Here is a 72,089-nt window from a genome sequence, read left to right on the forward strand (position 1 = left end):
ACCTCAGCTATGACAAAAAGAGCAAAACACCTGCAAATATATCGAACCTGAACAACTCTCTACTCAATGACAGGTGTGTCGTGGAAGAAATAAAGAAAGAAAATAAAGATGTTCAAGAATTAATTGAAAATGAAGGCACAACATACCCAAACTCCTATGACAAAATGAAAGCCGTGCTAAGAGGAAATTTCATAGTGTTCAGTGCCTTCATAAAGAAACTTGAGACATCTCAAACAAGCAATTTAACGACACACCTGAAAGATCTAGAAAAAAAGAAAAAGATACAGACACACCCAAGAGGAGTAGATGGCTTTAAATAATCAAACTCAGTGCTGAAATCAATATACAAAAAAAACAAAGTGATTCAAAGAATCAACAAAACCATGAGCTGATTCTTAGAGAAATCAACAAAATAGACAATCTCTTAGCTAAAGTAACTAAAAGGTAGAAAGACACTATTGAAATGAACAACATAAAAAAATGAAAACATGTATGTAAGGACACACACCAAGAAAATCAAAAGAAAAGTCTTACTTCAAAAGTCTATATGTCACAAAATTTTTAAATCTATATGGAATGCACAATTTTCTTGATAGAGTCCACTTGCCAAAGTTAAATCAAGATCAGGTAAATAAATTAAATACTCCTTTCTCTCCTAAGATAATAGAAGCTGTAATAAAAAAAAATCCCCATCAAAAAAAGTCCAGGTCCAGATGGTTTCAGCACAGAATTCTACCAGACCTTCAAAGAGGAGGAAATACCAATATTATTCAAACTATTCCACAAAATAGAAACAGAAGGAACATTACCAACCTCATTGTATGAGGCCACAGTCACATTGATACCTAAACCACACAAAGACCCTACAAAGAAATGAACCTCAGACCAATATTGCTTATGATCATTGGTGCAAAACTACTCAGTAAAATACTTGCAAACTGAATCCAAGAACACAACAAAAATATAATCCACCATAACCAAGTAAGCTTCATCCTAGATCTGCTGGGGTGGTTCAGTCTACAGAAATCCATCAATGTAATCCACCACATAAACAAACTGAAGAGAAAAAAACCACATGATCATTTCATTACATGCCAAAAAAGCATCTGACAAAATCCAACACCTATTCATGTTAAAAATTTAGGAGAGATCAGAAATAGAAGGCACATACCTAAACATAGTAAAAACAATATACAGCAAGCCTATAGCCAACATCAAACTAAACAGAGAGGAACTTATATCTATCACATTGAAATCAGGCACAAGGCACGACTGCCTTCTCTCTCCATATCTCTTCAACATAGTATGTGAAGTCATGTATCACACTGCAAGGAATTTAACCTATGGTAGCACTAGATCTCAGAATATAAAGAATATTTATTTAATCTTTCAACATTTTATTGTTTTCAATAAAACATAAAAAGTTTTGTTTGTTATCCAGTTGTCTAAGGGTTGGCCTTTTTGAATATGATAAAAAAATAGTAGATTCTCATTATATTAATGTATTTTCATTTTGACTTTTTATTTTCTTATAAAAATTTTCATTTTAAAAAGAACATATCTCACTATAAATCTTCTTGTTCTTTGCCAAGAACATCTTCTCGAGCCACTTTATATCTATTCTCTCTCAAATTCATGGACTTTTATTTATTATATGTTTATTTGTGTGTGTGTTTGTTCGTATTAAAAATACAACCTGGACATTCCATATGAATTTACTTGTCTATGTTATCACACATTTGACCATAACCCTAAATAGGCAAGCATATTTTTATTTACATCAACTTGCTTTTTCTACTATTATTGATACTGAAGATGACAAATATAAGTATTGTTAAAGCAATTCAATTTCTCATGCATTCAAGAAAAAAATCACACATGTACTTTTCCTGGAGTTCTCTTCAGGCAAAAATCATTAGGTTTGTTTATTGCAGAAATAAAAATCAATTCAGAGACCAAACCCTCAGCAGAGTGCAGGAAATCATTGTGAAAGAAGGGGAGTTAGTATGATATGAAAAGGATAGGAGCTCTACAAGGACCAATTATATCCGGACACAGGGTCTTTTCTGAGACTTACACTCAACCAAGTACCATCTATGGATATAACCTAGAACTTCTGCTTGGATGTGGCCCATGGTAGCTCAGTAACCAAGTAGTTTTCCAAAGTAAGGGGAATAAGGACTATTTCTAACAGGATCTCAAGGGCAGGCTCTTGGACTTCCCCCCCTCAGGGGAGGAGCAGTCCTGTTAGGCCACAGAGGAGGACTTTGCAGCCAGCCATGATGACACCTGATAAAACAGGGTCAAATGAAAGGGGAGGAGGTCCTCCCCTATCAGTGGACTTGGAAAGGTGCAGGGAGGAGACCAGGGAGGGAGTGTGGGGTTGGGGAGGGAATGAGGGAGCGGGATACACATGGACACAGAGTTAACAAAATGTAACTAAAAAGAAAAAAAAATTAAAAAAAGAAAAGGAAATGAAAAAATAACAGAAAAAAATCAATTCTGGACAACTGGAGATCTCACATTTAATGAGGAACCTATACCATGGAGATAGCCATGTCATGCACCAAAAGGCAGGTTTTTTTTAGTAGTTTTCATATAACACAATAGCATGAGAATTGCCACTCAAATCTTCACACATTTTGTGGCATCAGCAGTGATTACTAATGTATTCAAGGATGAGGGAAAGAGACATGGAGAACAGCATTGCATTATGACACCATAGTCACTTCGTAACTTTCCCCTTCTACATTCCCAAGCAGTTGAGGACAGGTATTATTTTTCTACCTGTCTGGTTGGAAATGTGCCACTCTGGACAAAATACACAAGAAAAACAGCAAACGGGTCTTTCTTCTTGTAGAACTTTCCAGAATCCTGGACCACAGCTCTGTGTACATACAGATTGAGGAGTCTGAAGGCAACACAGAAAAACTGGTCATAATATTGAACATTAATTTTTAAAATACTTTAGGCTAAATAACTTAAATGTACATACTCTATGTAAAGTGTATATATTTTTTGTGTGTTTAATTTTTTTATAATTTTTATTTTTTATATTAATCACAAGCTCAGTATCCAAGTGGGTTACCCTAGTAAGGGGAACAGCGACAATTTCTGACATGAACTCAATGACTGGCTTTTTGATCTCCCCCTTCCCTCTGAGGGAGGAGCAGCCTTGGTAGGTGACAGACGAGGACATTGCAGCCAGTCCTGAAGATACCTGATAAGCTAAGGTCGAAGTGGAAGTGGACTTCTCCTATCAGTGGACTTTGAAAGGGGCAAGGAGGAGATGAGGGAGGGAGGGAGAGTGGGATTGAGAGGGAATGAGGGAGGGGTTACAACTGTGATACAAAGTAAATTGTATGTATTTATGGGAAACTGAGGTTATTATATGTGAGTGTAGAATGGAGATTTGAAGTTAGCTCACCACCCATTATTAAGTGTTCAACAACAATTTATAGTGATCAAAATGTGACTCACTTCTGCCTCACCTATGTGAAATGTATAAGGCATCCACATATTCTCTCCTCTGAGGCAGCAGGTCAGAACTAATTTACTGAATGAATTATGGAAGGGTTGGCTTGTCAAGACAGAAACCCTATCACTCTTGCCTCATCTGTTTCTACCTTTACACTTCCAGTCATGTATTAAAACCCACACACTCTGATTCAGCTGAAAAAGGAAGCTCAATTTTCTCATGAAAGATTGTTTGGCCACTGGTGAATTATAATTTATTTCTGTGATATTTACCCTTGACTCCCAGTGCTAGGAATTATACTGTGCCTTTCCTTTCAAAGGTTAGAGACATCATCACATAGAATATTTACCAATTGCATTCTTAGTTAATCACAATAACTACTAAACAAACACAGTTTTAGTTCATTATATTTTAGAAATTGTGTAGGACAGGAAATATTTCTATCTTTCCTTAGACATCTTATCTTGATTTGGATTCAGTTTCTGGCTCATAAATATGTCTATATTAACAGTATTATGCTTGTAGATAACTGGCTCAGCAGGTAAGAGTGCATATCGATCTTGCATAGAAATATGAGTTCAGTTCCAAACATATGTATTGGGCAGCTCATATACATTGGTTCCAGAAATGTCTTTTATCAAAATCCAGAATTTATTCTTGTCTATGCTACCTCAAAAATTTGTAAAACTATTGATATGCTTGAGTTGGAGATGTGTGAATGGAAGGATGCATTGAGCTTCAGCCTGCCTGTATAATTAACATATGTGAATATATAGATAAGTTTGTATCCATGTGTGTTATCGTGTGTGTGTTTTCATGTGGTAACACCCACAAACATGCCTATATATAACATGAACACTCATTCATTCATTCATTGCATCATCAATAAACACAAGCATTCAAGTTCAATTCATCTAATTCTAGCTAAGGAATTAGCTGACATTATGTGTGCATTTGTAGGTGTATTTATTTGTGTATGAAGACATTATATATATTATTATTATTTAATATATATATATATATTATTATTTAAGCTTTAGTAATGCTTCTTTTACAAATTTAGGTGCCCTTATATTTGAAGCAACATATTCAGAATTGAGACATATATAATATATATATTATATATGTAATATAATATATACATAATAAATATGTATAATATATATTTGAAATACTGGTATATTTCAGATTTAAAGTCATCATACAGAAATAATGGGATTACTTAGTATTTAATGCTCTTGCCACATAAGCATGAAAGCCTGAATTTAATCATGATGAAGGGATGAAAATAATGTTTGGGTGCAGAAAATATGGCTGTAATCCAAGCTTTATGTTCATGAAGACAGAGAGAATACATAGGGAATGCTGTCCACTGAGAACAGCAAAATCAGAAAGTAAGGGTTTCAGAGAGATATCCTATTTAAAAAGGAAGTGGACAGCAACCAAGGAAGATAATCACAGTTAACTGTGGCCTTAACCAGCACATGTGTTCATATGCATGAATACCCACAAACAAGCTCACAGTCACAACAGAGCTAAGAACTTGAAATTTCACAATATATATTACACAATCAAGTTTGTAATTCTTTACAAATAATTCCCTTTACATTAAATGCTGAAAATTTTCCCAACCTGATTAAAGTTGCTTGGCCATTGAATCAGAACTTCATTGATGAAAAAGCCTTGGTCTTGTGGACTCTTGAAGACAAATTCTCCCACTTTAAGTATTAATGAATTTTGCTTACTATGTGCAATAAAGTTTTGTATATCATATGTTTCCATAATATTCTTGTTCTCATCAAAGCTTATTTCATCTCCAACAGCATTTGTCACTTTAATTTTTCTCAAAAATGGATGCAGCTGAAGAGAGACAAAATTTTATATGAGTGGCCCACACAGATTACTGGTTGACCTTTAAGAGAAATTCATTTTCCCTCTCTCTGATATGGGTTTCTTTTTGAAGGTGCTTAGTTTGTTTAGGTGTCTCCCCAGTTATGTAGCAAGATTACAATTATTCCCCTTGGAAGTAATGCTAGAGATACTGAACACAAGTAGAAATATCATCTATGAGATAGAAGATAGTATAGTGTGTAGCGTGTCCTTAGTTGGAAAAAGGTCCTGTGTCTTTCTGCAGCACAAGAAAAAAAATATTTCCATTTAAAAGATGGAGATTTTAAGAGGATTCACACTGGTGGTGCTCAGTGCACATGGTTAATGAGTGCTAGGACTCTAGTGACTCCACAGCAAGTAAGAGGCTATGCTGTGGACCCCAAAACACCAATGTCTATGCTTCTCAGCTTTAAGGTACAGTAGAAGAAAATAGGAGCTGTCATCTGAAGTCTCCCAACCGAAAAATCCCAGAGCCAGATGGTTGTAGCATGGAATTCTACCAGACTTCCAAAGAGGACCTCATTCCAACACTCCTGAAACTATTCCACAAAATATAACACAAGGAATATTGCCGAATTCATTCTATGAGGCTACAGTCACTCTAATACCTTAAACCACACAAAGACCCAACAAAGAAAAAAAATTCAGAGCCATTTCCCTTATGGACTTAGATGGAAAAGTACTCAATAAAATAATGGAAAACCAATCCAGGAACACACCAAATACATCATCTATCATGATCAAGTAAGCATCATCCCAGGAATGTGGGGATGGTTCAACATATTTAAATCCATCTCTGTAATTCACTGGAAGAAAAAAAAATAAACATGTTTATCTCATTAGATGCAAAAAGAATGCCTTTGATAAAATCAAGTACCACTTCATGATAAAAGTTCTGTAAAGATCAGGGCTACAAGGCCCATACATAGACATAATAAAGGTAATATACAGCAAGCAGATAGCCAAAATCAAATTAAATGGGGAAAAATTCAAAGCAATTACACTAAAACCAGGGACAAGACAAGGCTGCACACTCTCTCTCTATATCTTCAATGTAGTACTTGAAGTTATAGCTAGAACAATAGTACAACTAAAGGAGATCAGGGTGTCCAAATTGGAAAGGAAGAAGTAAAAACATCCCTATTTACAGATGATGTACTATTATATATAAGTGACCCCAAAAATTCTACCAGAAAACTTATACAGCTGATAAACCACTTCAGAAAAGTGGTTGCTTTAAAATTAACTAAAAAATTAGTAATAACCTGAATACAAATGAGAAATTGGCTGATAAGAAAATTGGGGAAATAGCATCCTTCAGAAGAGCCAGAAATAATATCTTGGTGGAACTCTCCCCAAGCAAGAGAAAGACTTCTGTTACAGAAACTTCAAGTCTCTGAAAAAAGAAACTGAAAAGATATCAAAAGATGGAAAGAGCTCCCATGCTCATAGCTCCATAAGATTAACATAGTAAAAGTGACCATATTAGCAAAAGCAATCTATATATTTAATATAATTCCTATCCAAAGCAACACCATTCATCACAGACCTTGAAAGAACAATTCACAATATTATATTGAACACCAAAAAAATAATAACCCAGCATTTCTGTGCAATAAAAGAACTTCAGGACACAGAGGAAGACATTCTAGTCAGTCTCGATGAAACCTGATATGCTGTGGACAAAGAGAAGGGAAGAATGACCCCCCATCAGTGGGCTTGAGGAGGGACATAAGAAGAGATGAGGGAGGGAGGGTGGTATTGTGAGGGGAAAAGGGAGTGGGATACAGCTGTGATACAAAGGGATTAAACTGTAATTAATTTAAAAATAAATAAATTAATAAACCTCTCCCCCTACACACAAAGAAACAGATTGTTTGATCAATGGAATTGAATTGAAGACCCAGAAATAAACCCAGGCACCTATGGACACTTCATTTTTTACAAAGAATTCAAAACCTCTAATGGAAAAAAAGAAGAGAGCATCTTTAACAAATATCTCTGATCCAGCTGATGACTACATGTAGAAAAATATCAACAAACCCATATTTATCAACCTACACAAAACTCAATTCAAACTGGAGCAATGACCCTAACATAAAAACAAACACTAAATCTATTAGAGGAGAAAATAGGGAAGATCGTTGAATTCATTGGCACAAGAGACAACTTCCTGAACAGAACACCAACAACCCAGGCAGTAAGATTTACAATTAATACATGGGACCTCATGAAACTGAGAAGATTTTTTAAAGCAAAGGACCCTGTCAACACAACAAAAATGACAGACTACAGAAGGGAAAGAGATATTCACCACCCATACATCAGACAGAGGGCTAATTTCCAAAATATATAAAGAATTCAAGAAATTAGACTCCAACAACCCAAACAGTCCAATTTAATAAATGCAGTATGGAACTCAGTAGAATTCTCAACAGAGGAATCTCAGATGACAGAAAAGCACTTAAGGGAACACTAATGTCATTAGTCTGCAGGAAAACTCAAATAAAAATGACTCTGTGATTCCATCTTACACCTACCAGAAAGGCTAAGATCAAAAACTTATTTGACAACCCATGCTGACAAGGACATAGAGAAAAATAACCTTCCTTTATTTTTCATGGGAGTACAAATTTCGACCACTATTTTGCAAATCAATCTGGTGCTTTCTCAGAAAATTGGGAACAGTTCTACCCCAAGAACCATCTATAAACTTCCTGGACATATAACAAAGATACTTCACCATGAATGGACATTTGTTCATATACATTAAGCTTTATTTGTAATAGAAATAATCTGGGAACAACCTAGGTGTTCCTCTACCAAAGAATGGGTAAAGAAAATATGGTACATTTACACTACTCAGCTATTAAAATCAAATAAATCATGAAATTTGTAGGCAATTGGATGGAAATATGAATGATTATCCTGAGTGAGGTAACCCATGGCCAGAAAGACATATATGGTAGCTATTCCCTTATAAGTGCATATTAGCCTTATAGCACAGGATAACTACACTACTAATCATGGACCCAAAGAAACTAAGTAACAAGAAGGGCTCAAGGTAGGACCTTCTTAAATCTCACTCAGATGGGAAAATTAAATAGACAGTGGAAGAGGAAATATAGAGGGAACTGGACAGGCAAGGTTGTATGGAGAGTGATGAGGGAAAGCAGATATGAGAATTGGGAGGTGAGGTTTAAGGGCCTGGAGAAAAAGGGTGAAAGAAGGTTGGGGAAATCATTGAGACAAACTATAGAGATGGGTCAGGCTATAGTACAGGGAGGATATGGGGATGTCTCTAGCTGAGCCTGCCATTAGCGTGGGAGTTGAGAGTGTAGAGGGCCCCCTTCTAGCCAGGAAGGACCTATAGTGGTGGGAGGGAAATACCGATTTACCTAAAAACCTCCCAAACAAAATTTATCTTAACTACACGATGGACAAAGACAAAGATACAGTAGGTCTGATGGAATGAACAATCAATACCTGTCCGAACCTGACACCTACTACATGGGAGAGAGCTAATCCTTGACACCATTAATGATATGTTCTATGTTTACTGAGGAGCCTAACTTAACCTTTCTCTTAGAGCCCCCTCACCCTCAGCAGTTAATCAAAGCACATGCTGAGACTCACAGCCCGGCATCACACAGAGCTTGAAGAATCTCATGGAAGAGTGGTTGGGAATGATATAAGGAGCCCAAGTAGACTAGAATGCTACAAGAATACAGAGTAAACTGACCTAGATCCACAGGGGCTTCATACATGGAATGGAACTAGGTGCAATACATATATGTAAATGATGGGATGTTGGATCTTCATGTGGGTACCTAAGTGAGTTGAGAAGTTGTACCTTAGTAAGTTGTGAGCAACCATGTATGTGCTAACAACCACACTTGGTTCCTATGCATAGGCAGCAAGTACATGTAACACTGAGTCATCCTCCAGTATGATTCAATTACATATCTGACTTAATACAATGGGTAAATAATTCAGCTACTGAGACACGATATTGTGTTACCTAATTAACAGTGTGTGTTATAAATGTTGCTTAGGTGCTAAGTTATTTGTACACAGGACATACTAACTTAGATAATATCATATCTCTAGAAAGCTGTGTTCACAAACTGTGTCAGTATTTATACCAAATATTATTGTTTTACATGATACTCTAAATTACAGTGCACTCTATGTTCAGAATTCATTTTTATTTATTTTTGAATGGATTTAAAGTCCAATTGACTTGTTCAACAAATTTCTTCACAGCACCCTATTTGAATGTGACCATTAAGGCTCATATATATAAATGAATCCCATGTTTATATCTTGTTGTTTTAAAACCCAAACACATCCATTTATCACTAATACACAGAGATAGTGCCTAAGCTTATGAGCACTGTGTTCTAACATTTAATAATAGAAACACAGTCTGGGTTTTTCCTTCATTTTAAGTAATTAAGAATGAATAAATTATAAAAGCCATTACTTTTCAGTTACTTATGTCACTTGCACAGGCTATTAATTTTATGGTCCTCTGTCATTAAATATAGATTGAATTTTATGTGAAATAGCAGCTTTGGATATGGTCATTATGTCTAAAGCTTATTTCAATGGATATATTCCAAGAAAATATAAATTTTGATTATTGAACTTGCTATATTTTGACATTAATCACATATTTATATTTCAGAATTTCATGTTAGGTTAGGAAACATTTGTTGAAACACATTCTAATTTAATGTCTTCAAATCTGTGCTTTCAGTTCCAAAATCATATCAGATAATTATAGACATATATAGATATTCTATGACAAACCCTTTTGCATTTTAAAATATTCTTTTAATTATAAGAAGAAAATGCTTTCTTGGTTAACCACAGTAAATTGCTTACCAATAATATGTGATCCTGGTGATTCCCTTGCTTGTGAATGAGGCTTACCTGCCATGGTAGAATCTCACCCTTGTTTCTGTCATCCATAGGTCCCATTTCAGTTTTGGTCAACAGCATTTTATGCAGGGCATGGGCCACTGCATATACTGCATTCCATATGGAATAGCTGGGCTCAGAAGTAGTCATCACATCATTTATTTCATCCCCAGTCTTTAGGGAAATATTCGCTGGACAGGGTTTAAATTTTTCACATAGAAAACCAAGAGGTGAACAATCAAAATTGTCAACCCAGAATTTAGAGAAGTAAGAATCTCCTGGGTACTGGGAGGGTGTAAGTGCCTCAAGAAAGTGCTTGAAGCCAGGGATACTTCTCCTCTTTGAAAATGAGAAACTTCCTCTGAAAATATATATCCAAAAATTCCTGTCATTGAATGTAGATTCTAAATATGTCAGGTGTTGCTTTGCCATGATCCACACCTTTCTTCTTAAAAAAAATTTAATGTATGGGAGGGAGATCACCAAGTCATCCATATTACCATAGAATAAAATCACATTTACTTCTATATGTTGGTACAAGTTCAGCAATCCATAATCATAAAATATTCTAAATTTTGAGTTATCAGACAGTTTTTCTGTAAAAGCCACACAGATATCTTCTGAAACAATCTTTACTGTTAGGTCTGAGAGAAACTCCCTTCCTCTCCCATCATCTGACACAAAGAGCCCCAGCCACCTCCAGCCAAAGTGGAGCAATAAAGAGATCAACCCTTGGGTTAGAGCTCTGTCTTTAGGAGACATCTGATAAAGGGTTGGGAATGTATCTTTGTCACTTAGCATGGAATCAAAGGGACCATATGTGACCTGAAGAAGCAAAGGAAAGAAAAAAGGGTGATTCTTGAGTTTCACATATTTGGAATCATCACCCGGAGGGAGGAAGTGAGTTCATTCTTTGCATATGAGAATCAAAGGACAGAATATTGGTGAGGAGCTGTCTTCTCTGAGATTAGCTTGTCTCTCTAATCATGTGATGGAATATGTTTTTTTTTCAAGTACCATGAGCGCCAACATTACTAAAGTATTTGGAGTAAACAATATTCTGTTCACTGTCTTTGAAAGACCTGATAGATCTCTTTTATTGCAATGACGATGCAATAGAGTATCTGATGTAGTGAAAGACTGCAGAAAGCACTACAAAGTACTTTCTGGTCATATAACACCATATTTCTCAGAACCTTCAGCTTTAGAAAAGCAAATAGAGAAAGAGACTAACAAAATTTTTAGAGATTCATTTACCTAAGTTAAAATGGTACAAGTTGTAAAGATCTGAAATCACATTTCCAGGAGTTATTGCATCATTCCTATCTAATGATAGATTTCACTGAGGAAAAAAAAAGCCCCTGAAACAGATGTAAATTATTCCGTTTCATTTTTTGTTACATTAGCATAAAATACATTTATTAATTGTTTAACTGAGTAATAACAATCAGAGTTACACTGTGGTTTTATAATCTTGATTATTCCTGACCCTTGTGTTCACACAGTATTTTCTCTGTTTTTAGTAATGCTGGCTGATTGATACCTTTCTTCAGTGTAGCCTGAAAAGAATCAATTGTGGCAATCTATTTAAGTGGTTGGTCTCTGTGGTTGCTGTGATTTTCATCCATGATGACATTGAAGATTGTTCTAAATTTAGTTACATGTCCCAGACTTTCTTTTTTCATACATCAGTATTGAAACTGCAAGAATTCTGAGATTGTTATATGCTTTCTTTGGTACTTCTGTATCTTTGTTGTACAATTTGGCTTATGATAAAATGCAGCCTTACTATCCAAAGTACATCTTCCAGTGTTTGACAATAGAGTCCTGGTTTCCACTAAGTGATCTGCTTAGAAATTTTCAGAATGTTCTGAGCATGATTTTACCACATTATTTCTACTGTTAACCGTTGCCATATCAAAGTAATTCATTCACTGCTCTTTTAAATCTGCCTATACTAAACATAAAACACTTCTCTGTTTTCTTTTGTTTGTTTTGTTTTTGTCAGGTTTGACCTGTGATTGTGCACAAAAATACTTTCCTAACTTACTTGTGGGACTTTGTAGAGCTCTAAAAGTGTTCCAATTGCAGCAGAAAATTCTGACGTGGTTCCTGAAATGATTCCTAGAGCTTTGTGTTGTGTTTTGCATTTGTAGTTAGGAACATACTCAGTTCTTCCAGACATTGACATCAGAGGGCCTTCTAGGGTTTTTTTGTTAGAATTAAAGGCATTGTAGACATGGAAACCCAAGGTCACATTGGGAAGCAGTTGTGAGTCCTTATTGATCTGACCAACGGCAAAGTATAAGGTCAGCAAATATAGATAGTTTCTCCATTTCGGTCTAAACCAGAAGAACAGAATGATGAGTGTAGTCAGTCCATTTTGTCAGAAACTCTTTATCAAATTCAGAAACCTAGAAGTGTTAAGCCTTGACTTTTACTGTGACATGTACAGCTTTTGTGAATAAGCCCCTGATGAATCAGGAACATCATGGAATGGCTCCTAAACTCTCAGAAATTGAACTATAACTAATAATGGTATCCTTGCTTTATCCACAAATTTTGTGGATAAAGATTTTGTGTCACTTTATGTCCTGTGACTGCTAACTATATAGGTGTTTATGATGTTTCTCTTCATGGAAACATTGGAATACAGAGGAGTCACTAAGGTGTTCACTAGGAATGTGAATAAGAACTTCATGTCCTTTTGTTTTGCAATTATTCATTTTCATAGTAGTTTACAAAAATTGTAACAACTTTGTATGTACTCTTGGTGTTAAAGTGTTGCATTGAAGGATGGATAGACGTCCAGGCATCTAGGCACACTGACCCCTTTTTGTACAAAGAAGAGCATCAGTCTCGGTGCCCACAGGAGGTCCTGGAACCATCTGTAGTTCTAGGTCATGAGATCCCTTTTGGAATTTAAGACCACCAGGCACATATTTTGTATTCACACAAGAAGGCAAGCACTCAATTCATGAAATAAAAATAAATAAACCTGTGTAAAATAGTGTTTGGGGACTTCGGAAATGACTGAGATGTTTTGAGTACTTCCTGCATTTGTGGAGGACTCTGATTCAGTCACAATAGCCACTTTTTGGATTACAGTACCATTTAACACCAGTTCTAGGTGTCCTCCTCTCCCCTTTGCACACACCAAGCATACCTGTGGTATACAAACAAACATGTAGGCAAAACACAAAAAACCTCATAAACACAAAATAAAAATACAAAACATTTTTTTAAATGTAAAAAGTAATAACTAAAGGAAAAGTGTTTCTATAAGTTTTCAAACTAAATTGCTGAGTAGAGTTTCCTGGCTAAGGTAACGCAGTGAAATAAAAGAGTAAGTTATCCTAGCATGAGAAAAAAAAAGAGGAAAACACAAGTTCCATAAGGCAGTAAAAAAATTACTAATTATAGGAGGAAATGGAATTTTGGTGCAGGTGTTTTGGCTGAAATGTCTCACTCATAGACTTCCATGTTTGGGGATGGGTCTTCAGTTGCTTCTTTCCAAACCCCTGGTAGGTGAGAGCCTGCCTGGTCCCAATAAAGGCAGAGTAACAGAAATCATTAACTTGAAGTCCACTGGTTTCTACTGAAGGAAAGATTCTGCTTTCATTCCTCCCATCACCAAGTAGAAATTCATTTGGTTGCAATATATTAAATTGAGGTCTATGGCTAGATGCTGTGAAGAGAATCTATTGTTCTAAACCATGCAATTAGCAACCATTGACAGAGGGAGGATTAGTCTTTCCCAGGAATTACTCAAAACCAAATATTCAACTGTGTGAATGTGTACATGTATGAATGATAACTCCTGGAAAGAGCTATGTTTGCAAAGACTGGCTATAAAAACTTCATTGATGATTTTAACCTTTGGCTACCTGAGATGTGACTTTGGATCCTAGTCCCTTAGCTGAGATGCTTTGTCTGGCCTCAGTGGGAGAAGATGATCCTGGTCTTGTAGAGACTTAATGTGCCAGGGCTGGTTGATACCCATGTGGAACCTTCCCCTGCTGTGAAGAGGAGAAGGGAAAATTGGGGAAAGAGCGTGTGAAAGGAGGTACTTGAGGATAATGGGAGGGCTTCTATCAGAATGTAAAATTAATAAATATATAAATTAATGGAGAAAAACTTGTAGCTTATATATAAAATTTATTTCAAGATTTCTAAGAATATTTTGTATACATTCTATAATTCAGGATTTGTAAATTCTTGGGTTTGGTTTAAAACTCTGTAAAATCATCAACAAAATGTCAGGTTAAAAATTGTAAGAAAAAAGATTAATAGCTAAAAAAAACTACAGCATACTTGTGTATGACGTGCATTCAGTTCATATTTAGAAAAATAAACGTGTCAGAACATAGTGTATATGTTATAGGAATACAATTTCTGTTTCTAGAAAATAGAACTTACTAACATCAAATGTTTGACAACAGTTAATAAATTCCTAAGGTCATAAATATCTATTCAAGTTAACAGAGATTGACTTAGAAATGTATGTCTACGTTTATAAGTGTCTAAAAACACACATATATCTCTACTAACTGTGTTCAAAATGAGGCTTGTTGGAAAGCCTCGGTAAGGAACAACAAATGTTAAATAACTAAGTTATGTTTTATAAATCAGATCTATTGGAGGTTGTTCTGATGTGTGTTACTGGCACTCAAGATCTGTTACACCTATCTTAGTTTTGAAAACCTGCCCAAGTCATACCTGATTGTTCGATTAAATGTCCTATTCTGGGCATGGCAGAATGGGTTAGGTCTGACAAAGATTCTGGGGCTTCTGGGAAAGGAGAATCATGAGAGAGATGGTCTGGAAGTGAGGAGGAAGGATTCCATGATGGGTTATTGTGGAGAAAATACCATGTGGGCTGAGAAATGACTCTAATAATGACATGAAAAGGCTCATATGTAGAATGCTAGTATGTACCATGGGATTATAGATGGAAGGTGGACCAGATGAGGAGGATTAAATTGGAAGGCATTGGATGGGGGCTGGGAGATGAATGGTGAGGTTATTGAGCCAGCATATGTGAAATATCTATCTGGCCCAAAATAAATAAGACAATTATAAAATCTAACCAGTATAGGTGTCTTATTTGTGATAAGGGGCTAAATAATACCACAGTGGTAGTGTTCTGGCAAATAATAATAAATAGTATAGAGCCCAACAATCATTTTTTTTTTTAATTTTCTGCAAGAAAGGTCTATAAATTCCTAAGGTCTATCCAGGATACCAGAATTTTACATGAAGATGTAAATATAACCTCTCTGTCTTTGCTTAATATGTTAATGTTTAACTATTTGGATAAACTGAGTCATATAAGAAACTAATATTCTGTAAGATACACTACAAATGGATCTAGAAAATGACATTCCTAGTCTTTCTGTGAACTCTATTTATGTTTTAAGGTTCTTTTTTGTTGTAAAAGATCTTCACCTAAATCTTCAAATCAAAATGTTAAGGCTCAAACTTACCATGGGTAAAAGTGCAAAAGTCTAATCTTAAAAGCTGTGAACTTGTTGAAAACTGTAAAAGATAATTAATATTCCGGATAATGGTCAGATACCTTACAAATGACCAAATACTTTAACATGTTCAGGGGTAGACCTGTCATCATGCACAGTACAAACATAATGCCTACACAGAGAGAAAAGTGTCTGTGTGTCTAATCAAGGACAAACCTTACACAAGTAACTAAATCTCAGTGAAGTTTATTTAATATAAAATATGGTTAATAAATTAGATGTCGTTCCCCAAACCCTTCAGAGAGTTCTTCTAAATTTGGATTTAAGAAACCTAAAGGGAAAGTTTCCCTCTGGTAAACAAAAAATATACACTTCCAGTCAGAAGCTAAGGCAATTCACAAATACTATGGGCAGAAATGGCCTTTGTCTTGATCATATTTGAACTGTAGCAATGCTGACAATTAAAGCAAGAATTGACATATACTCCACCCATCATTATATCCCTGACTGGACACTGTTGAGTTGAATACCCTAATGTGCCTGCCCAAGATAGGTTAGTTTTGCCAAGTTCCTCTTCCATAAAACATCTCTCAGACCTTATGGATCTGGTGCTTGAAAGCTGTTGATTCCCTATGCTGCAGCTCAAGTCTTAATGTTGTTTGGGTGACATTCAAAGAACATCTGCTCGCCACAAAGTATTTGAACACCATGGAGGAACCTAGACCCTAGACTGGGTGTACAGGTATCAGACTTTTTGACTGATACAGAGGCCATTTGGTTTATACTTCTTATTCAATTTAACCCTCTCAGGTCTCTGGTGGTGTTGACAGCATGTTGTCACTATAGAAGTTGAACAGCAATCAGGAAACTTGAGGCATATCTTTAAAACAAGGCTGCAGATGTTTGGTCAGTCCATACTATATGTGACAATCAAGCCTTGTTCTTTCTACAGCTAGCAGGTCACCTGCTGAAGGAGGCATTATGCCAGACAGGTTTGCCTTGCTGACAGGCATCACACTGAACAACATAATCACACAAAAATAAATATATATGAAATTCAAACTAAAGCTATCATGTTATTAATATATATCAACTTAATTGTTAGAATTTTTAATTAAAACAACTTGCTTTTCAAGCACTGTTTAATTAACAGAGTCTCCTGGTAAATGGCTGGAGGGGGAAACAGAGGCTTTAAACTTGATATAAATTTTGACTGATTAAGAGAGTGAATTATGATATCTATATGCAAGTTGTAAATATCTGAGACAGTGGTTTAAGGTATGAGAAAATGAGACTTAATGATTTCAAAATGTTGGAGTTTTAAAATATTAATCAGTGGAGTTCTGATATCCTATGGAAACCACCTGATGAAAGATGTGGCTCCTGTTCACATAGTTATAGAATCTAGTTTTTTAATGTCCTATCATTGTTCTGAAGACACAGTGCTTCTTATTGTGCAGAAATCTTATCTGTCATTATATATATATAGACAGAGCTATGTCTGTTCATTTTTCGTGACTTTAGCCCATAACCATCCTTTTTTGATCTCCAAAATTTAGGTATAGCTGTAAAGCATGAATCTAACCCAGCTGTTTACAGATATTTGCTTTTCTTACAATGAGGGTTACAGTGTGTATTCTGTATCGTGTTTATATTAAAATATTTGAAGTGTTCATCTTCTTTAGTAAAGTTTTAAAAATATACTGTAAGCTCCAAGGAATTGAGACTTGATCCCCCTAACACAAGTCAAACAGATTCTAGATTAAGACTTCTGACAATTAATAATTCATTCTTTCTGTCTCTTGCCTATCTCTGAGGAGGGGTCCTTTTCTTTCTCTGGTCTTGGTACACTTTCTACCTCCTGCTGTAGGGGGCTAATGAACTATAGTTTCTCCCTCATGTGAAAGCATTCCTAAGAGTACTTAACTTGCAAAATAAATCAGGCATCCTGGGATTTTTCTCTTCACATACTCCATAACAATACAGCTACGAGGACCACAGTCTTATAGGCTTCTTTCCTGCTCACAAAGAGGTGCATAGAATGAGCCTTTCAGAAGATACTTCCCAGTAAAGTATCATCTTAAGCCAGAATTGTTACTCAAGTGAACAAATATGCCAAATATAGCATGAATGGAAAAACAGAAAATATGGAAAAGCTGAATGACACCTCTACAATATCATACACAACCAACAAATGAAAACAAGTATACTCAAAGCAATAAAGTGGCCAGTGAATACTTCAGAAAGTAAAGAGGTGAATAACCCAAAGGAAGATGGGATCAAACATGGAATTTGTGTTGGCATTGAGACAAGAATAAACAGTACACAGGAGAACTTGGATGAGGGATCAAAAAAAAAAAAGGAATACAAATAAAACACTCAGTACCAAAAAAGATAAATCCTAAGACAAAATTCAGATTCTAGAGGAGGAGAAGGACAAATGCTAACATTGGAAATGAAAACCACTAAGACTCCAATCACACGACAAGTCACTGTGTTTCCAACAGAACTAAGTAGACATCAGAATATCAGGCATGAAGGACATGACTTTCATAGCACTGCATTAAAGTATCTGTGAGAAATAAATAATCCATAACTGTGACCACAGTTTTCAAACTCTGAGACACTTTAAAGAGACTAAATCATGTAGAACAGGAGAGGCTCAGATTTGTGCTAAAGACATGGGGATACTCAAGTTCATTTTAGTTGAAAATCTCCAAATCTGGGGAAACATTCAAACAAAAGACATTTACATGCCCAAATAAAGGTGAGCACAGTGGAATATTTTCTGGATAGATTAGAGGAAATGTGTCAAAAATATGTAAACCTGAGCATGGAATTCCACAGTGCACTAGACACAAAAGTTGGTGGTTTCTCTCTCTGATTTCTTCCCCATTGGACATATAAGGAAGAGAAGTGGAAATGTTTGTAGATGTGTAATGAAGGAGGACAGGTTAAAACTTTTACATTTCTCTGTATCATCTTCAATATTCTCAAAGAAATTGCATGTGCACAGAAGAGCAGGTGCTATCCTGTAGCCAGAACACGCATACCACATTCAGACAAGTACTCACAGAAAGAGTTCCCATAGTGGCCTTGGGTCATTGTCAAAAATATTCGTGAAGGGTGCTTCTAGTGTTATGTAAATGGGGATAAATGCACCTAGGATTATGTCTGCCTTCATGTAGGTGTTGGGCTGCTGCCAGCACTCAAAACAGCTGTGGTGCATCACCTCCATTGATGTAAATGAAGATTGCAAGAGTACAAAGAGACAAAGCAAAGGAAAGGACATGTCAGTGTCTTCACAACACAGAGACAATGCCCTGCTTCTATGATGATTCAAGAAGATTGTTGATTTATGTCATGCAGCAGGCTCAGACCTCAACCTTGTCTTAGAAGCCTTTGTATGCTACAGCTGCTTCCTACTGTTACTTCAGGTTCTTAGTCTGTGCACAACCAATGGTTCTCATGACAGCCTGCTCACAAACTGAAGCAAAGTCCAGACAACAGATTGTGGGTCACAGTGTTGAGATATTTCTCTAACTCTAACCAGAGTCACTCTAAATTCCATGGATTTTCATTGTTGTATTTTCCTCTCCTACCTGTGTTCTGGGGATCCCATAACCCTGGGGCTATGCACCTGAATCCTTGATGTGGGTGAAAAACATGTTTGGTTCTTTCTTTCTTCCCCAACCTGTATGATTTCATCATGGTCCACAGTGACTTTGGAGAGTCCCATAGTCTGAAACAGAACTGTAGGTCATCTAAAACTAGCTTGTTTGTTTTGGATTGCTGTTGTGAAGGTAGTTTGAACAGGTGATTTTAAAAAAATTAAATGTATTCCACAAAACTGCACTTAAAATATTTCAAGATTGGCAACTGGTGGTGTCAGTCTCTTGTGTCTGCCATTCAAAAGCACAATAGCCTTGTATCTATCTTGACTCCCTTATCAGTTGTCTTCTCTTTTCACCAATAATTATAAAGTTTTTTTTTAAAAAAAGTGTAATGATATTACAGTCAAGTACACATGATCATTTCCTATGTCACCCATTCATAGTATTAAGATACACAAGCATTAATCTCACAATCTGTGTCTGCTTAATAGCATATTTGTGTACCAGCCACTCCGCAATTACATTTTTTAATAAATCCAACATTGTGTTTTGAAACACCAAAATAATCAAAAAAGTCACATAAGTCCAGGAAAGCATGATATTTATTTGAATTATTCAGCAAAAACTGACCAGTCCTGGACAAAGGCACAGATGTGGTCACTGACTGATTCTCTGAACAGTCCTCATAATAAATATTTAAGCAGATGAAAAAATCTTACTGCATTCAGGCCGCTACTGATCAAATAGGGACTCAGAACAGACTTTGGAGCTGAACTGTGACACAAAAGTGAAATTGTACAGCATTTTTATAGAATGGAAAGACAAATCAATGGGGAGCAGGGAAGGCTGTGGCATTTTCCAATCATACCTTGACAGAGAGAGAGCTTTGATCAAGTAAGTAAACATTGGTGACTGAGCCCTATCCAGGACACATGGTTTCTGAGTTCTTGACTTAGCTTTTACAGTCACATCCCCTCCTGGCCTTACAGGAACAAAAGATTGGAAAAGCTGCTCATAATCAATTTAAGTCCTGACAGGTGACACATTTACAACCTGTGTGTATCAGTTTAGATGATCAGAAGATTCCCTCTTTACATTCTTTACCTGTCAACAGACAAACATGAAACATCTGAAGAAGAAGGATAGGAGTTGGTTCTGGGGCCTGGGAACATGAACTCAATTTTCACCCTGCCAGCAAGAAGGAAGATGTTTCTGAGACAGCAACCATCTCATAACAACTAATAAAAATAATACTTTACTTTTATAATTGTTCTGCAGTTCTTTAATACAGTTTATCATAAATATGCTTGATATAATCTCATGGTAATATTATACATTACTTTTACTATAATACAATATATACAGTATAATACAAACAAAATTTTGAAATGTTACTTATGTAAAAACGGTTTATGAAAAATTGGGCATGAATTTTTAAAATACTAAAAAGTGTTTTCAGGAGGCTTTGAAGGGAGGAAAGTGAAAGAAAAATGATTTATTTATACTTTTAATATAGAAATAATATATAAATAAATAAATGAGCCAAGCCCAGGGATCCTCAAAAGATAGGAAAGTCACTGACTTGGGCAGGCAGTGGTTTCTCTCAGGGTTTGGGTACTCTTGATTTGGACCAGGGTTAGAGTTAGGGTTAGGATTACTCCTGCTGATCTCTGGGGAGGAAGACAATCAACATTTCAGCTTGTGCTATTATTTACCAATTGTACATTTAATTCATCAGACTGCTTTCCCCCCATGATATGGGTAGCCTGGCATATTCTGCTTCATGAGAGTACCAATATCATGAACTTTTTATGAATCCCCAAATAGCAATATTTTGACTTATTCCTTGTCCTTGGTCTTTTTTAGCTGACCTCCTTCAATTTCCTGAGGTCCCATTTAATAATTTAATAACTTAATAATTGTTGATCTTAGAGCCTGAGCAATTGATATTTCATCAGGAAGTTGTCTCCTTTGCCAATGAATTCAAGACTCTTCCCCACTTTCTCTTCTAACATATTTAGTGTATCTGCTGTTATATTGAGGCCTTTGATCTACTTGGTTTTGAGTTTTTTTAAATTTTATTTTTCTTATTAGTTACATTTCTTAACTCTGTGTCCCAGATGTATCCCACTCCCTCATTCCCTCCCCAATCCCACACTCCCTCCCTGGTCTCCTCCCTGCCCCTTTCCAAGTCCACTGATAGGGGAGGACCTTCTCCCCCTTCATTTGACCCTGTTTTATCAGGTATCTTCAGGGATGGCTGCAAAGTCCTCCTCTGTGGCACAGGACTACTCCTCCCCTGGGGGGGTGGGAAGGTCAAAGAGCCTGCCCTTGAGATCCTGTTAGAAATAGTCCTCGTTCCCCTTACTTTAGAAAAATACTTGGTTACTGAGCTACCACGGGCCACATCCGAGCGGAAGTTCTAGGTTGTATCCAAAGATGGTCCTTGGTTGAGTGTCAGTCTCAGAAAAGACCCTGTGCCCGGATATATTTGGTCCTTGTAGAGCTCCTATCCTTTCCATATCATACTAACTCCCCTTCTTTCATATGATTACCTACACTCTGTCGAGGGTTTGGTTATGAGTCTTAGTGTCTGCTTTGAAACACTGATATGTAGAGTCTTTCAAATGCCTTTTGTGGTAGACTCCTGTCATACGTTCAATGCACATCCCATCTGTCTTTCTAAATGAGGATTGATCATCTTTGCCTGTGTCCACTTTCTTGATTATCTTCTTTACATGTGTAGATTTCATTATGTTTATCATATCTTGTAGGTCTATATAAGCAAGTATATGCCATGTTTGTCTTTCTCCTTCTGGGATATTTCACTCAGAATGATCTTTTCTAGATCCCACCATTTGCCTGCAAATTTCATGATTTCCTCCTTTTTGATTGCTGAGTAGTATTCCATTGCGTAAAAATACCACAATTGCTGTATCCATTCCTTCATTGAGGGACATCTGGGTTGTTTCCAGGTTCTGGCTATTACAAAATAAAGCTGCTACAAACATGGTTGAACAAATGTCCTTGTTGTGTACTTGAGCAAATTTTGGGTATATACCTAGAAGTGGTATAGCTGGGTCTTGAGGTAGAACTACTCCTAATTGTTTGAGAAAGCACCAGATTGACTTCCAAAGTGGTTGTACCAGTTTTGCAGGTAGATAAATATGATCTATATGCATTTTTCTGCATGCAGAGATACAGTGAGACCAGCATCGTTTGTTGAAGATGCTGTCTTTTTTCAATTGTTCGGTTTTGGCTTCTTTGTCAAAAATCAGTTCACCAAAGGTATGTGGGTTTATGTTTGGGTCTTTGATTCAATTCAGTTGATTGACCACTCTATCTCTATGCCAGTACCATGAAGTTTTTATTACTATTGCTCTGTAGTAGAGCTTGAAATCAGAGATGGAGATAATTCCAGAGGATCTTTTACTGTGTAGTATTGTTTAACCAATTCTGTTTTTTTTTTTTCCATATGGAATTTAGAATTGTTCTTTCAATGTCTGTACAGATCTGTGATGGGATTTTGATGGTGATTGCCTTTGGTGAGGTGGCCATTCTTACTATGTTATTCCTACCGATCCAGGAGTATGGGAGATTTTTCTCTTTTCTGATATCTTCTTCAGTTTCTTTCTTCAGATACAACGTTCTTTTCATACAGGTCTTTCACTTGTTTGGTTAGAGTCACATGAAGATACATTATAGTATTTGTGACTATTATGAATGGTGTAATTTCCTTAATCTCTTTCTCTGCACATTTGTCCCTTTTGTACAGGAGGGCTACTGATTTTTAAAAATTACTCTTGTGTCCAGCTACTTTGCTGAAACTGTTTATCAGCTCTGGGAGTTCTCTGGTGTACTGTTTTTGGTCACTTACATACACTACTATCTCATCTGCCAATAGCAGTAGTTTGGCTTCTTCCTTAGTGATTTGTATATCCTTGATCTCCCTTTGTCATCTTATTGCTCTAGCTAGAACTTAAAGTACTATATTGAAGAGGTATGGAGGGATTGGTCATCCTACTCCTGTCCCAGATTTTAGTGGAATTGCTTTGAATTTTTCTACATTTAGTTTGATGCTTGCAATAAGCTTGATGTATATAGCCTTAATTATGTTTGAGTATTGCCTTTGTATCCTTCATCTCTCTAAGATTTTCATCATGGTGGGGTGGTTGTATTTGGTCAAAGACATTTTCTGCATCTAATGAAATGATCATGTGATATTTTACTTTGAGTTTGTTAAAATGGTGGATTACATTGATGATGTTTTGTATGTTGATCCATCCCTGCATCTCTGGGATGATGTATATGATATGTTCTTGGATTCAGTTTGTATTTTATTGAGTTTTATTGCATCAGAGTTCATGCAAAAAAATAATTGGTCTGGAATTCTCTTTCTTTGTTGGGTCTTTGTGTGGTTTAGGTGTCAGGGTGACTGTGGCCTCATAGAATGAATTTGGCAATGTTCCTTCTGTTTCTGTTTTGTGGAAGAGTTTGAAGAATGTTGATATTAGCTCTTCTTTGAATGTCTGGCAGAACTCTGTACTGAAGCCATCCAGACCAGAGCAGTCTTTATTTATTTATTTATTTATTTATTTATTTATTTACTTATTTATTTATTTGTTTGTTTGTGTATTTATTTGTGTTGGGAGATTTTTGATGATTCCTTCTATTTTCTTAGTGGTTATTGGACTGTTTAAACTTTTTCTGGATCTTGATTTATCTTCGGTAGGTGAAATCTATCTAGAAATTTTACATGCATACTTCCAGTTTGACCACAACAATGTGTTGAAGATGCTGTCTTTATGCCACTGTTTATTTCAAGATTTCTTATTTTAAAAATATCAGGTGTTCATAAGTATGTGAATTTCTACTTGGGTCTTCAATGTCATAATTGAGCAAAGTGTTTGTATCTCTTCCAATACCATGCTGTTTCTACTATAGTTTTTAGTTCAATTCAATCTTTGGACATGTGATCCCTCTAGCAGTTCCTTTTAGGATTGTTTTAGCTGTCATAGTTTATTTGTGCTTTTATTTGAAGCTGATAATTGTCCTTTGTCTGGAATTTTGATGAAGATTGCACTGAATGTTTTTCGTAGGATGGAGAGTTTTACTCTATAAATCTTATCTATGAGCAGTGGAGAGCTTCCTAGCCCTTGCCCAGGCATAAAGATAAACAGTCTTCAGAAATACAGCAGAAAACTGAAAATCTTCTGCATAACAAAGGACTGCCATCATTCTGAAAATGTAGCAGTATACAGAAAACTAAAATACTTTTACCATCTACACAACCAAATAAAGACTAATATTCAAATGAATAATAACTCAAAAGAAAATTTAGATATTAAGAAAATATACAATCCAAATAAAACACACCTACAATTCTAAATAAAGAATTTTTTAAATTTTTATTAATTACAGTATATTCACTTTGGTTCCCAACTGTAGACTCCTCCTCCAGCCCCCCCAATCCTACCCCCTTCTTCTTCTTCTCCTATGACCCTCCTCCAGTCCAATGATAGGGTAGGAACCCTCTCCCCTTCAATTTGACCCTAGACTATCAGGTCTCATCAAGACTGGCTTCTTTGTATTCCTCTCTTGACTGGTAAGGCTGCTATCCCCTCAGGTGGAGGTGATCAAAGGACCAGCCCATGAGTTCATGTCAGGTCACTATTTGCAGATGTTTTGATAGCATACATGAGTGACCCAAAAAATTCTATCAGAAACTCCTACAGCTGATAAACTCCTTCAGCCAAGTGGCTGGATACAAAATCAACTCCAACTCAAAAAATAGTAGCACTCTTGTATTCAAAAGACAAAAGGGCTGAGAAAGAAATTAGGGAAACAACACCCTTCACAATAGCCACAAAGGACATAAAATACCTTGGTGTAACTAACCAGGCAAGTCAAAGACTTGCATGGAAAACAAAAACTTTCAGTCTCTGAAGAAAGAAATAGAACAAGATATCAGAAGAGAATTCTTAAAAAAATAATTCAAATGGCTGAGAAACATTTAAAGATATGTGCAAGGTCCATAGTCATCAGGGAAATGAAAACCGTTTGCGATGTGGTGTGGTTTGCGATATGGTCTAAAGAGAGTCATAGGGCTAAGAATGTTCAGACATTACTAGTAGGAGTACAAACATGTTTAGCCACTAAAGACATCTCTGTGGCTCTTCCTCAGCAAGAAGGGAATTGTTCTGCCTCAAGAACTAACTATAGTACTCTTGGTCATATATTCAAAAAATGTTTCATCTTTCCATGGAGACATTTTTGCAAAGATGTTTATGACTGCTCTACTCAACACTTCCCAAAATTGGATATAACCCTGACATCCATCAACAGAAGAATAGATAAAGAAAATGTGGACATTTACACAACAAAATATTACTCAGTCATTTAAAAAAGTAAATCATGAAATTTCAAAGGAAATGCATATCTACAGGTAAACTAGAAAAAAATCAGTCTGAGTATATAGTAACACAAGTTCAAAAATACAAATATGGCATGCATCTACTTACATGGTATTATTACTTGTAAAGGGAATAATAAGCAACCTACAGTACATAAAACCATGTAGGATACACAAAGAATAAGGGACTAGTGTTTGAGAAGAAGTAAATAGATCTCCCTAGGATAGGGTAATAAAATAGTTATTTATAGATTGAAGAAGGGCTCATAAAGAAGACTTGGTTGGAAGTGGGGAAGAAAGAAGACATTAAGGAAAGTACTATGAAGAGAGACAGCCAAAATTAAATGTCAGTTGAATGTTACTGTAGCTAACTAACACAGTAGAAGCTTCCTGCAATATATACATAGCTGAAGGTGATCCAAATGAAATAATATGAGAGTCCCAACAGGATGTCACTTGTCATCAAATGAAGACTGGGTTATATCTACTTGAGGTGGTGGCCAAAGGAGTCTCATTGGAATCCCCAAACAATGCACACTTTGTCAATATTATAATTTGCCCTCCATAAATTCACTGCAAGTCTCCATTGCACTTACTTAACTCACTGAATATAGAGAAATTAAGCTTGTGTCTACATAGAAATTTCACTATATAGTTATATTTATAGATAGATAGATAGATAGATGATAAACAGGTAGATAGACAGATGATAGATAGATAGGTAGATAGATTTGTTTGTGTATAATTAATCTGTATACATTTTTTAAATTCCATTAACCACAATTTTGTAAGAATATACATAGGAGACATCAATTAATTATTTCATTTGCTTATATATAAGAATTAACATTACACCTTTTTTCCACTTTTCTTCCTTCAAAGCCTCTTGCAGATTTAGCTCTTTTGAAATTTCATGGCTGCGTTTTCATGAATGAATTTTACCTAAGAGAGATATCAAAATTTGATTTGCATTATATTGTATATATTATAACAATAATATATAATAATACCATGATATTTTATCAGCAGTAATTATGATAAATAGCGTTACACTAAAGTAGAAAAAGTATAGAGTTGAAGTATTTTTCTTTTTGGTTATTGTTATGAGACAGTTGACTGAATCCAGCCATCTCAAGACTTCTGCTGCCAGGTTCAAAACTGAATTCATATTCACAGGTCCTAAAGCCTATTCCTATCCTGATTCTTCAGGTGATTCATGTTTATCTTTTAATCAGGAAAGAATGTAAAGAGGAAAGTGGCTGATACTCTAAACTAAGCACACAAGTCGTAAATGTGTTGCCTGTCATGACTTAAATTGACTATGAGCAGGTTGCCCCCTCTTTTGGTCCTATATAATTCTGAATTTGGTGCCAGACATCCAGGAGGAGGTCTGAATGCAAAAGCTGAGTTGAGAACCCTGAAACCAGGTGTCTTGCATAAGGCTGAGTCACCAGTGTTTACTTTCTTGGTCAAAACCCCATGTCAAAGTATGATTGGAATCTCTGCCTCTCCAGCCCCCACCCCGATGCCCCTTTTCTAGTCCACTGATAAGGGATGTCCTCCTCTTCTACTATCTTACTGTAGCCTATCAGGTCTCATCAAAACTGTCTGGATCCACTTTTCCCATTACCTAGTTTAGCCACCTTGACTGCTGGAAGTGATCAAAGAGCTAGCAAAGTGATCAAAGCGTGATTGCCTTTGCTCCCTTTCCTAGAATAAATCAAATATTCAAACTACCTTTCACAACAGTAACCCAAAACAAACAAGCTATTTTTTTTTGATGACCTACAATTTTGTCTCAGACTCTGGTGCTCTCCAAAGTCACTGTGGACCATGATGAAATCATACAGGTTGTGGAAGAAAGAAAGAACCAAACATGTTTTTCACCCACATAGAGGATTCAGGTGCAAAGCCCCAGGGCTATGGGATTCCAAGAGTACATGGATGAGAGGCAAATAAAGCAATAAAAAGACAGCAAATTCAGAGCAATTTTGGCTACAGTGACAGACATACCTGAGTACTGTGACCCTCAGATGTCTGGACTTTGCTGCAGTGTGTGTGCTGGCCTGTCATGAGAACCATTGGATATACACAGACTGAGAGCCTGAAGCAACAGTAGGAAGCAGCTGCAGCATTCAAAGTCTTCTCTGACATTGTTGAGGTCTGAGCCTGTTCCAAGACCTAAGCCAATAATCTCCTTGGATCTGCCTTGATGCAGGGGTCTGTCTCTGTGTAGTGAAGAGCCTGATATGCCCCTTCCTTTGCTTTGCCTCAGCCTCCTCCTGCAACATGTGTATACATCAATGGAGATGCCTTTATTCAAATGTGATTATTACAGGGAGACCAACACCTACATGGGGGCAGACTTTTACATCGCTACATTTATCCCCATTTCGATCCCACTTGTTCTATCCCAATACCGCCAGAATATTTTTGACAGAGAACCAAGTCAACTATGGAATGTCGACCTGTGAGTACTTGCTTGAACATACTATGCTTGTTCTGGTTAAAAGATAGTACATGACCTGCTAAACACATGTAATTCCAATGAAAATAATGAACTAGATACAGAACAATGTAAAAAAAGTTTCACATTTTTTTTCTGCTTCATTATGCCTCTGCAAACATTTCCACTTCTCTTTGTTATGTTTCCAGTCAGAAAGAAATCAGGGATAGAAAAAAGAACAACTTATATGTCTGCTCCATGGTGTGATTCCATGGTGAGACTTACATATTTTTAACACCCTGACTGTAATATGTCAAGATAAGTTTCCATTCTTCTCAGGTTTATTTGGCCATCTAAATGTCTTATGTTTAAATATCTGTTTCTTTCCAGAGACTTGGAGATTTTCTGTTAAAGTGAAATTGAATATCCCTATGTGCTCAGTACAAATCTTAGAATTTCTGGTTTCACATGTTCTGGCTTTAGTGTCTCTAAAGTATCTCAGAGTTTAGATACTGTGGTCATACTTATAACTTATTTATTTATCACTGATATTGTAATGGGTGCTCTGAAATTCATGTCATTCATGCCCATATTCTGTTCTCTGCTTAGTTAGCTCTGCTGGAAACCTAGTGTTCTCTGATTTGATTAGAGGTTTTGTAATTTTCATTTGCAACCTTTTTATCTGTCTTTATCCTCCCTCACAATCTCAATTTTGTCTTATGATTTGTCTTTTATGGTACTCAGTCTTTACTGTGTACAACTGTTTATTCTACCCCTCATCCAAGTTCTGGTGGAGACTGCTGATTCTTGCCTCAAAGCTCAGTTGAAGTCATTGCTTGGCTCTGTCTTCTTTTCTGATGTTCATCTCTTTACTTTCTGAAGTATTCATCTTCCACATTATCTCTCTGAGAAACTCTGAGCTAAGTTGTTGGTTATTTGATACTGTGGAGGACTCATTAGGCTTTTTCAAATTCCTGTTTTTTCAGTTGATGCTATAATTGATACATATGTTCATTTGAACATCTATTTTGGGATTAGGATAGTCCTTTGAAGAAAAGTACCTTCTTGAAACTTCAGTACATATTTCATCTCTGAGCAGGAAATAAACATACAAGCCTCTGTTCTTGGTAGTTGTATAGTTATGGAGTATTTGTGTAGAAACACACACACACACACATACTAGGATTCCTAATTTTTTTTGGAAGTAAAGAACACTTAGGAATGCTTTAACAAGATAGAGAAAGCATAGTTCAGTAGCCCACTGCAGCCAGAGATAGAAGAAATCCCAACAAAGGAGGAAGAAAAGAACCTATCCTCAGAGATAGAAAAGAGACAGAAAAGACTGAATTGTTAAAATTGACGGGTCTTAATCTAGATTCTGTTTGACCTGTGATAGGTGCATCAAGTCTCAACTCCTTGATGTTTAAATCAGAGTTGTTTAAAGTTTACACACTGTTATACAAGTTCTGAATATATTAACATGACCACATTGTATAATCTACACTGAAATTTTCACTGTAGGAAAAGCAGGTAACAAGTTTCTATAAACAGTTGTAGTAGACAGATAAGCTTGGACACCAAAAAAAGAATGGTTCTGGGCTAAAAAATGAACAGCCTTTCTTCTCTCTAAATATGTAATGACAGATAAGATTTCAGCACAATGAGAAGCATTGAAGTATATCTTCAGCAGGAATGAAAGGACATTAAAAACTTTGATCCTGTAACTATGAGAAAACTAGCCAGTGCTTTCACCTGGTGGTTTTCATAGTATATCAGAACTTCACTGATTAATATTCTAAAACTCTGAAATTTTAAACTCTTTAAGTCTCATTTTCACATACTTTAAACCACTTTTTCTGGACATTTAAAACTTTCATTTATAAACCTTTAAATCCACTTTCTCCCATTGTGAGCACTTTTGTACTGTCTTAATGTACTTGGAGGTTTTCCTCTCTTTTATATGCTACTTTAAGTTACTTTTGCCCCTGCCTTACCCAGGAAACTCTACTCATTCATTTAATCTGCGAGCTTAGAGAAACACCTTTCCTTTACTACATTTTTTTACTACTTTTTGAATTTTTGTAAAGATTTATTAATTTTTTACATTATGTTTATGAGTGTTTTTCCTACATGTTTGTGTGTGTCCCACTTGTGTACATGGTCCCTTCAGAGACCAGTGGAGGACATGGATCCCCTAGAAATGGGGTTACACACTATTGGAATCTAAAACTGGCTACTGTTTTCAGGGTCCTCCACAAGAGCAGCAACTAGTCATAACATATCATTTTTCAAACCCAAGAACACTATTTTGCGCATGCTTATTTATTCTTATTTCGTGAACTTGAGAGCTCACCTTCATATATATGTGTGTGTGTGTGTGTGTGTGTGTGTGTGAATACCACAGGTGTGCCTGGTGCCCAAAGATGCCAGAAGGACTCTTAGGAACTGCAGCTAACCATGTTTCCAAGGCCACCATGTGGGCACTGAGAACTGATGCTAGCTTTTATTCAAAGTGGTCTATCTATATACCACAAAGAGACACTTTAACACTAAGAGTGCATATAAACTTGTTAGAATTTTTTCGAGTGAGTATGATATAGAATAATTACCATATAAATGGACATGAAGCTCTTACTTATATTTCTAGTGAATACTTTAGTGACTCTTCCATAATCCTGTGCTTGCATGAGCCAAAACAACATAAGCACCTATGTATTCAGTACTCATATGATATAAACACGTGATATTTTATGCACACAATGTACACCAAAAATGTTAGAAACAGTTAAACTTCTGAGAGTTTAGGAGCCATTCGATGATGTTCCTGGGTTGTCATGGGCTCATTCACACAAGATTTATATGTCACAAGAAAAGTCAAAGGCTAGGACCTCTAGGTTCCTCTATTTGATAAAAGACTTTTTGAGAAAAATGTACTGAAAATACCCATCATTCTGTTCCTCTGGTTTAGATACAATTGGAGAAACTATCAATATTTGCTGACCTTATACTTTGCCATTGAAGAGATTAATAAGGACTCAAACCTGCTTCCCAATATAACTTTGGGTCCCCACATCTACAATGCCTTTAAGTCTAACAGAAAAAAACTTTGGAGGGCCCTCTGATGTGGCTGTCTGGAAGGAGTGATTATATCCCTAACTACAAGTGCAACACTCAACAGAAGGCTCTAGGAATCCTTTCAGGAAACAAGCCGGAATTTTCTGCTGCAATTGCAAAACTGTCAGAGCTCTACAATGCCCCACAAGTAAGTTAGAAAGATATTTTAAGCACAATCACAGACCTGACCAAAACAAACAAACCAATGAAAAACAATAACAGAACAAACAAAAGAAAACAGAGAAGTGTATTATATTTAGTGTAGGCAGATTTCAAATAGCAGTGAACAAATTATTTTGATATAGCAATACTTAACAGATGACAGAGTGGTGAAAATCATGGACAGCAAATTCTGGGAATATCTAAGCAGATCACTTAGTAGTATCCATGATTCTATCGCCAAATAGTGGATTATTTATGACAGATACTCAGTCTATATTTGATGATAAGTCAAATTCTACAGCAAAGATACCTAACTACCCAATCTAGCATATAATCATCTCAAAATTCCTACAGTTGTCAATACCTCACATATGGAAAAAGAAAGTCCAGGACATGTAACTAAGTTTGGAACAATGTTTAATGCCATCACTGATGGAAAACTTTCAAGGAATTAATGATCTCATTCAGGAAATTAGATCCCAGAATAGCACCTACAGAGACCAACCACTTAGCTGTATCATACAATTGACTCTTGCAAGGCTACACTGAAGAAATACATCTGTCATCAGTCATTACTACAAACAGAGAACATACTTGGTGAGCACAAGGGTCAGCAATAATCAAGATTAAAAAAACCACATGGTAACTCTCATTGTTATCACTCAGTTAAACAATTCATAAATGTGTTTTAACCTAATGTAATAAAAAATAAAAAACAATGATTTACATCTGTCTCAGTTTTGTCTCTATCAACTCTATGATACAGTAAACCCTGGCAATGAGGCCCCAGGTCATCACAACTTGAACCATTTTTAACTTAAGAAACTGAATCTCTAAAAACTTTATTAGTCTATTTCCATATTTGCTTTCCTACAGATGAAGGTTCTTGGAAATATGGTGTTATGTGACAAGAAAGTACCTGTTAATGCTTTCTGCAGTTTTCTCTACATCAGATACTCTTTTGCATTGTTACTACAACAAGAGAGATCTATCTTGCCTTTCATAGCCAGTGAACAGCTTATTGACTGCTTCAGACACCTTAATACCTTTGGAGCCTATGGTATTTGTAAAAGACTGTATTACAACACATGATTTAGGGACAAGATAATCTCACAAAAGACATCCTCCTTAACAATATTCAGGCCTTTAACCCTCATATTTGAATTATTAAGTAACTTCCTCACTCAGGGTGATGATTCCAAATACCTGAAACTCAGAATCACTTTTTTCTTTGCTTCTTCAGGTTACATATGGACCATTTGATTCCATGCTTAGTGACAAAGATACATTCCCCAACCCTTTATCAGTTGTCTACTAAAGACAGAGGTCTAGCCCAAGCAGTGATTTCTTTATTGCTCCACTTTGGCTGGAAGTGGGTGGGGCTCATTGTGTCTGATGATCAGAGAGGAAGGGAGTTTCTCTTTGACCTGAAAGTAAAGATGGTATCAGAAGATATCTGTTTGGCCTTTACAGAAAAACTCCTAGATAATTTTAAGGAAAACGTAAAATATGGTTATGGTTTGCAGAACTTGAAACAACATACACGAGTAAATGTGAATTTATTTTATGGTGATATAGATGACTTGCTGTTCTTCTGTGTAGACATTCATAATATCTTTGTAATCAGAAGGAAGGTGTGGATCTTTGCAAAGCCACACTCGACATACTTAGAGTCTATAACAAGTAAAAAGCATGTTTTGATAAACCTATTCAGTGGAAGCTTATCATTTTTAAAAAAGAGAACTATCCCTGGCTTCAAGCACTTTCTTGAGGCCCTTACTCCTTCCCATTACCCAGGAGATGTTTACTTCTCTAAATTCTGGATTGATAATTTTAATTGTTCACCTCCTGCTTTGCGATGTGGAAATCATAAACCCTGTCCAGTGAATATTTCCCTAAAGACTAAGGATAAAATAAATGACATGATAACTATTTCTGAGCCCAGCTACTCCATATGGAATGCAGTGTATGCAGTGGCCCACGCCCTACATAAAATGCTATTGAGAAATACTGAAATGGGATCTAAAGAAGACAGAAACACAGACTGGCTTCTACCATGGCAGGTAAGCCTCACTCATAAGCGGGCGAAGCTTAGAATCTTATGTTATTACTAAGTAATTTGCTGTGGTCAATCCAATAGAATATTTTCATCTTATAATTAGAAGTATAAGTTAAAATAGAAAAGGGTTTAAGTTTTTCTCCATTTAGTTCCATGTTGGCTATAGGCTTGCTGTATATTGTCTTTACTATGTTTAGGGATGTGACTTGTATCCCTGATGCCTCCAAGACTTAGTTAAACATGAATGGGTACTGGCTTTTGTCAGATGCTTTTTTAGCATCTAAGGAGATGACCATGTGGTTTTTTCCTCCTTCAGTTTGTTTATATGATTGATTACAATGAGGGATTTCTGTATATTGAACCTGCATGCCTAGGATGAAGCCTACATGGTCATGGTGGATGATATATTTTATGTATTCTGGGTTTTGGTTTGCAAGTATTTTATTGAGTATTTTTTCATCAATGTTCATAAGAGAGATAGGTCTAAGGTCTTTTTGTTGTTGTTGTTGGGTCTTCGTGAGCTTTAGGTATCAAGGTGACTGTGGCCTCATAGAATTAGTTTGGTAATGTTCATTATTCCTCTGTTTTGTGGAACAGTTTGAAAAGAATTGGAGTTAGCTCTTTTTAAGGTCTGTAAAATTCTGCACTGAAGCCCTCTGGCCCTGGGCTTTTTTGTAAGGGATACTTTTGACATTGCTTCTTTTTCCTTGGGGCATATAGGACTATTTAATCTATCTACCCAATCTTGAGTTAATTTTGGTAAATGGAATCTATTAAGAAAATTGTCCATTTCGTTTAGATTTTCAAATTTTGTGGCATACAGGCTTTTGTATGATTGTTTCGATTTTCTCAGTATCTGTTGTTATGTCCTCTTTATTGTTTCTGATTTTGCTAATTTGGATAATTTCTCTCTGCCTTTTATTTAGTTTATCTAAGGGTTTGTCTATCTTGTTGATTTTCTCAAAGAACTAGCTCTCACTGATTCTTTGAATTGTTTTCTTTGTTTCTAATTCATTGATCACAGCTCTGAGTTTGATTATTTCTAATTGTCTACTCCTCTAGTGTGTTTGCTTGTTTTTTGCCCCCCAAGGGATTTTAGGTGTGTCATTAAGTTGCTTGTATGAAATGTCTCAAACTTCTTTCTGGTGGCACTTTGTGCTATGAACTTCCTTTTAGCACTGCTTTCATTTTGTCCCATAAGATTTTATTACTATTGCACTGTAGTACAACTTGAAGTCAGGGCCTCCAGAAGTTCTTTTATTATACAGAAAGTTTTAGCTATTCTGTTTTTGTGTGTGTGTGTGTGTGTGTGTGTGTGTGTGTGTGTTCCATATGAAGTTGAGAATTGTTCTTTTAAGGTCTGTGAAGAATTGTGCTGGTATTTTAATAGTAATTGCATTGAATCTGTTGATTGCTTTTAGTAAGATTGTCATTTTTAGTATGTTAATTTGACCAATCCATGAGCATGGGTGATATTTCCATCTTCTGATGTCTTTTTCAGTTTCTTTTTTCAGAGATGTGAAGTTCTTGTCATAGAGGTCTTTCTCTTGCTTGGGTAGTTACACCAAGATATATTATATTATTTCAGGTTATTGTGATGTATCCTGTTTTCCTAATTTTTATAAGCCCATTTATCGGTTTTAGTCATGTGGACTACTGATTTTATAAGTTAATTTTATAACAGCCAATTTACTGAAGAGGTGAAGGGGTTTGCCTACTGTAGAACATCTCTGGTAAAACTTATATATAATAGTGTATCATCTGTGAATAGGGAAATTTTGACTTCTTCCTTTCCAATTTGGATCCCTATGTTTTGTAGTTGTCTTATAACTCTAGCTAGAACTTAATGTACTACACTGAAAAGCTATGAAGAGAGTGGGCAGCTTTGTATTTTTCTGTGACTTTAGTGTAATTGCTTTGAGTTTCTCCCCATATAATTTGATTTTGGTTATCAGATTGTTGTATATTACCTTTATTATGTTTATGTAGTGCCTTGTATCCCTGATCCTTACAGGGCTTTTATCATGAAGTGGTGAACAAATTTATCAAAGGCTTTTTTTTTGCATACAATGAGATGAACATGTTTATTTATTTTTTTTCTTTCAGTGAATTACAGTGATGGATTTAAATATGTTGAACCATCCCTGCATCCCTGTGATGATGCTTACTTGATCATAGTGGATGATGTATTTGATGTGGTCTTGGACTGGTTTTACCAGTATCTTACTGAGTATTTTTGCATTAAAGTCCTTAAGGGAAATGGGTTTGAACTTTTCTTTCTTTGTTGGGTCCTTTTGTGGTTTAGGTACCAGTGTGACTGTGGATTCATGGGACTGAGTTTGGCAATATTCCTTCTGTTTCATTTTGTACAATAGTTTCTGAAATATTGGTGTGAGCTCCTCTTTGAAACTCTAGTAGAATTCCATGCTAAAACCATCTGGTTCTGGGATTTTTGTTTGTTTGTTTGTTTGTTTGGTAGATTTCTGATGACCGCTTCTATTTTCTTAGGGGTTATAGAACTCTTTAACCTGCTTACCTGATCTAGATTTAACTTTGGTAAGTGAAACCTATCAGGAAAATTTTCGATTTCCTTCAGATTTTTGAAAAATCTAAAAACTTTGGAATTCAGTCTTTTGAAATAATATCTAATGATTCTTTGGAGTTATTCCCCCTTTTCATTTCTGATTTTGTTTATTTGGATACAGTCTCTCTGACTTTTTGTTAGTTTGTCTAGAGGTATGCCTATCTTGTTGATGTTCTCAAAAGAAACAGCTCTTGGCTTTTACTATGATACTGATTTCATCCATGAGTTTGATTATTTCCTGCTGTCAACTCATCTTCGGTGTGTTTACTTCTGTCTGTTCTAGAGCTTTTACAGGTGTTTTTAAGTTGCTACTATGAGAATGCCTTAATCCTTTTTAGGAAGACATTTAATGTTATGAAACTTCTCCTTAGCACTGCTTTCATTGTGCCCCAGAAGTTTAGGCATGTTGTCCCTTCATTTTCACTGAATTCTAAAAAATCTTTATTTCTTCCCTGACTCAGTGGTCACTGAGTTGTTCATTTTCCATGAGATATTTTTTTTAGGTTTTCTCTTGTTTCCATTGTTATTGATATCTAGCTTTAATCCATGGTGGTCTGATAAGATAAAAAGGTTATTTCAACCTTATTGTATTTTTTGAGGCTCACTCTCTGTCAAAGTTAAAGGGCAATTTTGAAGAAACTTCTGTAAGGTGCTGAAAAGAAGGTATATTCTTTTTGTCTGGGTGAAAATTCTGTAAATCTATTTGATCTGTGCATATGTTAGTTTAATTGTTTCTCTATTTTCAGTCTTCATGACCTGTACTTTGGTGAGTGTGGGGTTTTGCAGTATTACTGTGGCTGTATTAGTGTATAATTTAAGCTTCAGTAATGTTACTTTTACAAATGTAGGTGCCCTTGTATTTGGAGCAAAACATTCAAAATTGAGATATCATCTTGGTGGATTTTTTTTCCATCATATGTAGCTTTTTGCTATGATATGTGTCCTCTCTCATCTGTTTTGAATAAATTCAGTTAAAAGATTATTTTATTAGATATTAGGATGGCTTCTTTCAACTTGCTTCTTAGGTCAGTTTCCTTGAAAAACCTATTTCCATCTCTTCACTCTGAGGTAATGTCTTCCTTTGTTTTTAAAATTTTTTGTAGGCAGCAGATTGATGAGTCCTGTTTACGCATCCACTGTGTTAGTCTGTGTTTTTTTTTTAAATTGAGGATTTGTGTCCATAGATGTTGAGTGATAGTAATGATTAATGGTTGCTAGTACCTGTTATTTTGATTTTTATGATTGCAGCAAGTTTTTGTGTTTCTGTTCTTTTGGTTTTGCAGCAGCGGTGCTTTTTATTTTCTGTGTTTCTCTGGGTGTTGTTTACTTCCTTTGGTTGGGGTTTTCCTTCTAGTATCTTCTGTACTGTTGTGAAGCATAGACACTGGATTTTTCAAGTCCACAGCATGATCTCTCACTTGTTGTGAAGTCACTACAGTCGAATCCTTAGTAACCATGTCCACTGGGTGCCGCCATTTTGGATCCTCTTCAAGTCTACATCTTCTAAATGGAAATATTATTTTCTGGTCCTGGGGAAAGACACAGGACCATTTTTCAACTAAGGACATGCTACACACTATACTATCTTGCATCTCATAGACAATATTTCTACTTGTGTTCAGTAGCTCTTGCATTATTTCTATGGGAAATAATTTTAATTTCACTAAACAACTGGGAAGATGAGTAAACAAATTAAGCACTTACAAAAATAAGCAATGTTAGAGAGAGGGAAAATTAACTTCTCTTTAAAGTCAGCCAGTAATCTGTGTGGGCCACTCATATCATATGATGTCTCTCTTCAGCGACATCCATTTCTGAGGAAAATTAAATTTATAAATGCTGCTGGAGATGAAATAAGCTTTGATGAGAACAAGAATATTAGGGAAACATATGATATACAAAACTTTATTGCATATAGTTTACGAAATGCATTGTTACTTAAAATGGGAGAGTTTGTCTTCAAGAGTGCACAAGATCAAGGCTTTTTCATCAATGAAGTTCTGATTCAATGGCCAAGCAAATTAAAACAGGTCTGGAAAATTTTCAGTATTTAATATGAAGGGAATTATTTGTAAAGAATTATAAAAATTGATTGTGTAATGATTCTTTGAACTTTTAAAATGATTGTGAAATTTTAATTTCTTATGTCTATTGTGAATATTAGCTTGTGTGTGGGTGTTCATGCACCTGAATACGTGTGCTTCTTAAATCCCAATCAACTGTGGTTATCTTCCTCAATTGCTGTCAACTTTATTTTTATCTGTGAAACCCTTACTTTCTGATTTTGCTGAACTCAGTGGACAGAATTACCTACGTTCTCTGTCTTCATGATCATAAAGTTTGGATTACAGGCCTATTTTTCTGTACACAACTTTACTTCCATCCTTTCATCATGATCAAATTCATGTTTTCCTGCTTATGTGGCATGCATGTTAAATACTAAAACATCTCTTTAGTTCTGTTTGATGACATTAAATCAGAAATGAACTAATATTTCAGAATTACATATATGTATATACATACACATATAAATATACATACAAATGCACACATAATGTCAGCTAATTCCTTAGCTACAATTAGATGAATTGAATTTGAATGTTTGTGTTGATTCATAATGCAGTGAATGAATGATTGCGTGCTCATGGTTATATAAAGGCATGTATGTGTGTTTCTATATGTAAACACACACATGCACACAAAGTTCTGTAAATTTTCACATCTTAATTATAAAGGCTAGCTGATGCTCAAGCATCCTTCCATTCACATAACTCATACTCAAGCATATCAATAATTTTACAAGGATGTGAGCTAGCATAAATAATTAATAAATTATGGATTTGGACACAAGACATTTCTCTAAGCAATGTATATGAGCTGCCCAATATGTGTTTCAGGAACTGAACTTATATTTCATTTCAAGAGCTATGTGCACTCTTAACAGCTAATCCAGTTATCCAGAAACACATTCCTGTTAATATGTACATATTCATTAGACAGAAACTGCCAAACCAGGGCAGAAAAGAGATCTAAGATAAAAATATTTCCTGTCCTACAAAATTTCTAACGTATAACAAACTAAAATTGCACTAGGATTTTATTAGTTATGTTATAAAGAATGCAACTGGTGAAAGTCCCATTTGATGACATCACTAATGTTTGAAAAGAAAGGCATAAAACAACCCCTAACATTGGGAGTCAAGGGTAAGAGTCACAGTAACAGATTATAATTCACCAATGGCCGAAACATTTTCATGAGAAAATTGAACTTCCTTTTGCAGCTGAATCAGAGTGCATGGGTGTTACTATAAGATTGGAAATATAAAGGTAGAAATAAGTGTGCTTGGAGGCAAGTTTTATGATTGGATACTTGTCTTAAAATCCAACTGTCCCAAAATTCATACAATAAAATAAGTTCTGGCTTTCTGCCTCACAGAAGAGGATATCTTGATGTCCAACACATTTCACACAGGATAGGCAGTAGTGAGTCATAGTTTGGTCACCAAAAAGGGATGTTGAACATTTAGTATTGGAAAGTGTGGTAATTTGAAATCTCCATTCTACATTCCCACATTAAAACCTCAGAGTTCCTCATAAACAAATGCAATTTCCATAGGTTACGTGTATTTAGCCTAAACTATTTTAAAGTGATGTTCGATACCGTGACCAGTTTTTCTGTGTTGCTTTCAGACTCCGCAATCTGTATGTACACAGAGCTGTGGTCCAGGATTCTGGAAAGTTCTACAAAAAGAAAGGCCAGTCTGCTGTTTTTCTTGTGCATTTTGTCCAGAGCAGCATATTTCTAACCAGACAGGTAGAAAAATAATACTTTTACTCAAACTGCTTGGGAATGCAGAGGGGGAAAGTTAAGAAGTGACCTTGGTGTCATAATGTAGTGCTGTTCCATATGTCTCTAACACTCATCCTTAAATCCATTAATCATTGCTGAAACCACACAATGTGTGAATTTAGAGTGGCAATTCTCATGCTATTGTGTCATATGCACCCTACTTTCAAAAACCAACCTTTGGGTGCACGGAATGACCATCTCAGCTCTTGCAGTGTTCCATGTTATGAGCTCTCCATTAATTGTGAGTTCTCCAGTTGTCCAGGATAGATTTGTATTTCTGTGATTAACAAACCTAATGATTCTTTCTTCAAAGTAACTCCAGGAAAACTACATATCTGATTGTTTCTGAATGCATAAGAAACTGAACTGCATTTACAACACAGTTGTTATTTTCAGTATCAACAATAGAAAAAAGCAAGTCTTTGTAAATGAAAACATGGCTGCCTTTTTAGGGTTGTGGTCAACTGTGTGATAACATATATAAGTAAAATCATATGGAATGAGCAGGTTGCATTTTTATATACAAACACACACACCAAGACAGAAACACATTTAATGAGAAAAGAAAGAGCCTATGTATTTGAGAGTGAATAAATATAAGGTGGGTCTGGGAGATGACTTAGAGAAATGAAAAAGAAGAGGCATAGTGAGGTAATTATATTATTTTTTAAATGAAAATTTTTACAGAAAAATAAAAAGTCAGAAAGAAAATACATTAATATAATGATGAGAATCTACTATTTATTCTATTATAAAGGCCAATCCTTAGACAACCATAATACAAACAGAATTTTTTATGTATTATTGGAAATGATCAAATGTTGAAAATTAAATGTTCTTTATATTCTAAGATCTAATGCTATCATAGGTTAAATTCCTTGCAGAGTGACAGATGACTTCAATTCCTATGTTAAAAATATATGGAGAGAGCAGAGAGCTTTGCCTTGTCCCTGATTTCAGTGAAGCTTACAAATGAAGCTTACAAAGCTTACAAATGAAGCTTACAGTGAAGCTTACAAATGAAGCTTACAGTGAAGCTTACAAATGAAGCTTACAAATGAAGCTTACAAATGAAGCTTACAAAGGTCATGAATCAAATACCTAATAGAAGTCCTCAATTGGGATTGATTTGTGTTTCTCTCTGTTTAGGTTAATGTTGGCTATAGGGTTGCTGTATATTGACTTTACTATGTTTAGGTATGTGCTTTGTGACCCTGATCTCTCCAAAATTTTATACATAAACAGCCATTGGATTTTTGGAATCTATGGAAATGATCATGGAATTCTTTTCCTTCTGTGTGTTTATGTGGTGGATTAAATTGATGGATTTCTATAGACTGAACCACTCCTGCATGCCTGGGATGAAGCTTATTTGACAGTGGTGGATGATATCTTTTATGTGTTCTTGTATTTGTTTTGCGAGTATTTTACTGAGTTTTTTGTGTCATTGTTCATGATGGAAATTGGTCTGAAGTTTATGTCTTTTTTGGGTCTTGACTGTGATGTGACTGTGTCTTCATCGAATTAATTTGTTAATGTTCCTTCTGTTTCTATTTTGTGGGATTGTTTGAAGAGTATTTGTATTTACTCTTCTTTGAAGTCTGGTTGAATTCTGAGCTGAAACCATCTGGCTCTGGGCTTTTTTGGATAGGGACTTTTGAAGACTTCCGCTATTTCCTTGGGTAAGATAGGATGTTTTATTTACCTGATCTTGATTTAACTTTGCTAAGTGGAATCTACCATGAAAATTGTCCGTTTTATATAGATATTAAGTTTTTGTGATGTATAGACTTTTGAAGTAAGACCTAATGATTCCTTCGATTTCCATCTTTCTATCACCCTTTTCCTTTTTTATTTTGTTCATTTGGATAGTGTCTTTCTGACTTTTAGTTATTTTGGTAAGAGTTTGTCTCTCTGGTTGATATTCTCAAAGAATCAGCTCTTGGTTTCGATGATTCTTTGAATCATTTCATTTCTAGTATATTGATTTCAGCACTGAATTTGATTATTTCCAGCCCTCTACTCCTCTTGGCCCTGTCTACATCTTGTTGTATTATTCATGGTCTTTCAGTTGTGTTATTAGATTGCTTGTAGGAGATGTCTCAAATTCCTATATGAAGGCATTTAGTCTATCAGTTTTCCTCTTAGCACTGCTGGCATTATGTCCCATAAGTTTGGGCATGTTGTGCCTTAATTTTTATTGAATTCTAGGACATCTTTAATTACTTTTTTATTTCTTCCATGACACCTGTTATTGAGTAGAATTGTTCAGGTTCCATGTGTATGTGTAGGCATTTCGCTCTTTCTGTCATTGTTGAGGTCCAGATTTAGAACATGGTCGTGTAATTGGATCCAATGGATTATTTCAGTCTTATTGTATGTGTTAAGACTTGCTTTTTGCCTGAATATATGCTCAATTTTGGAGAAAATTCCTTGATTTGCAGAGAAGACATATTTGTGTCTGGGTGACCATTTTTTAGGACTTCTATTAGGTATTTGATGCATGACCTATGTAAGCTTCATTATTTCACTGTTTAGCTTCTGTGACAATGATCTGTCACTTGGCGAGAGTGAGGTCATAAAGTTTACCATTATTACTGTGTTGGGACTGATATGTGATTGAAGTTTTAATAATGTTTCTTTTACAAATGCAGGTGCCCTTCTATTTGGGGCATAGTTGTTCAAGATATTGTCCTCATGGTGGATTTTTGTATGATGAGGACAACATATCCTTCACTTCTCTTTTGAATAATTTCATTTGGAAGACTATTTTATTAGATATTAAGATGGTAGTGCCACTTACTCCTGGGTTCCATTTGATTGGAAAACCTTTTTTTAGCACTTTACTCCAAGGTAGTGTCTATCTTTGGGGCTGAAGTGTGTTTATTGTATGCAGCAGAATGTAGGATCTTGTTTCTATAACTATTCTGTTAGCATGTGTCTTTTTAATGGATTGCTGACTCCATTGATGTTGAGAGATACTGGTCATCAATGAATTTTGGTTCCTTTTATTGTGGTGTTATTGCGGATAGTGTATTTATGTGCTTGTTTTGATTTTTTCTCTTTTTTTTAAAGGATTTATTTATTATGTATACAGTGTTCTACCCGCATGTACACCTGCATGCCAGAAGAGGGCACCAGATCTCATTATAGATGGCTGTGAGCCACCATGTGGTTGCTGGGAATTGAACTCAGGAACCTTTAGGAAGAACAGCCAGTGCCATCTCTCCAGCCCAACTTCTGATGTTATCTATATCGTGTATTTCGTGGGTGTAGGTGATCTCATTGGGTTGGAGTTTTCCTTCTAGTAGCTTCTCAAGGTCAGGGATAGTGCACAGACATTGTTTTAACTTAGTTTTGTCATGGAATATCTTGTTTCCTCCATCTCTGTTGATTATAAGTTTTGCTGAGTACAGTAGTCTGCTCTAGAATCTGTGGTCACTTCATGTCTGCATGACATCTCCCCAGGCCCTTCTGGGTTTCATAGGCTCTGTTGGAAAGTGTGGTGTGGTCCTAATAGGTCTGCCTTTATATTTCACTTGATCTTTTTCCTTTGTGCTTTTGATATATTTTTTCTTCATTGTGTAGATTTATTGTTTTGATTATCTTATGGCAAGATAATTTTCTTTTCTGTTCTAGTCTATTTAGTGTACTGTAAGCCTCTTGTATGTTTAAGGTTATTATTTCTTAAGGTTGGAGAAATTTTCGTCTATGATATTTATTAAAAATATATTCTGTACCTTGGAGCCTGGAATCATCTGTTTAGTCTATTCCTATTGTTCTTAGGCTTTACATTTTCATGGAGTCCTTGAACTTTTCTGATTATATGTTTTCTTTGAGAGATAGATCAGTTTCTTCAATTGTATTTTCAATGCCTGAGATTCTCTCCTCCATTTCTTGTATTTTGTAGGTGATGCTTATCTCTATGGTACTTGATCTCTTCCCTACGTATTCCATCTCCAGGATTTTCTGTGTGTTTTCTTATTGATTCAAATTCCATTTCAATAATTGAATATTTTTAATAATTTCTTTCACCTATTTAATTGTGGTTTCTTATATATGATGGCCTCTCTTTGTTTGCCCTCTATTTCTTTGAGACATTTGTTCTTTTCTTCTTTATACGTCTCTAATAACTTCATAAACATAGATTTAATGTCCCTTTTCTGTGTTTCAGCTGTATTAGAATATCCATTGCTCTCAGGGGTGGGTTCTGGTGGAGCCAGGATGTCCCAGTTTTTGTTGACTGTGTTTCTATACTGGCCTTTGGCCATCTGGTTCTCTGTAGACTTACCTGTTTCTTCCTGGAAACTGTACCAAAGACTGGATCCTCCTGCTTTTGGAGTTTAGAGTAGTATTCAGGAAGTTGTCAAATGTACAGTTGCTCAGGAATGGATACTGGCAGTTCAGATGCCAGCATCTTGAAGGGCAGGGCACATGGCAGTGTATAGACACATAAACATGTAGGGACTGGTGAACTGAAGGACAAGGGTGTGCATGCACTGGAACCATGAATTTTAGAGTGCAGGTACTGGTGGTCATCTGCAAGGGGCAGGTGCCTCGGGTTGTATCCGGGGGATTCCTCAGAATAAAGCTGGGCTGCTGCTTACAGGCCTGCCCCAAACTGTGATCCCTGTACTCAGATTCCTCTGAGCTCTGCCTTCTTGGATCTGCCATCCCTGTAATTTTATTGTTCACATGGTGTCCACAGGGTGACCAGTAAACAGTAGCTTGGTGGCTTAGATGCTCTCCCAGTAAACCTGAAGCTGCCCTACAGGGAGCAGAAGAGATCCAAATTCTGACTTCTAGAGCAAACAGTTCCTGGATATGGGGATCCAAACTCACTGGAGTATATGAAGGGGCAGGTGGCCCAAATTTTGTTACTCCTGATTCTGTGAGATGGCCACAGAGGGCCTGTATCAGATGGACTCCATTTCTTGGATGACCTGTTCAGAACAGGAAGCAGCAAAGTTGATTCTGTGGATCTGGCCACCTGTCCATACACTGGTCTCAGAGTCTCTGCATCTCTGCCCCTCAGATAAGGTGCACACTGGTCTCCACCATCTTGGATTCTCCTTGTTTGAACTTTCATCCTTTTCTTTTTTGGTGGGAGCCTTTTGTAATTTTTTGAATTTACACTTGGGTCTATTTAGGTCTAATTAGGTTGCTGAATTGTTGTTGAATTCAACTTTGACTAATGGTTGCTTGAACAAATCTAAAACTTATCCATCTCATGACCACTTTTAAGCTGACTAGAATATAGTATGTTTTAAACATATTTCCTTAAAATATTCTGAATTTCGTTGAATTCTGTAATAAAGTTTTTCTGTAATTTCTGATTCTGTTAATTTGAGTACTCTATTTTTTCCTTAATTTACTTGAGATATAGGTCTGTCAATTTTCTTTATCTTCAGAAAGAGACAGCTCTTCCTTTGGTTAATTCTATGTATTGTGTTCTTTGCTTCTGTTTCACTCATTTCTATTACAAAGCTATTATTTCTTTTTATTATATTATTAATTAATTTGTGTACTATCACAACATCTGCTCACACCTCTCCTCTCAGACCCTCCCAACCCAATGTGCCCCTCCTCCCTTTCTTTCCAAAAAAACAAGTCCCCCATGGATATCAACCAGCCTTGGCATATAAAGTTGCAATAAGAATAAGCACAACTTCTGTTATTGAGGCTACACAAGGCAGTCAAATTAGGTGACAAAAGAGTCAGAGAAAGCTTTGGTCTTGCTCTTAGGTGTCCCCATAAAGACAAAGCTGCACAAGTGTTATATATGTGCAGAAATCTCATATCTGTCCCTTGCATGCTTTACTGTTGGCAGTTCATTCTCTGTGAGCTTGTGCCAGGAGCCTTTCTGTGGGGCAATCCCGAGCATGGAAAGGAGAGGTTTTTGCCTACAGGGTGCTCCAGAGAGCTGATGAGGTGTCAACGATGAGAGGGAGTTAGTCAGCTGATGTGGTCAGTGGAATCTAGCAGCTGACTTATAACATTAAGACCTTTCTTTGGCTCTGACTTATTGTTGACAAGGCTCTTCTTGTTTGTACAAGTTTCACAGTACAAACACAGATTAATGATTATACAAGTGGTACAGAATGGGTGTTTGATTTTTTTTTCATTATCCAGGGATAAAAGTTCTGTTACAATTTAAAAAGTACACACAAAACATATTTGATTATCATTATTAGCCCTATAACTCTACTTTAAAGAATCCAAAGAATGTCTCCTTCACAGAAAACACATTTAATATGTGAAAGCCTGCTTTTAGGCTGGTATTGTTTGCACTATGAGTGTAGTCCAGAGAAACAAAAAACACTTTAACTGGTCTTTTTATGCATAGCAAATACAAAGAAATATCTCCTTTTACTATATGTATCATTATCTATGCTACAAACTAGAAAAAGTTTATTTAAGTCAATCTTATTTACTAAGTTTTATTCCATCAGGAGTGTATCCTCTGTGAACTTTTATCTTTAAACTACATTTTCAGGGAGCTCTAAGCCTATAATAAAAGATCTTAAACCTATACATGAATCTCCAGGCCTCACAGGGTATGCATATTACATTTGTTTACCCTGCACCAATATAATATTTAGGGGCACATACCCCAAGAAAACTCCTGAAATAATGGTCTCATCTCTCTATCTGCTTAACTCTGCTTAACAATTTTCAGGGCATAAAGAAGATTTTCAAACAGTGGACAGATAAAGTTAAGTTTAGTATTTTCATAAGGCTCAAGTCTCATTAGGGCTGGCTGCATCGTCTTCCTTTATGACCTAGTAAAGTTGCTCCCTGTTAAGGGAAGATGATCAAAGAGCTTGCCACTGAGTTAAATTCAGAGGCAGTCCCTGTTCTCCTTACAACGCAGCCAGCTCTGATGAGACCTGATAGGCTAGGGTTAGAGGGAAGGGAAGGAAGACCTCCCTATCAGCAGACTTGGAGAGGGGTATGGGAGGATATGAGTGTGGGAAGATGTGGAAGGCATGAGCAAGGGTGCTACAGTTAAGATACAAAGTGAATAAACTATAAATAATTAAAAATACCTAATTAAAAAAGACTCAGACATAATTTTTATGTAGAAAAAAAAGAACAGAAACTGAATCAAAGTGCAGAAAGTCCCCAGTAATGCAGCAAACAATTAAAAATAAAAACAGAAGTTAGTCATAGAACAATTGTAACAATCCCAGCTTTGCTGGAATAGCATCAAGCAACTATACTGGCAAATGACTCTCAACAATTTCAGTGAATATGGCTCTGTCATTCTCCCTTTGTGATAAAACATTTTGGTAGATTTATGGTATTTATGACATGCAGGTCATTTTTCAGTCTTCAGAATATTACTGGAAGAACAAGAGTGAAAATTAGAACAATTCCCAGGATTATTCTGGAATTACTAATGAAAGACAAAGAGTCCTGTCCTGAGTCAAAGGATGTCAAAGACTATAGAAATTTATTTGAAACTTCCACAGCTGAGATAGGTAATTATTGGTCTGAGATTATAGCTGGAGTTTGTTGATGCAAGGGCTGTATATTTACCACCAAATCAGAACTGTTTCATGGGTCATGGAGGTGAGACCTAACATATTCCCATGTTACCTTAGAAAAATTATAGGAGTGGGATAACAAATATCTACTGAAACAGTGAGTAACAAGAAAAATGAGAAGAATTCATGATGGTGGAAACAATGAAGTATATTTATACATTGATGTCACCAAAATACAATGTACACATACTTAGAAACTCAACGTGTAAAAAAAAAGATTTGAAGGCTCACTTGACAGTATTACTTTATCTGAATACAAGTAAAATAGATTTTACTGTCCTTGAGAAACAGTGATAAACTGCTGAGAAGAAAGCTTATTTTTGATTAAACAAGATAAACAGTAAAAATGTGAATTATAAAGATTTCATGTACTTGGCAGTAACAGGAAGCAGAATATACCAGAATACACACATCACTGGAAAACACTTTAAATGTGCAACAAATAGATATTTATATAAGGTGAAATGTTGATCCAATTTCTCCATACAGACCAGCAGGAGTGCATCACTTGCCCAAGTCATGAGTACCCAAACCCTGAGAGAAACAACTGTCTGCCCAAGGCAGTGACCTTCCTTTCATTTGAGGATCCTCTGGGCATGGCGCTGGCATGCACAGCTATGTGCTTCTCTGTCAGCACAATTGCAGTTTTGGGAGTCTTTCTCAAACACCGAGAATCAGCCATTGTTAAGGCCAATAACAGGACTCTCAGCTACACCCTGCTCATCTCCATCCTCCTCTGCTTCCTCTGTTCCTTTCTCTTCATTGGACGCCCGAACACAACCTCCTGCATACTGCAACAAATAACATTTGCATTTGTGTTCACCTTGGCTATTTCCACCATTTTGGCAAAAACTATAACTGTAATTCTGGCCTTTTGGTCATGAAACCAGGGAGAACAATGAGAAGGTTGTTTGTCTCAGGCGTCTATAATGCTGTCATCCCCATCTGTGTCCTGATCCAATTTATTCTCTCTGGAGTCTGGCTGGGAACCTCACCTCCTTATATTGACACTGATGAACACTCTGTACATGCTCATGTCATCATTTTATGCAACAAGGGCTCAGTTACTGCTTTCTACTGTGTGCTGGCTTACTTAGGGACCCTGGCCTTAGGCAGCTTCACTGTGGCTTTCCTGGTAAGGAACCTGCCTGACACATTCAATGAGGCCAAGTTCCTGACATTCAGCATGCTGGTCTTCCTCAGTGTCTGGGTCATCTTCATCCCTGTCTACCAGAGCACCATAGGCAGAGCTGTCGTGGCTGTGGAGGTCTTCTCCATATTGGCCTCTAGTGCAGGGCTGCTGGGGTGCATCTTCTTCCCTAAGTGCTACATTATTCTCTTAAGTCCTGATAAAAACTCTTTGAGATGTATTAAAAATAAAAAATTATCATTTTGATATATTAGTTTTCTTTTTACTAATAAAACCTATTAGTATACTAAAATTAAATTATTTTAAGTAACTTTAAGTAACTTTTTTAAGTAACTTAAAGTAACTTTTTTAAGCAACTTAAAGTAACTTTTAAGTAACTTTTTTTCTTAAATGTATATTTAAACAAAATAAGAGCCCCTCACTTTGTAGAACAATCACAGACATTCTATTTTAGAATAGAAGCTGCTGCTGAATACACATTTTAGTAAGTTATGCATGTTTTTTATTAATTTTTGGACAATATACATATTCAAAATGTAATTACATGATAGTAATTGAGATAAATAGTACATGAACAAATACTTGTTTTCTTTGTTATTTTGTGGAGTATACAGGGCTTTCGGTGATATCTGAGATTTTTCTATAGACGAGGCATGAAAATCAATTTCTGGAAAGGGGTCCATGGTGTGTCTTTTTTTTTTCCAGAGATGAGGACTGAACCCAGGGCCTTGTGCTTGCTAGGCAAGTTCTCTACCACTGAGCTAAATCCCCAAACCCTCTGTGGTGTGTCTTTTAAACAGGTTGAGCCATTCCAGAAATCAAAGTAGAGAATTTTCTAAACAGAAATTATAAATCTGCTGCCTGACTCTGCTCTCTTTTCTTTGACATACGTAAAAATGACTTGACATCTCACTCTACAAGTACTTGCTCAGTCACCTTCATTGCTATTCTGTCCACAATAGATAGGAAATGAAAACTCATAAATATGTTTATCATGATAAATATCATACATATAAATAGATATAAGTAAAAAAAAATAATTTAGGTAACCCATATCCAGAAGACAAATATCTTTCATTCTCTACTCTGGGGCATCTAGCTCCAAATGTTGATTTGTGAGTATTGATCATGGAATAACTATAGAAACAAGAAGGCATGGTGGGTAAGCAATACAATGGCAGATACAATTGATCCGATTGGGATAAACCACGGGAGGTACTCTAATTATGAAGGAGGATAAATATAAAAGAAGGAAGTGGGTGAAATAATAGCAAATTTTTGAAAGAGTTTTAAGCAATCATACTGTGAATTATCTACATAAAATCCCTATAATACATGTAAGTCCATTCATGAATATAAACATGTTGCAATCTAGATATTTTCAATAATGCACACAGATAAGTATAGTTCACCACTGACCAAATTTTATGCTACTGCCATCTAACCTGAAAACTACAGTCTATTTCCAGCCTGAAAAGATGTTTTTTTGTTCGGTCTGAAATACCTGAAAATAACATGATACAGGAGGAAGTAGGAAAATGAAGAGGAGCCATGCTAACTCCTGAAAGTTTAATTTCCACCAAGTGTCAGATTCTTGGAGCATAACTTTATAGTTATTCTCAAGTGCCTCCTTTTTCAACAATACATAAGACACTGAAGACATGGCATGCATGCTTGTGGGTGCTCGTGTTTCCCTTAACATTCACCATAGTCCACCTAAAGAGGAATGTACACACCAATCCAGCCATACACCTTTCACTCTCCAATGGTAACTTGCCTACAAGATTTGCTGGTGTGCTTGTGGAACAAATTTCATGGAAGTGACCAATTAATATTTGGTTGAGTTTCAGGAGGCCCACTCCATGAAAAGGAACCTTGATCCAACATGGCTTGGGTGGCCAGGAGCCTGCATCTACACAGGCCAGGGACATCAGAGAAATGTAAATGCTATAGTTGCGCTTTAAAGGAGCACAGCCATAATCACAGATCGATGCCTTACTCAGCCATCATAGAAAACTTCTTCCTGCAGCAGATGGGAACAAATACAGAGACCCACATCCAGTTGATTTGCAGACAGTGAGAGGCCTTGGACCATTCCACCCTAAATGAGATGTCTCTAGCAATTCCCTCCCCTAAGGGCTCAAGGAACTCTGTACAGAGTGTAAGCACCAGAGGGGATGAAGGACACGAGGTTAACAAGGTCTTTTAAACACAGCAGGACCAACACACATATGAATGCACCCTCACCCACAAGCTAGCTTTCTATCACATTCCCCTGTTGTGGCTACCTTGCCATGCTACAGGGGAAGAGGATGCACTGAGTCCTGATGCGACTTGATATGGTGGACATAGGGTAGGGGTGATCCCCTTCTCTGAGGAGCCAGGTGAGGGGTGATAGGGGAAACAGGGAGAGTAGGACCAGGAGGAGAGGAGGGAGGAGTCTACAATAAGGATGTAAAATGTATCAATAAAAATTTAAAAAATAAAATAATAATAAATGATGGGGCTGGAGAGACATCAGAGAGCTTAAGAGTGCAGGCTTCTCTTCCAAAGATCTGGAGTTCGATTTCCAGCACCCTCGTGGTGGCTCACAACCATCTATAGTGAGATCTGGCTCCTTTTTTTCTGGTATGCAGACAGAATACTCTACAAATAATAAATTTTCAAAGAAAATAAGAAATGTACCATGGATCACCAATAAAGTTCCCTTCCCTCCAAATAGAACACTCACTCCCTCTTTAAATAATAATAATAATAATAATAATAAATTTTAAAGTTAGTTTTCTTCAAGGGGCCACAAACCAGACTAACTGGTTAGCCTCATGAGCAGCAACAGATGGCAACAGAAATAACTCAAGGGCATATTTGTGGAGTTGTCAAGGCTACAATATATATTCAGTTCTTTTGTATGCATATGGCTTCTGGTTTCATGCTTTCATGGTATTTCTGTGTGAGCGAATATCTGTATCTCTGCACCCACATTTCCCTCATGAATTTTCTTTGCTCTTTTTATTAATAACATTAGACACCTCAGCGGTATTATTGATTTCTGGAAGATTGGAGCCTGACAATTTCCTCCTTATGAAATATGAAAGTGTGTGCCTGTGACATAAATCCACCTCCCCAAACTAATAATCTGGTCTGCCATTTAGGATTTTCTGGTCATGGGTTTGGTGCATCTCTGTCCTTCTTTGCTATCACTGCTGTGGTTTTGGGTCAATTTGTGAAGTATTAAGCTTGTCCTGGCCATTGTCAAGGGCAATCCCAGAATTCTAAGCCATCTCTTGATTGTCTGCCGCTACTGCTTCCTCTACTATTTATTCTTCATTGGCCACCACAGCACAGTCATCTGTGTCGCCCAGCAAGCCTCTCTGAGGCTCTGTTCATGAGTCATTTGGGGTGTATATGTTTGAGAGAGAGAGAAAGAAAGGGAGACAGAGAGACAGAGACAGACAGACAGAGACAGAGAGAGAATATTGCTATGTGTGTGTGTGTGGATATTGCTATAATTCAGAAACACTGACATGTTTGCTGGTATCAGTCACCTGTCTGTCCTCATTTGTGCTTGGATTCGACTTGTTCTCTGTGGAGTTTGGTGGGAAGGTCTCTCCCATGTTGACAGATTTGCACACCCTGAACCTGACTGCCCACCTCATCATGGGAATGAGTACTTCCACAGAGGAGTGGTGTCGACAGAATCTGACTGACTGAGCAGAACTGAAGTGATGTGGAGATGTTTGTGTGTCCAGAGCCTAATAACAATTTGTCTTGGACCATCTTTAGTACCTATTAGTCATTCCTTGCTAGCCTCTTTGTTGGACCTAGTTTACTAGGACTAAGAATACCTTTAGGATCATGATAACTAGAACACAAGCCTCTGCCAAGCCTGATGTTAAGAATTTCACCTGATGGCACTGGAGGCCCATAGCTGAGTTCTCTATGCTTTCCCATAACCCTTTATTCTAAGGTCTAACTAAAGAGCATTTATGGCTGTTCTGAAAGTATAAATCCTTCATGGGACTGCCTCTGTTGTGCCCAGTTTGTGAGACCACAAAAGATCACCAGGAGTCGAGCTGTTGCAGAACACATGAGGATCTTTTTATTACAAGCTATAGCTTTGGCCCATACCCTCAATGACTCAGCAGTTGAGAGTAGAGTACCTCGTGCTTAGGGTAGATGGACTTGACTCCTTTCTTTTAGTGAGTGCCAACTCTCCTAGTCCAAACAGGGCTGGTCTTAGGAAGGCAGACACATACACAGAAATTATAAATCATTTTAAAGATTATAAAAAAAAAGCCAGGTATGGCATCACACACCTGTGACCATCAGTGGGGCAAGCAGAGGCAGGTGTCAGTTTCAAATCATCCAGGTTTGCAAAGTGAGTCCAGGACACACAAGGTCACACAGAGAAACCCTGTCTCCAAAAACAAGGGTTTTCACCCCCTGCCAGCTCTTCACACTCACATGTCTGGACATGTCCTAAGTTACATACCATGACTTCAACCGAGCTATAAGAACATCCTGCCAAGCATGGTGGCAGACTTAATCCCAGCACTGGAGAGGAAAAGGCAGGAGGATCTCTTTGACTTTGAGGCCAGCCTGGCCTTCACAGCAAGTCCAAGACAGCCAGGGCTACACAGAAAAACCCTGTCTAAAGAAGTCAATAATAATAATAATAATAATAATAATAACAATAAACCAAACATCAGAGCCACACCTGCTGGCAGTTTGAAGGGTTCCTTTCAAAAGGAAGGCTCACAGTAGTTTATAGAAAAAAATAGTGGATGGAAGAAAGATTTAAATCTTCATTTTATTTCAATTTTTAAATCTCCATTACAAGAAATTCTTAATGGGTTGAAAATGAAAGAAGTCAAAGATGGCAGGAGAAACTACAGAAGACCCATGGCAAGGGCTAGGGGGAGACACAGGGTTCTATTTTTATTTTGTATAGAGAACATTTAAGATCCTTCTACTGAAGATGAATTGTGTGAAACACTTGAGGAAATGTTCTGCACATCAAGGTCATATCATCACGGTGCTTCTCAGTTGCACATTGCTTCAAAGTGTGCTTTTCTAGTTGTGATTGCACATTTACTTTTTAAAAGACACATATGTTGTGTGTGTGTGTCTATGTGTGTGTGTCCATGGATGATAGAAGAGGATAGTGGATCCCTTAAAGTTGGAATTACAGTTGATTCGGGGTTGACTGACATTGATACATTTTAATATCTTATTAAATGTGTGAGATACATTAAACATACCAAGTTTGGAATTCTTAAAAGGTGATAATCCTCGCAAACAGATAAATGAACCATCTGCTTCAGTATTCTCATTTTGGCGGCCCAAGCTTTGAACCCCAGCATTCAGAAGGCTGCCACAGGAGGATCACAAGTCCAAGGCTGGCCTCCCCACCTCCCCATGAAAAGGTGCAATTTATTAACCCATCCAGTTAGCTCAGCAAAGGCAGCATACAGCCTCCCAGTGGTCATGAGTAAGAAACATCCTGAAAACACAATGATAAATTTCATTCACCACATGGTGACATAAACTGTTGAGATATACTCGACAGTATTCATTCAAACTTATGTGTGACCATAGTAAAGAATCATTAAGACATTTGTTAATAATCTTTTCATTTTCTTCCTTGAAAAACAATGCCTCATTCTACAGATGTTCATAACACATTCATTTATATTTTAGAAAATTTAAGTAACATGAAGTAAAGAAAAGTGGGACGAGGGCTAGAGAGGTAGCTCAGATGTTAAGAGCATTGGCTGTTCTTGTAAAGGTCCTAAGTTTAATTCCCAATAACCACATGGTGGCTCACAACCATCTATAGTAAGATCTCATGCCCTCGTATGGCTTGCAGTGGTACATGCAGGCAGAACACTGTAAAATAAATGAATAAATAAACCAATAAATCAATAAATTAGAAGAAAGAAGGAAAGAAAAGATCACGAACAAATTAATACCTTAAATTCCTTCTTAATGTTCTTGGATGAGGCTGAAGTGGTGGCTCCGAGGTTAAGGGCACTACTCACTATCCTTCCAAAGGTTATGAGTTCAATTTCCAGCAACCACATGGTATCTCACAACCATCTATACTGAGATCTAATGGGGAGGCAGAATGTTGTATAAATAATAAATAATTCTTTGGAAACATGATCCCCCTACCTCTGCCTCCTGAGTGCTTACCCTGCAGGTTTGTTCCCCACACCTAGCTTTATCAGGCCACAGAGGAAGACAATGCAGCCAATCCTGATGAGTCCTTATAGACTAGGATCAAAGGGAATGGGAGGAGGATCTCCTTTATCAGTGGATTGGGGGAGGGGTACTGGTAGGGGAAGAGGGAGGGACGGTAGGATTGGGAGGGAAGGTGGGAGGGAGAGAACTACAAGGGGGATATAAAGTGAATAAAATGTAATTAATAAAAATAAAAAATAAAAAACATGTAGCCTTGTAAGATGTTACTTAACAGACATAAAGAGGGGGAGACAAGTAAACAGATCAACTGTGCTTACCCCACCTCAGAGAAATTGTATGAACAGTTCCTAAATATAAAAAGAGTAGGCAAGCTGGGTGTATTTTATCATGCCTTTAATTCCAACAACCCTCAGGAGGCAAAGGCAGGTATATCTCATAGAGCTGGATGGTAGCCTGGTCTACGCAATGAGTTCCAGAACAGTCAGGGGCACAAAATACTCTCCAAAAATTAATCAAACAAACAATAGATAGAAAGAACTGACAGCTCTTTGCTCAAGTTTCTACACAGAGCTATTCATTCCCTCTAGTTATGTACATATATTCTAGAAACTTGAAGTGCCTCACTTTAAATTGTAACATTGATATGATCTTCCTAAAATGAAATATATATTTAAACAGTTACAAATAACAGATGAAAGCATCAGCAATGTAAATGGTGATCAAAAATAGGCAACATAGGGCATGAGATTTGGCTCAGCAGAGAAGAGGTTTTGCTGGTCTTGCAAATAACTAGTCCTGATTGCCAGTATTTACATAAATATGGAAATCAGGAACCATGGGGAACTGGAATGAGTGGCAACAGGGCCCACGCAGAATCCTGGGAATCAAACACCAGAGACAAGACTAAGAGGGGCATATCTAACTTTATTATCCATTGTAACAGCCTGTAAATGACTGAAAGCCCAATCAGAACCTCCCATGCTATCCTCAAGTACCAGGAACAATCAATGCAGTTGGTTCAACTATAAGGAAAAGTGGGAGTTGAGTGGAGAGGCAAGGTCATGTTAGGAGACACATTGGGAAAGAATCTTCACCAACCCTTTATCTGACAGAGGGTTAATATCCAGTATATATAAAGAACTAAAGAAGCTGAAAAGCAGCAAACCAAGTAATCCAATTTAAAAAATGTGGAGCAGAGCTAAACAGAGAACTCTCTGTAGAGGAATATCAAATGGCAGAGAAACACTTAAAGAAATGTTCAACGTCATTAGCTATTAGGGAAATGCAAATCAAAACGACCTTGAGAATTCACCTTACACCCATCAGAATGGCCAAGATGAAAAACTAAAGTGACAACCCATGCTGGAGAGGTTGTGGAGAAAGGGGAACCCTCCTCCACTGCTGGTAGAAATGTAAACTTGTACAACCACTCTGGAAATCCAGCTGCCGATTTCTTAGACAACTAGGAATAGTGCTTCCTCAAGATCCAGCCATACCACTACTAGGCATATATCCAAAAGAGGCTCAAGTACACAATAAGGACATTTGCTCAACCATGTTTGTAGCAGCTTTATTTGTAATAGTCAGAAGCTGGAAATAGCCCAGATGCCCCTCAACTGAAGAATGGATACAGAAATTGTGGTACATGCACACAATGGAGTATTACTGTGCAATGTAAAACAAGGAAACCATGAAATTTGCAGGTAAATGGTGGGACTTGGAAAGGATCGTCCTGAGTGAGCTGTCCCAGAAGTAGAAAGACACACACGGTATATACTCACTCATATAGACATATAACATAGGATAAACCTACTAGAATCTGTACATCAAAAGAAACTAATTAAGAGAGAGGATCCTGACTAAAATGCTCAATCCCCATCCCAAAAGGCAAACAGGATGGACATCAGAAGAAGAAGAAAACAGGAAACAACCTAGAAACCTGCCACAGAGGGCCTCTGAAAGGCTCTGCCCTGCAGACTATCAAAGCAGACACTGAGACTTACGGCCAACTGTTGGGCAGAGTGCATAGAATCTTATGTAAGAAATGGGAAATAGTAAGACCTGGAGAGGACAGGAACCCCACAAGGAGAGCAACAGAACCAGAAAATTTGAACACAGGGGTCTCCCCAGAGACTCATACTCCAACCAAGTACCAGGCATGGAGATAACCTAGAACCCCTGCACAAATGTAGCCCAGGGCAGTTTAGTGTCCAAGTAGGTTCCATAGTAATGGAAAGAGGGACTGACTCTGACATAATCTGATCGGCCTGCTCTTTGATCACCTCCCCCTGAGGAGGGAACCAGCCTTACCAGGAAACAGAAGATGACAATGCAGCCACTCCTGATGTGATCTGATAGACTAAGGTCAGAAGGACGGAGAGGAGGACCTCCCTTATCAGTGGACTTGGGGAGGGGCATGGGTAAAGAAGGAGGAGGGAGGGTAGGACTGGGAGGGGAGGAGGGAGGGATTTATGGGGGGATATAAAGTGAATAAAGTGTAATTAATAAAATTAAATTAAATTAAAAAAATTCAGGCTTGGCATGAACACTCACTTTCTGGGTTTTTACCCATTTTTATTGAATAAAATTCCTAGGGTTTAGGAAGATGTGCTGCTATTCAGATGAATTAATTCCTGATTATATAATTTCTGATTTGATTCAAACAATTGTAGAAGTTAACTTGCTTAAAACTTCTAAAACAATTTTACAGTTTTATGGCTGCAATAAATACTGTTGTGGTTCTCCATAAGCCTCACTAAGAGAAGGGCTTGAGACTAATTGTGGCTTCAGATAAGCTCTCACTCTAGGGATAGCTCCATTCATTCTTGTATACAGCAAAAATATAGGCAAGTTTACACTTCTAAAAATGCAAATTATAGTGGGGCAACCAAGAAATAACTAAATTAAATACAAAACTTGATGTCAATATATACGAATTGTTTCACTGTAATTCCTATGCCTTGTCAGCTTATGGCATAAAATACTATCAGTCTAAATTCACTTTGTATCTTGGAATGGAAGACAGATAAAATTTTGGCCCTGAACTCATTACAAACTAAGAGATAGCTGGATAATGTGTAGCCAGGTCAGTCCTAATTGAGCAGACATATATCTTCTTCTAATCTCTTGGAACCTGTTAACCTTTAACCCCTGTCAACCTTTGTCATTCTGAACTCGCCATGAAATTCTATAATGGATACACAAATACAAAATATTTAGTTTTAATGAAAATACATGTAACCTGTTACATTTTTTTAATTCCTCTTTATCTGTAATCAGTTACTTTTTTGATTATGAATTTATTCCTTTGTCTCAGAAATAAAAAAAAGCTAAGACCAGGCCATAAGCAGGACTGAAGCCCCCTGGAAGTTGCTTCATCCATGAGTTGTAAATATATAAATATGTGTATTGATGTGTTTGCATGAAATATGTCTGCTTTTGTACATGTTAAATGAGTGTATGTCAATTGCTGCCTGTAAGGTGCTCCTCTTTTGCATCATCCATGGAATATGTGCATAAATATGTACAGGTTTATATATCTGATCATTTGTCTATGTGATTGTATGTGGGAGCCAGCCATAACTGGTGAATAGGGAAGATCTTCTCCCAAAGGCAGCCTAAATTTGCTGCAGTTTATGCAGAGGAAATGTTAGCTAAAACCAACACCATCATCATTATCATATGTAAGCTTGTGGGAATTTGTTTGAAATGTTTCAGTGAGTGTGTATGCCTGAGACCTCTTTCTTTCCTCTCCATTTCTCATTCATCATTCACAGAAGGACAATGGGACCCTAAACCTCTACCAGCCCTGGGAGCCTACCTCAGAGAGAGGACAGAGGATGGCCAGTGAGCCCATAGTGTCCTGAAGAAAGTGTCTGAGTAAACAAGCCTGAAGCACTTTGTCAGTCTAATTAAGACCACCTGTTGTTAAGCAATAACAACATTAGGGAAAGAGTAATTTTGGTGGGAGGGAGACCAAAAAGCCTTAAGTGGCTCAAATGGTAAAGCACCAGGCTCCAAGTAAGGAGACTGGGGGTTAACACCTAAATAAAACTACTTTTGACTTCCTCATCAAGATGCTCAAACTAAGTTTAGGTATACAGAAAGATACAAATATCAGTCTCTGACCCTGAATTCATGTGCCACAGTCTTTTCACCCTCAGTATTTACTTCTGGATATTAAAATTTATCAATTATTTTGAGTCTATGGTTTCATCACAAAATTTCTTCCGTCCTTTTTTTCTCCCTCCAGGCCTTCCCACATACCCCCCCACACATACTCACCTTCAAATCAAAGACTTCTTTCTTCATTGTTACTTCATGTGTGATATATATATATATATTGAAATACAAACTGCTTATTTTTTACAATGCTAAGTATATGTATGTTTTCAAGAATGAACATTTCTTTATATAAGACTAAGATCAGAAAGAAGGAGAGGAGGACCTCCCCTTGGACTTGGGGAGGAGTATGCATGCCGAAGGGGGGGAGGGTGGGGCCGGGAGGGGAGGAGGAAGGTGCGTATGGGGGGATACAAAATGAATAAAGTGTAATTAATAAAAGTTAAAAAAAAGAAAAGAAAACTAAATATTCTAAGTGATTGTACTTATAGTTAAATACAGGAATGAAAGTAACCAATAATAATCAATTTTAAAAAAACTAAGGAAACACCAAAATGAACAAAATAATAGGAATTTATAAACATCTTTCAGTAAAACCTCAGTAGTAAGAGACCCAATCCTACAACAAAGTGGCAAAGATTGTTAGACAAAACATTTAGACAAAACAATTAGAATTTTTGCTGCATTCAAAGTTTAATACATCAATTACAGTGATTTTATTTGTTGTTTTTATTATTTTTTATTTTATCAATTACAATGTTATTTCAAGCATAATGTAATTTCATCATTACCCTTCTCATTCCTCCTTTGAAACACTCTCATATACTCCTCATTGTTCATTTGCAAAATTGTGGTGTCTTTTTTCATTGTTATTACACACACACAAAAACAAACACACACAGTTTTTGAGCATAGCATTAGAAACAATAACAAAGAAAAAATATCAGGCTGGAAAATGCTTGCTTAAAAACTACCCCACACTCAAGAATAACTGCCAGCACTCACAATTCCTGAATGAAACCTCAGAGGCAGAACTAAGTCCAGAAATTTATACACTGAAACCCCACAATATGTCCTCCAGCATATCAAGCCACTTAAAATCCCCAGCCCCTAGTACTACAGCACAGATTCTCCACTTCTTCCCTCAAAAGACTAGCACATCAGTGTTCTGACTGTGAGAAAAATCCTGCTTCTGGAAATACCTGTCTTCTCTCTATTAATTCCGTGTCAACTGCATCAATTTCGATATAACAGACACTATAGCATGCATTGAGGAAAACAGGAATCATAGGTTCATATTTTAACTCTTCTTTCAAATAAACATTCAAATGTAAAATATAAATTGGTAGAGTTCTACATGTATAAAATCTAACAAGATTAAATCAAGATGAAGTAAATTATTTAAACAGACATATAACAACCAAAATAGAAAAAAGTAATTTAAATTTTTCAAATAAAAAAAAAATAAAAGAAAGCAAGCATAGGTTTAGATTCAGCATGAATTCTACAAAATTCTCAAAGAACTCACTGCAATACTCCTTAAAGTATTCCACAGAAGGGAAAAGGAAGAAACACTTCTATATTTTGGTAAGACACCAGTATTATCCTGATAACAAAAAATCAACTCCTGAAAATTAGTAACTAAACCTAATACTGTGATAACTAATTCATAACTCATGTTATTAAAGAACTTCTGTATAGGTATACAGTTATCTGAACAAGAGACATATTAACTTACCGAACATATTATGACTAGAAGCCATGATTATAATCCATGTCAATATCTATGTCAAATATTACTTATTCCCATAACACTAAGTTACACAGTACACTAAAGATTCAGAGTTCATCTTGTATTTACCTATCATTGACTGAATGAAGAGATCTTGAAGAGAATTGCTCAACAATATTATTGATGATACCCTATTTGGAGGTGATCTCCAAGGCTTGTTAAGTGTAAATGAGTCCTAAGTTTATATATTGTTTGCTTAAAATCCTCATATTACATTTATCACCAATACAATGAAATACGTCCCAGGCTCAAGAGCACTGTCTGTATTCCAAAATTTCATAATGGAAGCAGTTTTGGTTTCAACTTCATCTTACTTTACTAATACTAAATAATACAAAATACTAAATTAAAATTTGAAAGCAAATTACTTTTCAGTTACTGTTGACTCTAGGACAGAGTATTTATTGTCCACAAAGGGATCTTCTTATGTCTTGTGTCATAAATATAGATTGTAATTTTGGTGAAATGGCTACTTTGGATATGATCCCCTTGTTTATATCTTATGGTGTTGGACATATTCCATGAAATATAAAAAAAAAATTGTTACTGAACTTGCTATATTTTTGCAATGATTACACTTACAACTTACAGAATTTTATCTCACATTGGAGAAACATTTGTTGAAATATATTCAAATTTAATGTCTTGAAATTGGTGCTTTCAGTCTCAAAATCATGTAAGATAATTATATTCATACATGCATACATTGTAATAGTTCCCTTTTCCATTTGAACTTATACTTTTAATTATAAGATGAAAATGTTTTATTGGCTTGACCACAGTAAATAACTTACCAATAATGTAAGATCCTGGTGCTTCTCTTGCTTATGGGTGAGGCTTACCAACCATGGTAGAAGTCCACCCTTGTTTTTGTCTTATTTAGATCCAATTTTTTTATTTCCTCAAAAGCATTTCGTGGACGGTATAGGCCACTGCATACACTACATTCCATATAGAATGGCTGGGCTCAGAATTGATCATTACAGCCATTTCTTCTAGATTAATCTTCATAGAAATATGTTCTGGGTATGGATTACAATTTCTACAAAGCAAAGCTGGATGCGAGCAATCAAAATTGTCAATCCAGGATTTATGGAAGTAAGAATCTCCTGGGTACGGGGTAAGTCTAGGTGCCTTGAGAAAATGCTTTAAGCAAGGGATGGTTCTTGTCTTTGAATATGTGAAGCTTCCTCTGAAAGTTCATCAAATCATTCTAATTTGATACAGACTCTAAATACAATGTGCTGCTTTGCCATGTTCAACAACTTCCTTCTAGTTGAAAATGTTATTTGCCATGAGGAAAAACATCAATTATTTATATAACTATAGAGAACGTGAACATTTTCCTATGTATTCTGGTTCAAGTTCAGCAAATTAACACCAAATATTACCCGTTTCAAATAGGTGGGAGTTTTTTTGAAAAAAAAAATCACAGACTGATCGATCTTTCTTCTTTCTTTCCTTCCTTCCTCCTCCACCTCCTCCTTTTTCTCTTTGCCCATGTGTGTATGCCTTCAGGTCAGCAGAGGTGGCAGGATTCTTATGTACTGTGTACCCAGCACCCTAACCACTAAGCGCAGAGCAATTTTCCTACTCAGCCCCTAACTCCCTAAGCGTTATTTACAGTGTCCTGCCTGCTCAGGCACCTACAAGACAGCAGAGGGCGCCAGAACACCCTTTACAAGGTCGTGTACAACCTCAGCCCTGGCAGGGGTAAACCCATTTCCCCAGGATGCACGCAGGTAGAGTGGGAGAGGCTTGTGCCTCTCTTCCCGCCATCCCCCTGCCTGTGGTCGACCCGACGCACGAGTCGCTCGAGGACTCTAGGCAGGCGGGCGGTGGACTGGGAATCCCGCAACCTCCTGATTGTGGAGTTCTGGCGAAGAGCTTGCATAAAGATGCTGACCTGGAAAAACCCGCAAAGGTACTGGCGCACCGATTGCGGAAGTCCCATCCCTTCCGGCTTTGTTTTCGAATCTGCCCTGCAGAGAGCAGAGACTTCAGGGCTTGGAGGCTCTGAGTCACCTCCCCCACCATCCTTTCCACTTCCCAGAATCTCCCTGGCCTCGGACACAGGTTCGTAAATACAAAGCTTCTAGTCACAGACCAACCATTGTCATTGGTTTCCCACTTGGGAGCGCTCACTGGTCAGTGAAGTACCAACAGTCCCAAGATGCATCGCGGCAGAGACCCACCTGCCTGAGAACTACAAACATGGCTTCGGAGCAAAGACTTCTGGGATTGTATCTGAGAACTACAAAAATGGCGTCCGGTCTTGCGATGCCTTCTCCCGCATACACCGTTGCCAGGGTAGCGCCTACAAATCCCAGAACACCCCGCGTGCTGTACCCACCATCACATGTTGGCGTTCCTGGGCTTAACTCTCGGGTGGTTAGGCGAGTAGCCCGGCAGTAGGCCCAGTAAGCCTCTTCACCATGCTGATGGCCGCTGTGGCATAACGTCGTCCTCAAAGCCCACAGAGCCTTTCCCCTGGTCGGGGTGTATGTAAATCTCCCTGCCACGCCATACTGATTCTAGCATCACGATTGGTCAGAAGCTTTGTGATGTCACCGCCCCACCCCCTGTCCCGGAATTTAACACACTTAGCTGCTATTTCTGCTTTTGCTGCTGCTGCTACTACATACAGTAATAAAGGCCCAGGCCCTGGTAGCTGGAGAAGGAGTCCTTGGGTCTCCTTTAATTACGTCTTTGGGAGTCAGACACAGATATTAATTCTCTTTCAAATATTAAAAAAAAAAGATGGATGAGGCGGCACACGCCTGTCATCCCAGCATTCTTACTGGCAGTGGGAGGAGCGTCTCTGAATTTTATTCACTGCAAAAATTTCACTATCTGATGAATTGTACCATTTTGTTTGACAGTGATTGTACTATATTTTTAAAATTACATAATGAACAGTGGATAAAGCAGTGTCTACTCTTCGAGGTGAACCTAGGTTCAATCCCTAACACCTACCACTATCTGTGAATCCAGATCCAGGGTATATCACACCCTCACACAAACAGGAAGGCTGAGAGATATTTTTTTCTAAATATATAAAATAAAATTTCTTAGTCATGAGAATAAAAGCTCTGCTCTGAGAAGGACTGTGAGAAAGGCACCAATGACTGAGTTAACATCTATGCACCCACAGACACACACACTGATAATAATAATCAGAAGTCCCCTCATTCACACACTCAGAAACTTTTTAAAAAAGATTAGGATATATGAATCCCTCCCTTAAACAAATTCTTAAAAGCCTAAGGTCCTGCCAGGTGTGCTTGCACAAGCTTTTAATACAGGCACATGAGAGGCAGACACAGACCAATCTCTGTGAGTTCAATGTCTGTCTGGTTGGCAAAGAGAGTCCAGGATAGACAGGCCTACACAATGAAACCCAGTCTTAAAAAAAATAAGATTAAAACAAAAAAAACTGAGCCAGGCATGTTGGCACATGTCTCTAATCCCATCTCTCCAGGAGACACAAACATGCTGCTGTATGAGTTCAATGTCATTGGGGTCCACAAAACAAGTCCAGGACATCATGGCTACAGAGAAAAACCTTGTCTAAAAAAACAGGTTCCTTTGCACCCACACGACTAGATATGTCTGAAATCACATAGTGTGCCTTGGCTATAAGAAAGTCTTGTTAGGCATGGTAGTACACATCCTTTGTCCCAGCACTTTGGAGACAGATGAAGGTGGGTCTCTGTGAGTTCAAGGTCAGCCTGGTTTACAAAAAGAATCGTGGACTGACAACGATGCACCGAGACACCATGCCTCAAAATTAAAACACATTAAATTAAATTAAATATTAAATTAAAAGAAAAATCAAAGCCTGGACTGGTAGCAAATGCTTCTAACACCAGCATTATGACTGGCAGAGGGAGATGGATCTGTGTTAGTTCAAGGCTTGCTTGGTCTAGAAAGCACGACAGGTCAGTCAAAGCCATTCAGAGAATCTATTTCAAAAAAAAAAAAACATCCTAGGATGTAAACAAAAACATTCTAATGATGAAAGATAATTTCGTTTCTTCACTTTTTAAAAAATTTATTTATGATTTTATAAATTACAGTTTATTCACTTTGTATCCATGTGGTAACCCCATCCTTCTTCCTCTCTTCCTCTCTTTAACCATCCTTCCAAACTTCCTCCCATTCCCACCCCCAAGTCCACTGATAGGGAGGTCCTCCTCCACTTCCATTTGCTCCTAGCCTATCAGGTCTCATCAGGACTGGCTGCATTGTCTTACTCTGTGGCCTAGTAAGGCTGCACCCCCCTGAGGGGGAGGTGATCAAAAGCCAGACACTGAGTTCATGTCAGAGACAGTTCCTGTTCACATTACTAGGGATCTCAGTTGGAGACTGAGCTGTCATGGAATACATCTGGGCAGGGGTTGTAGGGGTTCTAGGTTATTTCCATGCATGTTCCTCAGTTGGAGTATCAGGCTCAGAAAAGATCCCTGTGCTCAGTAGTTTTTCATCTGTTGCTTTCCTTGTGGAACTCCTGTCCCCTCAAAAGTCTTTCTTAGTTATCAGAAGAAAATGCAAATCAAAATGACCCAGAGATTTCACATTACACCCATCAGAATGAATAAGATAAAAAACTCAAGTGACAACACATGCTGGAGAGGACGTGCAGAAAGCAGAACCCTCCTCCACTGCTGGTGGGAATGTAAACTTGCACAACCACTTTGGAAATCAACCTGACACTTTCTCAGAAAATTAGGAATAGTGCTACCTCAAGATCCAGCACATGTCCAAAATATGCTCAAGTATAAAACAAGGACATTTGCTCAACCATGTTTGTAGCTGCTTTATTTGTAATAGCCAGAATCTGGAAACAACCCAGATGCTCCTCAGTTGAGGAATAGTTACAGAAATTGTGGTACATTTACACAATGGAATACTACTCAGCATTTAAAAATAAGGAAGTCATGAAATTGGCAGGCAAATGGTGGGATCTAGAAAATATCATCCTGAGTGACTTATCCCAGGAGCATAAAGACACACAGGGTATACACTCACTCATAAGTGGGTATTAGACATATAATACAGGATAAACATACTAAAATCTGTACACCCTAAGAATTTAATCACAAAAAGGAACATTTTTTGATCTGTTTTTCATCATAGCTTTGGAGGAAGTAAATTATTTACCATGTTCACTTATAATGTAATGGAGGAGGTCACCAATTGTGGTTTGTGTGCTATATTTTGAAACATTGGTGTAGGTATTGAAGTTTGCTGTATGTGTATCAAATCCAATCACAGAAGCTTATTAGGTCTTTCTGATATTATTTCTGTGGCTGTTGTTGATCTAATGCATTTCTACTTGGTGATAGGTATTTTTCTCCTGCAAAGTATAGAATGGGATTCCCATCATCTATATAATCCATTGCTTATTAATATTAGGTAGAGTGTGATCATGCTTTTCAATGAAGGGTCTCTGAGAAAGTGTGGTGATTTTTTTTCATTTTCACAAATTCCTCTAAGATGTTTGTTTTCAAGCCTGATTTGGATGTCAGTAATTAGGCAAAGCTACATTTGAAATCTTGATTATCATGTGTCAGCCATCTGAGTACACGTCCAAGGGTGGAAGATGTTCCCCAATGTGTTCTATTTTTACCAACATTAATGTTAAAATGCTTAATAGTGTGTATGAATGTATGACTGTATATATATATATATATATATATATATATATATATATATGTGTGTGTGTGTATGTGTGTGTGTGTGTGTGTGTGTGTGTGTGTGTGTGTGTGTGTACAGTTTGAAGTTCCATTCTTCTTCATGTTCCCTTTAGTTACTATATGGCACCTAATGTTGAAGTACTGCCTTCTGAATGAATTAGCTAGAGGTGCTAAATAATGTAACAGCAATTATATTTATTTCAAAAAAGGATGTTATGGTGTGTAATGTTATTATGGGTTCTTAGGCCATGACAGATGTGTGAAGACCTGGTGACAGCTTTGTGGGGCTTATTTTGGTCATTGTTATATGATATTCAAAGTCATGTTGCCAGTTTTGCTTACCACAGACATTCTCCACTGATTTCATTGATACTCAAATAACCTTAAATGAAATATTACATCAGTAAAATATTGTCTTCTATCCAGATTATAAACTTATTGTTATATAAGGATGGAATAACATGAAATAATTTGAATAATAAATGCTATTTCCAAATTAAAATTATATAATCCTTTTGTGTTTTGGAATATGTTTGTTCAGTCTTAGGAGTAAAGACTTGCTCATGACACTGTCTCAGTTCTATAAGTGAATGTCAGAGAACTGTCTCAGTGGGAATAGTTGGTTGTTTCTGAGCCTGATAATTTGAACTGAATTTCTGGGTAGCCCATATTACTCCTATAGATTTTTCTAATATTTCTATACTTGGGCACTTGTATATACAAATTCACACATCAGCACATACATAAATCATTTTTAAACCTAAATAAGGGCCAGTTTTTTCACTGGTCAAAAGACTCTTTGGGTTTCATGTTGAAAACTCATATATGGGATGCAAACAGATAGCAAACAGCAATAAGTTGTCCTCTCACTGGCAGATACGTACTCAAACATTTTTCAGTGTATGAAATTAAAGTAAAAGAGAAAACTCAGAAATGATTTGCAACTCAGAAATGATTTGCAATTGTAAATAAATGTAGATATTGAAGACTTCATTAAAAGAAAAATGGAAGCTTTGTACATCTTATTTTATCCTTTCATTCCTTGATTCAAAAGAATAGGTCATTAAAAATATCTTAGCTTGGCTCAGAGGTGCATCCCTGTCATCCTAGACCTGGGAGTCCATGGTAAGCTAATCTTTCTGAGACTGTGGTCAGCTTGGTCCACAGAGTGAGTTCTCTTTGGGTTTGTTCATTAGTTTCTATATTTGTTTGTTTGTTTGTTTAGACAGAATTTATTTGGTGTAAGCTTGGATGTCCTACAGTCACTTTATAGACCTGGCTGGACTCAAATTCAGGCCGCTTCCTCCCTGAGTGCTGGAATTTCAGGTGTGTGCCACCATGCCCAGCTCCAAAGATTGAGTTCTAAAACAGATGTGCTATGTAGACATATCATGTATTTAAATGATCCACCAAAATGTACTCTATATCTCAAATTATAGGTCCCCCCCTCAGGGATAGTGCCCAAAATGCTGGGTCTTGGTACTGATCCTGGTCCTTGACCTCAGATCCTAGCCCTAGACCCAGCTGTGGCCCCAAAAGTCTTCTGTCAAGTGCTGACTCTGTTGGGCTTTCTCTCTGTGACTCAATCTATCCCAGTAGACCCCCTGGGCACCAACTACACACCTGGCAGCATCGTCTATAGATGGATGCACATGCCCAATTCACAGGAAACTCTCGACAAAAACAGGCTCCATACCTCTTGGCTTAGTCAGGAACACAACCCAGGAATGGCTCCAACCACTGTGGGCAAATGGGGAGGCCCCATCTCCAAATATATCACTTAAGATGAGTAAGCAACACCTTTTTAATAATAATATGAAACCAATAACAATAATGCAACAGTGAAAAACAGCAATATAAAAATATACAAAATTAAGGCAATCTTTTCTCTAATGGGAATAGGCGCTGGGTGTGCTCAGTCGGTGATTGTACCAACTATATGTCTACCTTGGGCAGTGAGTACACAGGATCAGGTGCCCCCAAGTGCACCACAATGGAGAGAAACAGTAGCTCACTCTTCAAGTCCACAAGGGACTGTGTGTCCTCTGATACTAAAGCTGGAGGTTGCACTGGTCCAGGTTCTGGCAAGACTGGGGGTCCCGCATAGTCCAGCAGCCACCTCACAATGGCCAGTTCCGGGGCTCCAGAGAAATCCTGGGGGAATTTCTGCAGTCACTGGGACAAGAACGAGAAGATGGCACTGTGGGTGAGAGCAGGGCAGAGGGACATAGGGTTGGGAGCCTGGCCTAGCTTCGCTGCTGCGGGGGGCGGGCATTGGTATCCTTCCTTTCCTGTCCCTCCCTCTGCTGCTCAAAACCCAGGAGCCTGGTGGGACAGTCCCTAGGGAGAGAACCCCAAAGGTGAGGCTCCTGGCCAAAATTGGCCCTCCACCCTGGCCTCAAACGTCCCTCCCCGCTCACCTCCCCCTCCACCCCAAGCCCACTCACATCGTTGTCTGCTGGTCCCCATCACAGTCTGACCTGAAGGATCTATACCTGTGACAGTCCACGGGGGTGTTACCCCTAAGGCCCTGTGTCCCCAACCCACCCAGACATCTAGAAGGAACTATTATAATCTTCCAGGGTGGGGCACGGGGGTGCTAGGGGCTCCATCCATAACAAACACTGCAAATGGGGTCCAGAATCCTTTACACAAACGGGGAAAGGACGCTCAGGGCATGAGAAAGGGTGGTGTCTGACATTCCCTGGGGAAGGTGAATGGCACCTGCTAGAGCCCCACCTCTGTCCCAATTGCCATGTATGGACATGTCACTTTAAAGGGCTAGGCCCGGCACCTAGGCTGCTGCAACTCTGTCGTCCCGGTTCTGTGTGGGCACAGGCCCTAGAAAACAGCAGGAGGAGGACTGAGGGCTGCCTCCCTGGTGGAGCCGCTCAACTGCCTTTTCAGGATCAGGTCCAGAACCACTCCTGTGATCACAAACTTTGGATAAAGGGCCAGAAAGAGTGGTGGGCAAATAGGGGATCATCTGCTCCATGAAGTTCACGCCATCATTGCTGAGCAATGGGGATACCATGCTGGAAGGCTCGCTTCCTTTCTCTCTTGAGAAAGGACCAGGGCAGGAGGTAGGCGTGAAGTGTGCAAACCCCGAGGGGCACCAATGACTTCTTTGCCTACACCAAAGCGGGCTTGAAAAGTGTTCCTCAGTGACCCAATAGGAACACTTGCCCAGGCCGCGACCACGGTGGATAGGGGGTGAGAGTGGACCAGAAAGCTCCCCCACCACATAGAGGCCGTGGTTACCTTGGTCTCCCGGTGGGGAACAGGCCAGAAACGTGTCAGTGAGCGCACCATATGTCTCCAGCAGCGGCCCAGGCGACCACCGCTGACTTCCAAGAGACCTGAGACCCTGGAAGTCTGGAAGCAGAAGAACAGATTCATCTCTCCAGCTCCTCTGGACCAGCTGGTCTGTCCAGGCAGCTGTTGCTGCTACTGGCTTCTGGTTACCTGGCAACCAGGGTTCCGAGTTCCACCTGGAACAATGCTGAGGAAGCATGGTCACTTCCTGGAGTCACCTGCCCAAGCCTCCCCAACATGGGCTCTCCCTGGGAGCCACCAGCCCTGCAGGCTCTGCAACAGTTCCAGAGAGAAATGATGGAGAAGTTGCCTCCCATCACCACTAGAGGGCACAGAGGCACATGAGAGGGTGCAAGGATGAAAAGAAAAGCAGCAGCAGAGAGGGATGGCTATCATCCCTCTTTAATCTTTTGTCATTATTATTATTATCATCATCATCATCATCATCATCATCATTATCATTCCTTTCTTCTTCCCTAGTATACTTCAAACAAATTCACCTTCTTTCATTTCCCCTATTGAACTAAAATGTTCTCATCTTTCAGCCTTTGAATATGTATGCTCTTTATCATTTCTGGGGTGTTAGGTCCCTCTTGCTTTCCTTTAGGTTTCATAGTGTAATTTATAGTGATGTAAACATTTCTATGCATGGTCTCTGGGTTTGTTTATGGTGGATTACCCCACAAGACTGTAAGCTTATAGAGAAAGAGTGGTGTTTACATCAATCATTTTTGTGTGTTTAGGACTTAGCACAGTATTGGGTACCTAATTCACAATTTGTCCTTCTGTGCAAGGACTAATAACCTTTTAAACAGTAAATTCCTTTAACAAAATCTTCATAATCTCATAGTACTACAGAATTCCCACCTAAAGGATGGGAGCATGTAGCATCTTATTTGTTAATGCCAGCCATTGTGCTTTTCCTCAAGTCTTTTTATCTTGTTCTGTTACTGCTGTTACTAGGACAGCCTCCTCTATCCCTGTTGCCTTCTCTGTGTTCTCTTTAATTTATCCCATAATAAGTTACTTCCTCTAAGCTTTAGTGAGCTTTAGCATCTGGGTTTATTATATCTAAAGACTATCTGTTTCTGCCTGTTTTGTACAGAAGGCAGGAATACAACTCAGAGGTAGAACATTTGCTTCACATATAGAAGGTAAGGAAGGAGAAGAAAGGGGGGAGAAAAAAAGGAAGAGGAGAAGTGAAACATTGCTTTTCTTTATGTAGATGCACTTCCTTAAATACAGGGGTTAACAGTCTTCTTGTCTCTGCATTCCAAATAAAGTAGAAATTCCAGATACAGCAACAGTGATACTTATTTGGTGTTAGTTCTTAACCTGATCCTTCTCCTGACATTTACTCTGTACCTGCTTTATATGTAGTTGGTTTTATGTACATGTTCATTTTCTGGGAAGAATCATTTTTTTTTCATTAGGTTTTATGAGAAGTCATATCCTCAGAAAGTGTCCTGGGCTTTTAATCCTACCATACTTATCCCTAGGAGACCATATCTGCAATGGTGATTATGTCCTCTCTGTACATAATTTGATGTTATGACTTCAGGATGCATCTTGAACCTTTTTTTCAAGAGAATGTTATAAAGAAGCCTTAAGCTTAACAGGCATTTGTGCCTCATGAAAAAATTTTCATCATAAAATGTCCTGTCTGAAAAGAACATTTGAGATCATTGTAAAATGCACTCTGTTACTTTCATTTTAGTCATTAACATTATTAGTACTATTTACTGTTCTTCATTATTTTGTTAGAGATCCAAATATGATGACTCAGGTGTAAGAGACTGTGTACACACTGTTAACTAAAAAAATAAAACCACACATTCAAAACAAGTAAAACCTCCAAATATTGATAAGAATTAGGTTTAGATTTAGTGCCCAAAAATAATTCAGTTGAAATGTGGGAAAAACATTGAAACACCATTATTCAGCAAGCATTTAGAGTATATATGTAAATATGATGAAAGGAATGTACACATAAACACAACTTAAAAATTCTTGGCACACAGTATATACTCACTCATATAGACATATAATATAGGATAAACCTACTAAAATCTGTACATCTAAAGAAACTAATCAAGAGGGAGGATCCTGACTAAAATGCTCAATCCCTATCCTGTAAGGCAAAGAAGATGGACATCAAAAGAAGAAGAAAACAGGAAACAAGTTAGGAACCTTCCACAGAGGCCCTCTAAAAGGCTCTGCCCTACAGACTATCAAAGGAGATGCT

The 72,089-nt window shown here is 37.3% G+C and overlaps 1 protein-coding gene across 1 annotated transcript; it reads left to right on the forward strand.

The window, feature by feature from the left end:
- Window positions 1-31,245: 31,245 nt before the first annotated feature.
- On the forward strand, window positions 31,246-48,934 carry LOC132650862 (vomeronasal type-2 receptor 116-like; the record flags this gene model as incomplete). Its single annotated transcript, XM_060376194.1, is given in 8 exon segments — window positions 31,246-31,338; window positions 31,341-31,509; window positions 32,737-32,810; window positions 32,812-33,582; window positions 37,965-38,192; window positions 39,853-39,976; window positions 48,052-48,435; window positions 48,438-48,934. Coding segments are annotated over 8 exon segments (2,340 nt in total), but the record flags the coding sequence as incomplete, so codon positions are not given.
- Between the last annotated feature and the right edge of the window lie 23,155 nt (window positions 48,935-72,089).

The sequence above is a fragment of the Meriones unguiculatus genome, assembly GCF_030254825.1.
Source record: "Meriones unguiculatus strain TT.TT164.6M chromosome 13 unlocalized genomic scaffold, Bangor_MerUng_6.1 Chr13_unordered_Scaffold_34, whole genome shotgun sequence".
Taxonomy (NCBI): Eukaryota; Metazoa; Chordata; class Mammalia; order Rodentia; family Muridae; genus Meriones; species Meriones unguiculatus.